This window comes from Cervus elaphus, chromosome 18, assembly GCF_910594005.1.
Source record: "Cervus elaphus chromosome 18, mCerEla1.1, whole genome shotgun sequence".
NCBI lineage: Eukaryota > Metazoa > Chordata > Mammalia > Artiodactyla > Cervidae > Cervus > Cervus elaphus.
The window spans coordinates 21,909,091-21,974,668 of NC_057832.1; the positions used below are offsets into that span (position 1 = coordinate 21,909,091).

At 41.1% G+C, this 65,578-nt stretch overlaps 1 protein-coding gene across 2 annotated transcripts; it reads left to right on the plus strand.

Moving 5' to 3' along the window:
- The first annotated feature begins 22,724 nt into the window (after positions 1-22,724).
- Positions 22,725-59,949, plus strand: COL1A2 (collagen type I alpha 2 chain). 2 transcript variants are annotated; one of them, XM_043872245.1, is made up of 52 exons: positions 22,725-23,282; positions 25,718-25,728; positions 26,313-26,327; positions 26,970-27,005; positions 28,137-28,229; positions 29,515-29,562; positions 32,603-32,647; positions 32,735-32,788; positions 32,882-32,935; positions 33,312-33,365; positions 33,787-33,840; positions 34,373-34,426; positions 35,928-35,972; positions 36,269-36,322; positions 36,424-36,468; positions 36,826-36,879; positions 37,484-37,582; positions 37,708-37,752; positions 37,853-37,951; positions 38,363-38,416; positions 38,573-38,680; positions 39,050-39,103; positions 39,205-39,303; positions 40,226-40,279; positions 40,728-40,826; positions 41,200-41,253; positions 41,962-42,015; positions 42,164-42,217; positions 42,717-42,770; positions 43,752-43,796; positions 45,123-45,221; positions 46,406-46,513; positions 47,217-47,270; positions 48,155-48,208; positions 48,898-48,951; positions 49,050-49,103; positions 49,200-49,307; positions 49,669-49,722; positions 50,577-50,630; positions 51,625-51,786; positions 52,762-52,869; positions 53,533-53,640; positions 53,992-54,045; positions 54,135-54,242; positions 54,388-54,441; positions 55,048-55,155; positions 55,628-55,681; positions 55,804-55,911; positions 56,461-56,719; positions 57,157-57,341; positions 58,013-58,255; positions 58,966-59,949. In XM_043872245.1, the coding sequence occupies exons 1-52, from the start codon at positions 23,213-23,215 to the stop codon at positions 59,110-59,112; spliced, it is 4,095 nt and encodes a 1,364-aa protein (XP_043728180.1). In that variant the 5' UTR covers positions 22,725-23,212; the 3' UTR covers positions 59,113-59,949. The 2 variants fall into 2 exon arrangements, with proteins under 2 accessions (XP_043728180.1, XP_043728181.1); XM_043872246.1 differs by lacking the exons at positions 48,155-48,208; positions 48,898-48,951; positions 49,050-49,103; ... (3 more) ...; positions 51,625-51,786; positions 52,762-52,869 and having other exon boundaries at positions 22,869-23,282.
- Positions 59,950-65,578: the final 5,629 nt, after the last annotated feature.

Sequence of the window (65,578 nt, forward strand, 5' to 3'; positions counted from 1 at the left end):
TGGGAAAATACTGCTATGTAGTATTTGTGTGTGTATATAATATAGTGTGTGTATAGTATACACCCACACACACCGACACACACGATTCCTACATAATGACTAGCATCAGAGAAAGTCAGCATTAAGAGTTCTAATTGTAATTCTGTTATAAAGGATACCCTATTTTTCCTTTATTGCTAAACGTCTTGAAAAAGTGGCCAAGTCTGCCTTCACCACTCTCCTACTTCCTAACCCTACCTCCCGCTTATACCCGATACTCCTAAAGCTTCTTAGATCAGTGGCCAGTGACTTTATCATAAAGTTCACTGGCCTTCTTTATTCTCTGCCCCTAAAACACATGCTTAGCCTTAACACGACCATCTTTGCCTCCTTCCTTTGGATTAAGGAGCTTTGCACTCTCTCAGGTCTCTTCCTAATTTTGTTCTTTCTCTGGATCCTTATTATTCTTTCTATGGCGAAAAATTCCCCTCACATCTGTCCTTGGCTGTTTTGTTTTCCATCTCCACAACTTTTTCTCTGACAAGTTTATTCAACCCCACAGCTTCAACCAGGACCCCCTCACCAGGCAGTTCCCAGATCTCTCTCTCTCTCTCTGTCTCTCCTTCTGACCTCTCTCCCTTTCTCTACTCCTCTCCCTTTATTGTTTACAAGACTCCTTCATCTGGCTCTTCCACTACACCCTCAGTGTAACATGTTCAAAAGGGAATTAATCTTTTCTCCCAAACGCATTGCTCATCTGGCATTTTATGATTCTGTAAACTGTAGCTCAATCCTCTCTCTTATGGAGGTTGGAATCTATGACCTCTCTGACTGATTCCCATCACTATCCTACAACATTCAAACAGGTATCTAGCCCTGTTTATTCTTCCCCTCAAATATCTCCAACTCAGTCTCCTCCTTTCAAGTCCTACTGCCAGACCGTAAACACTATTGAATTTTAAATATAGAGAAGGTTTTTTGAGAACAAGAGCATTCAGAGAAAGGTTCGAAATGCTCAAGATGAGGAAAATCAGTAGGATTTAGGTAAACCAAAGGAGAGGTGGAATGGAATCTGGTGAGAAGATAAACGTGGGTCAAGGTCCAGTGGCAGGAACAACCACGGGATGTACGCAATCAAGGAGAAGTTGACTAAATGTGTCAACCAAAGCTACGTGTGTTTTATTTGTCTCTGAAGGTTGCTCCATCATAAGCCACATTTCCAGGTAATCATACCTGTGTGTAACCCCATCCTCCTGAGTCTCAGGTGGCACTGAGGCACTCTTTATGATCACAGAAGGAGGTAAAAGTGACACTGTATCATTTCCATGGCTAAGACACAAGTCTCACAGCTTCTGCTTCAGTCCCTGTAGAACCCTCTCTGTGGGAGCCGAATAGGAAAACTGACTGTTGTGCTAGAGATGCCTCATGTAGGCGTTTCGTCAACAGTCCCAGCTGAGCCCAGCCTTTCAGTCATCTCTGATAAGGCAACAGATATGTGCGCAAAGCCATCCTGGACCCTTTGGACCAAACCAGCTGCCAACTGAACTCTGAGTGACCTCACTCAATAAAAAGTAGAACATGACAATCACCGAGCTAAACCCTACTTGAATTTCAAGTCCATAAATCAAGAATGTACTGTTTTAAGCCACTAAGTTTGGGGCTAGTTTATTAGGCATGAGCAGATAGCCAAAGCACAAGGGTAGATTTTCTGGAGCAGTAGAAAATCAGATTGAATATGTAGGATGCTTCCAAATTATGGAAAATCTGAATAAAGCAGAGAGGTTTTTCCTTCTGATGTACAGTAATAGAGAACTAATAAAAGCTGTTGAGCAATAGGATGATAATCATAGCTTTGGATAAAAGATCGTTTGACAGAAATACACAAAATGCATAGACGATGGCAAGCATTTGGCAATTTGATATAGAAGATCTAAGACCTAAACTTGGCTTTGTTAATATTGAGAAAGTTACTAAATTCAGCTTGCTACCACCTCAAAGGGTTATCATGATGGGTAAATGGGTCATATACATGCCAGTACTTTGAAAGCTCACTCTAAATACCACATACAATTAATTCTTGTTAGTCACATGAGGGAAAGGCTAGCGGCATCGAAAGTCGGTCGAAAGTTGGAACAGCAATCTGGGTGTGTAGAATGGTGCATTCCTTATTTAGGATGACTGATCTGATCCCACTTGCGCCTTATTTCCAGCCACTTTCTGCTGCATCACTTGTGTTCTAGTCATACTAACCATACAGGGTAGCTTCAACAAGCCATACCTTTCCTGACCTTCAACTCTCCTGTTCACATTCTGCCCACAACAGCTACAGCTTCTCTTCTTTACTATCATGCCATTCCTGGTCATTTTCAAGACTCAGCTAGGGTTTTTCTTCTCTTGTAAATATGTCCTTGATTTATAATTTCAATTCATTATAATGGCCTCCACTATACATCTCACTCAGCAATGACTCCAAATCCTATTAAATGGTATTTCTTGCTTTACATATTCACCTGGTTCAGTGGTACTACACTCAGCACCTCTGATTACCTCTGATTACCTGACATACGTAGGGTCTTAATACATATTATTTTTTAATCAACTAGAACATTGTGGATAACAATATAGGAAAGATTGAAACAAGTAGCAAAAGCAAAAAAATAGGAGTTTGTGATTGACTGAATTTGGTGAACAAAGACTATGGAAGCACCAGGATTGATACTGAGATATGACTAGGAGAACACTGGTGTACAGAGAGATTCAGGAAAAATTATATGGATTCTGGATGCAATAAAAGAATTTTGGAAAGCTTTTAGATGTGAATAAGCTCAATATCACGGTAAGCCAAGCCTATGCCCTGACCAGTAATGCTGAAGAAGCTCAAGTTGAATGGTTCTATGAAGACCTACAGGACTTTTAAGAACTAACACCCAAAAAAGATGTCTTTTTCATTATAGGGGACTGGAATGCAAAAGTAGAAAGTCAGGAAACACCTGGAGTAACAGGCAAATTTGGCCTTGGAGTACAGAATGAAGCAAGGCAAAGGCTAATAGAGTTTTGCCAAGAGAACGCACTGGTCATAGCAAACACCCTCTTCCAACAACACAAGAGAAGACTCTACACATGGACATCACCAGATGGTCAACACCGAAATCAGATTGATTATATTCTTTGCAGCCAAAGATGGAGAAGCTCTATACAGTCAGCAAAAACAAGACCAGGAGCTGACTGTGGCTCAGATCATGAACTCTTTATTGCCAAATTCAGACTTAAATTGAAGAAAGTAGGGAAAATCACTAGACCATTCAGGTATGACCTAAAGCAAATCCCTTATGAATATACAGTGGAAGTGAGAAATAGGTTTAAGGGACTAGACCTGATAGACAGAGTGCCTGATGAACTATGGATGGAGGTTCGTAACATTGTACAGGAGACAGGGATCAAGACCATCCCCAAGAAAAAGAAATGCAAAAAAGCAAAATGGCTGTCTGAAGAGGCCTTACAAATAACTGTGAAACAAAGAGAAGCGAAAAGCAAAGGAGAAAAGGAAAGACATTCCCATTTGAATGCAGAGTTCCAAAGAACAGCAAGGAGAGATAAGAAAGTCTTCCTCAGCAATCAATGCAAAGAAATAGAGGAAAACAACAGAATGGGAAAGACTAGCGATCTCCTCAAGAAAAGTAGAGATACCAAGGGAACATTTCATGCAAAGATGGGCTCGATAAAGGACAGAAATGGTATGGACCTCACAGAAGCAGAAGATATTAAGAAGAGGTGGCAAGAATTCACAGAAGAACTGAACAAAAAAGATCTTCATGACCCAGATAATCATGATGGTGTGATCACTCACCTAGAGCCAGACATCCTGGAATGTGAAGTTAAGTGGGCCTTAGAAAGCATCACTAGGAACAAAGCTAGTGGAGGTGATGGAATTCCATGAGCTATTTCAAATCCTGAAAGATGATGCTGTGAAAGTGCTGCACTCAATATGCCAGCAAATTTGGAAAACTCAGCAGTGGCCACAGGACTGGAAAAGGTCAGTTTTCATTCCAATCCCAAAGAAAGGCAATGCCAAAGAATGCTCAAACTACCTCACAATTGCACTCATCTCACACGCTAGTAAAGTAATGCTCAAAATTCTCCAAGCCAGGCTTCAGCAATACCTGAACTTCCAGATGTTCAAGCTGGTTTTAGAAAAGGCAGAGGAACCAGAGATCAAATTGCCAACGTCTGTTGGATCATCAAAAAAGCAAGAGAGTTCCAGAAAAACATCTACTTCTGCTTTATTGACTATGCCAAAGACTTTGACTGTGTGGATCACAATAAACTGTGGAAAATTCTGAAAGAGATGGGAATACCAGACCACCTGACCTGCCTCTTGAGAAATCTGTATGCAGCTCAGGAAGCAACAGTTAGAACTGGACATGGAACAACAGACTGGTTCCAAATAGGAAAAGGAGTACGCCAAAGCTGTATATTGTCACTTATATGCAGAGTACATCATGAGAAATGCTGGGCTGGAAGAAGCACAAGCTGAAATCAAGATTGCCAGGAGAAATATCAATGACCTCAGATATGCAGATGACACCACCCTTATGGCAGAAAGTGAAGAGGAACTAAAAAGCCTCTTGATGAAAATGCAAGAGGAGAGTGAAAAAGTTGGCTTAAAGCTCAACATTCAGAAAACTAAGATCATGGCATCTGGTCCCATCACCTCATGGGAAATATTTAGGGAAACAGTGGAAACAGTGTCAGACTTTATTTTGGGGGGCTCCAAAATCACTACAGATGGTGAATGCAGCCACGAAATTAAAAGATGCTTACTCCTTGGAAGGAAAGTTATGACCAACCTAGATAGCATATTAAAAAGCAGAGACATTACTTTGCCAACAAAGGTCCGTCTCATCAAGGCTATGGTTTTTCCAGTGGTCATGTATGGATGTGAGAGTTGGACTGTGAAGAAAGCTGAGTGCCAAAGAATTGATGCTTTTGAACTGTGGTATGAAGAAGACTCTTGAGAGTCTGCAAGGAGATCCAACCAGTCCATCCTAAAGGAGATCAGTCCTGGGTGTTCATGGGAAGGACTGATGCTGAAGCTGAAACTCCAATACTTTGGCCACCTCATGTGAAGAGTTGACTCATTGGAAAAGACCCTGATGCTGGGAGGGATTGGGGGCAGGAGGAGAAGGGGACAACAGAGGATGAGATGGCTGGATGGCATCACCGACTCAATGGACATGAGTTTGGGTAAATTCCGGGAGTTGGTGATGGACAGGGAGGCCTGGCGTGCTGCGATTCATGGGGTCGCAAAGAGTCAGACACGACTGAGCAACTGAACTGAACTGATGCTGAATTGAGGAAATGACAAAACATCCAATGGAAATCTAGAACTAGTTGTGTATATAAAGCTAATGTTGAGTTCCTGGAGCAAGAGTCAAGCTTTAGTGGTTAGAGTGATGATATTTGGTTCTTTCTTTGACAAAAGGTCTTCTCAGAGAAGTAGAAGAAGGGGCTCATCTTTACGAATCAAGAGAAGGAAAGGAGTTACAGAGTGAACCCCAAATAAGCCAGCATTAATAAGGCTACTGGTAGTGATGTCACTGAAACTAGCAGCTGTTGCCTACTAGTCAGCAGCAGAAGGACATCCTGCCTCATTCTCAAAGATACCACATGCAAATCTAACATCAGATCCATAGCTCTGCCTTTCGTGTTCTTTCCCCATCTCTGTTAATGACATCATCATCCACTCAGTGTTCCAAAGGACTAAATGTCCTAAATTAATTCCTAAATGGAATTATTCACAATTCTTCCCTTAACCCTGATATTCTTGCAACAAGTTCTATGAACCTGTCCTTGAAACATGATTCCTTTCTTCTTTCTCCTAACCGACTGACCACCACTGTGTCATGTGGTACAGTTGCTTTTTAAGTACCTGCCTTCAGTATCAACTCCTTATAATTCATTCTTCCCATTGTCGGAATAATTGTTCTCAAACATAAAAGTACCCTACTGAGAATCCAATGATTCTCCACTTCTTGTAAGAGATACCTTTTCTCCTCCACGACATCAGTTCAGTTCAGTTCAGTCGCTCAGTCATGCCCGACTCTTTGCAACCCCATGGACTGCAGCACACCAGGCCTCCCCGTCCATCACCAACTCCCGGAGTTTACTCAAACTCATGTCTGGAGTCAGTGATGCCATCTAACCATCTCATCCTCTGTCATTCCCTTCTTCTCCCACCTTCAGTCTTTCCCAGCATCAGGGGCTTTTCAAATGAGTCAGTTCTTCACATCAAGTGGCCAAAGTATTGGAGTTTCAGTTTCAGCATCAGTCCTTCCAATCAACACCCAGGACTCATCTCCTTTAGGATGGACTGGTTGGATCTCCTTGCGGTCCAAGGGACTCTCAAGAGTCTTCTTCATACCACAGTTCAAAAGCATCAATTCTCCTGCACTCAGCTTTCTTTGTAGTTCAACTTTCACATCCATACATGATTACTGGAAAAACCATAGCCTTGACGAGATGGACCTTTGTTGGCAAAGTAATGAATGTCTCTACTTTTTAATATGCTATCTAGGTGGTCATAACTTTTCTTCCAAGGAGCAAGAGTCTTTTAATTTCATGGCTGCAGTCACCATCTGCAGTGATTTTGGAGCCCAAAGAAGTAAAGTCTGTCACTGTTTCCATTTTTTTCCCATCTATTTGCCATGGAGTGATGGAACTGCATCCGATGATCTTAGTTTTCTGAATGTTGAGCTTTAAGCCAACTTTTTCACTGTCCTCTTTCACTTTCATCAAGAGGCTCTTTAGTTCTTCTTCACTTTCTGCCATAAAGGTGGTGTCATCTGCATATCTGAGGTTATTGATATTTCTCCCGGCAATCTTGATTCCAGCTTGTGCTTCCTTCAGCCCAGCGTTTCTCATGATGTACTCTGCATATAAGTTAAATAAGCAGGGTGACAATATACAGCCTTGACATACTCCTTTTCCTATTTGGAACCAGTCTGTTGTTCCATGTCCGGTTCTAACTTTTGCTTCCTGACCTGCATACAGGTTTCTCAAGAGGCAGGTCAGGTGGTCTGGTATTCCTATCTCTTGAAGAATTTTCCTCAGTTTGTGGTGACCTACACATTCAAAGGCTTTGGCATAGTCAATAAAGCAGAAGTAGATGTTTTTCTGGAATTCTCATGCTTTGTTGATGATCCAACAGATGTTGGCAATTTGATCTCTGGTTCCTCTGCCTTTTCTGAAACTAGCTTGAACATCTGGAAGTTCTTGGTTCAGGTATTGCTGAAGCCTGGCTTGGAGAATTTTGAGCATTACTTTGCTAGCATGTGAGATGAGTGCAATTGTGCGGTAGTTTGAGCAGTCTTTGGCATTGCCTCCATGACATGGATACTACCTATTGCTCCACCTCTCTTCTGAACCTTTATTATAATCAGCCCACATTTGCCAGCCACGGGAAATTATACTCAGCTATTTCAAACACAACATGCCTGAAAGGGAATTGCATATTCCTGTTTATTTCACACAGTGGCAACCTAACAAACCTTAACCCATCAAGATCATCATCTCCTTCGGGGGGCGGGGGGGCTCACCTTATTATTCTCAGGCAAAGTTAGATACCTCATTTTTGTTTTCCCACAAAAAGACCTCTATCACATTGTTTTGTTTCCTTCTCATAAGTCCCCGCTAAATTATGAGTAACTGGAAGGCAATGATCATCCTAAGCAGCCTTCTCTTCTCAGTGCCTATGATTCAATACATGTTTGCTGAATGAATGGACAGATGATTCCCTTGAGAAGGAAGTCACTATTTCTTCCAATATTGACAGATGGAGTGATCCTTTTCTAAGAGAAATTTTTATTTTTAATCAAGATGTATACATAATTTCTGGAGAAGGCAATAGCACCCCACTCCAGTACTCTTGCCTGGAAAATCCCATGGATGAAGAAGCCTGGTGGGCTGCAGTCCATGGGGTCGCTAAGAGTCGGACACGACTGAGTGACTTCACTTTCACTTCTCCCTTCCATGCACTGGAGAAGGAAATGGCAACCCACTCCAGTGTTCTTGCCTGGAGAATCCCAGGGACGGGGGAGCCTGGTGGACTGCCGTCTATGGGGTCGCACAGAGTCGGACACGACTGAAGCGACTTAGCAGCAGCGGCAGCATACATAGTTTCTATGAACTTACAAAACAGAAAGAGACTCTTAGAGAACAAACTTTGGTTGCAGAGAAAAGGACAGCGGGAAGGGATAGTTAGGGAGTTTGGGATGGACACGTCCACTCTGCTATATTTAAAACAGGTAACCAACAAGGACCTACTGCATAGCATGGGGAGCTCTGCTCAACTTGAGGCGGCTGGCTGGATGACAGGGGAGCTTGGGGGGAATGGATTCATGTATACATATGACTGAGTCCCCTCACTGTTCACCCAAAACTACCAAGACATTGTTCACTGGCTATGCTTCAAAACAAAATAAAAAGTTTATTTTTTAAAAAAGATGTATACCTCATTTTTAAATGAAGTGTCTCTATAAAAGTTGTTCATTTAAGAAATAATTCCCCCCAACTCTTGCTCCCAAAGATAACTACTTTTACTTCTTTCACTTTTCTGTTGTGTAGTTGCTTTCATGATTCTAATAATGTATTTATGTTGAGTTTTGGATTTTATGTTTTTATTTTGGATTTTTTTTTTCAGTTTTAATAATTATGCCCTTTGAATAGCAGGATTTAGCTTTCTTAAACACACTACTCCTCCAACCCCCACCCCTCCCCATGGAGCTATCTATCCTATTAGGTGATTCTAGTTCTCCATTACCATACTTGGAAGTTATTATAAACATATATGAAACAACATACTATTTTTTTAAAGGTGTGCAGGAAATAAGAGTGTAAATATAGTAATTTTGCATTAAGAAAATAACTTCGGTTGATTATGAGACCACTCTGACAACCCTTTATTGTTCACTACAGTACATCTCTGAGCCCACTATTTTTAAAAACAACTTAAGTAGTGGAGATTCCTTAGTGTTCTTTGGAAAACTGGTCTAAAATGCTTTAAAGGCCATTTGATCTTTTTGTGTCATGAGTCTCCACTAAACTCTCTTGAACAATTATTTTTTTTATTTGTAATCCTTCAACTTACCACTGTCATTTTCTAGCTTTATTTTCTACAAATATTTTGGAGATGAAGTCTATAGAAAGAGAAAATTAAAGTTCTAAGAACTGATGAACTATACTATTTCAGACCTTTGCCACTGACTGGCCACGCGACATTGATGGAACCACTTTATGTCTCTGGAATAACTCCATTACGCCTTACATGAAGTGCAGCAATCAGCAGTATAAAAATAGAACAAATGGTCTCTTCAATCCCTCCTTGCTCCCTGCACCTGCCATGGGCTTTCACAGCCACTGAGGCTTTTTCTGGACAGTTTTGTCAGCTTGAAGAACATTTTGTATCATTTGAGACAATTACAGATAGCTCACATTTATTTGCCATATTTCTTTACCAGTCTATCTTTCTCATGAGACTGTGAGCTTCCTTTAAAAAAAAAAAATTATCGAGGTAAAATTCACATAACAGAAAAGCAACCATCTTAAAATGTAAAATTTAGTTAGTACATCCACAGTGTTATGCAACTATAACTATATACTATATAGTTCTGGAACATTTTCATCATCATCAAAGGAGACCCCATACCTGTTAAGAAATCATTCTCCATTGCCACCACTAGTATGCTTCCTGCCTATGTGGATTTATCTACTCTGGATATCTCAAAGAAATGTAACCAGACATTATACAAGTTTTGGTATCTGGCTTCCTTTACTTAGCATATTTTTGAGGTGCATCTTTGTTGAAGAATGCTGAAGTGGTTTGCATTCCCTTCTCTAGTGGACCACGTTTTGTCAGAACTCTCCACTTTGACCTGTCTTGGATGGCCCTACATGGCATGGTTCATAGTTTCATTGAGTTTAATCCATGTGATCATTTTGGTTAGGAATAATCCTAGAAAGACCCTGATGCTGGGAAAGATTGAGAGCAGGAGAAGGGGGTGACAGAGGATGAGACGGTTGGGTGGCATCATCGACTCAATGGACATGAATTTGAGCAAACTCCAGGAGAGAAGGACAGGGAAGACTGTAGTGCTGCCTTCCATGGGGTCACAAAGAGTCAGAAATGACTCAGTGACTGAACAACAACCTTTTAACTATTGTCAATAGTGCCACTGTGAACAAGTTAATTTCTTAAAAACTGGAATCATTTACCATGATTTCCTTAGTGCCTGGGAAATCAGTTAATCAAAAGTCTGTTAAGAATACCAATATAAGCTAATGTTTTAATAGATACACAGAGACAGGCTCACACACACATATACCACAAATCTTGCTTCTCCTCCTATCTTCCTCATCTCAGGAAATGATACCAACATCTACTTTGCAGCCCAAGGCAGAAACTCCTCCCCCATTTTCTATATTTAATTAATCACCAAGTTCTAAGGATTCTAAGTATTAAATCTCTCTTCAGTCTGCCCTCTTCTATCTGTCTTCACTGCTTCAGCCTTCGGTTAGGCCCCCATCATCCCTGACCCTATTACGACACTTTTCTAAGTGACTGTCCAGCCTCCAGGCTCTTTCCTCACGGCCTGGTCCTCCTAATAAAACATAAATCAGATGGTATAAGTCTTCTGCTGAAAACCCTTGATGGAGCAGTTCTGTGTGGACTATACATTAAAAGAATACTCCTTCAGATAGCATAAGATGCCCTTCCTAATTTCTCTTTATCTTATCTATAACCTTATTTTTCCAATACTCTTTAACTCCATCCAAGCTTCCAACTCTGAATATGCATTTTCCCTCCCCAGACATTCTCTCTTCTCTTTCATGCCTCCATTCACTCAATAAATTTAAAGGATTGCCAACTCTGCCTCAAATCACGTGAGGTCCTGTAGTCACAGGGGTGAATAAGACAGGCTAGGTCCCAGCTCTCATGGGACTCACCTTATAGAGAAGAGACCATGATGATTTAAGGTGGATGCTTACGTGTTACGGAATCTGTCCTATGTACTGTAGGAGGCTTAACAGTATCCTTGGCCTCTATCCACGAGGTACCAATAGCACACTCCACACCTCGTTAATTGTTATGACATTAATTACTTTTAAGTACAAATTATGATAAATGTCACTTACCTCTACACATGTTATACCATCTCCCTAGAAAGGGTTTTCCTTCCTTTTCTGCCTGATCAATTTCTCTAAGAGTCAGTGCCCACATTCCTTTTCCCTGTTCAAACTTCCCAAGTAGAATCAGTTACTTCGTGCTCTTTGATCCTCATTATCACCCCCGATAGGCCTCGTTAATATGTTGTTCACTGAATAAATGCAGTGAAGTAATAAATGCAGTAAAATATCTCTGTTTTCATGAGATAATGCCTTACTTTCTCCAGTTATAAAGTAATCCCTCCCTGTGAGCAGACCGCCTCTGCTTCAGATTTTAGTAAACAAGGGATTTCAGTTGATATGGATTGAGTTTTGTATACTTTTCCCCAACCACAAGAATGTTAGTTCCAGTATATAAGAATTATGAGTTACTCCTATTGGGGATAATTAGAAAAAGGAGAAACTGGGTGTTGGGACTAAAAAAGTAAAGTAAAGCAGATGGCATGGCAGTCACAGAGGTTTTTGCCTAGAAGGTTTAGGAAAGAAGGGACTCTGAGGAGCCATAAAGCAGTACCGTAAAATGGTACTCCTTCAACTCAAGGAGGAGGAAGTGATCTCTGTGTGTGAAGGGCCTGGTGGCATGTGCTGTGGAGAGCTATCTCTGGGACCCAGAATGTAGGAGTCAACAATTCGAAATTATGAAATCTGAAAGGCCTCACACATTTGGATGCAGAAATAAATATGGGGTGGTGGGGGATGGAGAATATCATTTCATGTGCATATTATCTTCAGCAAAGCAAAGCAAATTTATGGGCATTTCATTGAAATGGCAGAGGAGAAAGACCCTGAGAAATTTCTATTGAGCAAGAGATGGTAAATGGAAAGCAACTGTACCATAACCCTTACTAGTAATTTAAGATGTGAAAAATGTCACTGATACTCTCTTCATTTAGCATGCTGTCTTGATGTTTTAGAGATGATACAAAGGTTTATAATGGCTTGCCTTTAATCTTATTGTCCCCCTAAAATCTTAAATACTTCAACAGAAATATCTCCTTCCCCTCACAGCTGGGGAGGATCCATTCTATTTGTGATGTTTCCTGAGACTGGAATCCATAGCTTATCCCTTTATCCCTGTATGTGCATCTGGCGTGTGACTGAAGCTCTATCACTGATTATTGAGGATGCAATCCCAAACAAGATGTGGTTGGTAAAACCCACCCTCTCCTCTCAGATGGAGAGTCTAGGAGAAAAGCGGAGATCGGGAGCAGGCACGACAGCAGTGGACTCAGCTGCAGGCAATAGCTGGAAGCTGGGGGCCGGGAAAGCACAGAGATAACTAGGATGTGCTGGGCCCAGCCAGGAACGCCAACAGCAGGTGAAGGAACGCAGGTGTTGCAACAGGTGCTAAAATAGAGAGCCCGGGGAAGCAGAGCCAGGTAAGCAGGTTTGTCACAGTAACAGACATGAACGTGGAGATGGTTCTGAAGTTCAAGGGCAAGACTCCTGTCTCCAGGGTGTGGGAAAAGGTCAGATTGCCAAGATCCTAGCCCAAGCCCAGTTTCCAACATTGCATCTTGCATAGAAAATAGGTGTTTGTTTTTTTTTTTTTTGACAGACTTGTCATTTTTTTTCTCCCTTCAAACTTTAAACTTTTTATTTTGCATTGGGGTATAGCTGATTAACAATGTTGTGGTAGTTTAAGGTGAACAGTGAAGGTATACATATATGTGGGTATATGCAAACCCCAAACCCCACTCCCATCCAGGTTGGCACATAACATAGCGTAGGGTTCCATGTGCTACACGATAGATCCTTGTTGACTATCCATTTTGAATATAGCAGTGTGTACATGGCCTTCCCAAGCATAGACAACAGGTATGTTGAGTGAATGAACACACGAATGAGTGAATGGAGTGAATAAAGCCAATTAGAGAGGAAATCAGGGGCAAGAGGACAAGATAAAAAGAGATGTTCTCAGAATGGGCTTACCATGTAGACTGGGTTTCAGATACATGAAGCTCAGCTAAAAGAAGAGTGCCACAGAGTCAAATCCAATGAATGGCAGTTAGAAAATGCTAGAAATGGAGCTTCTTCAATTCATCATGTGCAAGGACAGGGCCTGTTTCCAGAGTCTGGACAGGACTGGCTTTGCAGTTGTGCCTAAGTGGCGACAGCTGTAAAATAAGGAACCTGTCAGAAAACCCAGCAGGGACTCACAGGCAAAAATGATGACTTCCGGGATTGTTTTAGCCCCATATATTGCACATTCTGAAATTCTGAGTAGGAGTATGTATCCTCTTAGATACTCTCCTGGGTGCTTCAGAAGGAAAGTCCATTTTTCAAGGCTGTGGAGTGCCATTTTAACTCAAGTATCAAAGCATGACATGGGAAAAAGGGAATAGGTGCATATGTCTATGATGTCAATATAGAAATAAAACATTTCAAAACATCACCTGGGCTTTGTGGGGAGCGGAGCGAGGGCATTTTCTAGAATGAGTAATGGATTTGCAGTAAACCATGAACCTTTCCTGTCTCACCCAAGGAATTAAACCCCAGGTTCACAGAGTGGTGAATTCCAAGGTATTATAACAGGAGAAGTTAATTGGTCCAGAGATGAACTGATGTTACAAACGAGAACTTCATGTTCTAACCATTAGGCCAATCACACTCAGGTTTCTTGAGGTAAGGTAATATATCCTTTAACACAAATTTTTCCACTGGAAATATTATGTTACCCAAAGAGCCTTAAATAAAGTTTGGAGCAGGAAAAAAAGGCTAAATACAGTATCCCTTTGATGTTAACAGTATTGTGAATAAAGAACAATTAATAGCCTTTCAGATACCCATCCTCTTGAACCAAGGAGAATCAAGAAAAGATGCACTGTCAACAGATACATTAGAGAGCAAAAATGGATGTGGTGGAATACAGTATAATAACACATATATATGGAATTTAGAAAGATGGTAACGATGACCCTATATGCGAGACAGCAAAAGAGACACAGACGTAAAGAACAAACTTTTGGACTCTGTGGGAGAAGGTGAGGGTGGGATGATCTGAGAGAATAGCATTGAAACATGTATATTACCATATGTGAAATAGATCACCAGTCCAGGTTCAATGCATGAGACAGGGCACTCAGGGCCAGTGCACTGGGATGACCCTGAGAGATGGGATGGGGAGGGAGGTGGGAGGGGGGTTCAGGATGGGGGACACATGTGCACCCATGGCTGATTCATGTGAATGTATGGCAAAAACCACCACGATATTGTAAAGTAATCGAGTGAGTGAAGTCGCTCAGTTGTGTCCTACTCTTTGCAACCCCATAGACTGTAGCCCACCAGGCTCCTCCATCCATGGGGTTTTCCAGGCAAGAGTACTGGAGTCGGTTGCCATTTCCTTCCCCAGGAGATCTTCCCGACCTAGGGATTGAACCTGGGTCTCCCGCATTGTAGGCAGACACTTTACCATCTGAGCCACCAAGGAAGTTGTAAAGTAATTAGCCTCCAATTAAAATAAATAAATTAATTTAACTTAAAAAAAAAAAAAGGATGTGGTGGAAGCTCTTTGGAAACTGCCTACAATGCAGCAGACCTCGGTTTGATTCTGGGTTGGGAAGATCCCCTGGAGAAGGGAAAGGCTACCCACTTCAGTATTCTGGCCTGGAGAATTCCACGGACCATATAGTCCATGGGGTCGCAAAGAGTCAGACACAGCTGAGCAACTTCCACTTTCCTTAACTGGATTTTCCTACTTTACTCTCCTACCATACTCACATCTGTTCTCTCTAATACCAGAACTGTCTAATTCAAGTTTAGGGGCTTCCCTGGTGGCTCAGTGGTAAAGAATCTACCTTCCAATGCAGGACATACAGGTTCGATCCCTGGGTCGGAAAGACACCCTGGAAAAGGAAATGGCAACCCACTCCAGTATTCTTGATTGGGAAATTCCAAGCAGAGGAGCCTGATGAGCTACAGTCCGTAGGTTCACAATAGAGTGGAACACGACTTAGCGACCGAACAACAACAACAATTCAAGTTTAACCGTAATAGTCACATTCCTCAATACTAAATCACCCGGAGGGCTATTAAAACACAGATTACTGCTAACCCACATCCCAAATTTCTGATTTAGTAGATCTGAGATGAGGCATGCAATTGTTCTAACAAGTTCTGAGGTGATGCTAGTATTATTGATCCAGGGACCACACTTTGAGAACCACTAGTCTGGAGAATATTTTTTTCTTTGTTGAGCCTCAATTTATACTTTGTAAAATAATAAGTAACGTTCAGATTGTTGTAATGGTTAAATATTGCAAAGTATTCCAGACAAACGCTGCTGCTGCTGCTAAGTCGTGTCAGTCGTGTCCGACTCTTAGCGACCCCATGGACTGCAGCCCACCAGGCCCCTCCGTCCATGGGATTTTCCAGGCAGGAGTAATGGAGTGGGTTGTCATTGCCTTCTCCAAGACAAACGCTAGTTGTGATTTTAATCCGAAGAAAAGAGCAGGAGACTGTGAATCAGGAGACTCCTGGTTACAGGTCTACCGTAGGTTAGCCAGCCACATAACCTCTCTAGGCATGTTTTCTCATTTATAAAATGTGTTAACTCATGCAACTAAAACTTACGGAACACCCACTGTGTAACTGACATCTGCCAGACATTAGAAATATGGTAGAAAAACAAATCCCTTAATTTGGGAGAACAGCACTGAAACATATATATTACCATATGTAAAATAGATGACCAGTGCAATTTTGATGCATGAAGCAGGGCATTCAAATCTGGTGCTCTGGGACAACCCAGAGGTATGGGGTGGAGAGGGAGGCGGGAGGGGGGTTTGGAACGGGGGACACATGTACACCAATGGCTGCTTCATGTTGATGTATGGCAAAAACCACCGCAATATTGTAAAGTAATTGCTACTGCTAAGTCACTTCAATCGTGTCCAACTCTGTGCGACCCCATAGATGGCAGCTCACCAGGCTCCCCCGTCCCTGGGATTCTCCAGGCAAGAACACTGGAGTGGGTTGCCATTTCCTTCTCCAATGCATGAAAGTGAAAAATGAAAGTGAAGTCACTCAGTCGTGTCCAACTCTTAGCAACCCCATGAACTGCAGCCTAACAGGCTCCTCCATCCATGGGATTTTCCAGGCTAGAGTACTGGAGTGGGGTGCCATTGCCTTCTCTGGTAAAGTAATTAGCCTCCAATTAAAATAAATATTAATTTAAAAAAAAGAAAAATCCTGATTCCACACAGTATAATTATGATTATGATTTGGATGATATCTAAATTGTCTTCCAACTGTAAAATTGGGTGGCTTTATTATTTTAAAAAATTAGCTTTTCCCTATTTTTCAATAATTTTGTCCTTCATAAGTCTGACTTAAATAAAAACTGTATAAGCTATCAAGGAGTAATTAGATGTTACTATCAGGTGAGGTGGCTAAAATATAAATATAAAATATTCATATATTATTCAAGTAAATTTTGTGTGTTGATTACCACTCTTACCTATTAATAAAAATAAAATTTTAAGTGTGTGGATTAAGTGGTAAACCATTAGTGAAGACAACAATTGGAATTTACATTTAGTTCCATATTCTCCAATTCATTTGCATTTTTCAAATGCATATTTCAAGGCATTTGAAAATATACAACAGGCAATGGATCCAAGCCCAAGAATGGACGTGACCCATTCTAGCATATCTGGGAAGGCTAAATCTCATTTCTTTTTACTTGTAAACTTGGGAATAATAAAACATACCCCACCAAGATTGAGATAATGATTTTTGGAGGTCTGAGATAATTTATGTAAAACTACTAGCACAGTACTTAACGCACTGTATAATAGGTGGTTACAATGTCACATTAACTAGAAGATTATCTATGCAAGTATAGAATTCCAAAGGGCAAAATCAAGTTTAGACTCTATAAAGAGTCTGTCAGTAATACCAATAACTTAATTTGCTATTTTTAAATGAAATATAAATTACATAAATTCTAAATGTGGTATCATATATAATTAAGTCTTTATCTTTCTTTTTCTGTATGTAATATGTCTCAATTCAACTTAATGGGTGAATCAATCAATTAACAACACCCAGAATCTTCCACTGCAACTGAAGTTAAAGTCTCCTTATTTCTTCCAGCCACTGGAAAAGAACTGAAAAATTTGAGTCTGGAAAGCAAGACAACCAAAGTCCCAAAAAGCCAGAGTAGACTTTTGGAATGCACCAGCATTATGGTGCTCTTCAAATTAAGGATGGATTTGGAACTAGCTGAAGAAAGGTAATCAACATCATCTCAAAGGAAAAGGCGGGCTTAAAAGCTGAAATTTATGTAGCCTAATAAATCCCTCTGAATTACCGGGCTTGGAATAGTCAATAACAAGATGCCACAAAGCACCTACAGCCACACAATCTGTGCATTCCAGAATATGAGTTGTGCTTAAGTAAAGAAGTGATTATTTCATATTTCTAAACATGAAAAATAGGGCACTGAATCCCAAATGAGTCCCCCAGATTAAACTGGGATTCAAAAACCGTGATATAAATTGACTCTGTCTACACATTTTAAAGGGATCTCCTGGGGGAAAAAAACAAAACAAAACTGATTATTCACTACCAAATTTAAAAAAAAAAAAATCTGCACGCTCTTAGGTGTTCTTTGTTTCAATATTAAGAAGCAAATAAGGAGGAATACAAAGTCAGAAACCTAAGGAAGGACAAGAACATTTCAATGGAAAGCTCTGAACGGGGTCGGGGGACTTCACTGGTGGTCCAGTGATGAAGACTTCACCCTCCAATGCAGGGGTGGGTTCAATCCCTGGTCAGGGAGCTAAGATCCTATGTGCCTCTAGACCAAAACACCAAACCTTAAAACAGAAGCAATATTGCAACAAATTTAACAAAGACTTTAAAAATGGTCCACACCAAAATAAATAAATAAATAAAAATTAAATGAGGTTTGTGTCAAGATTTAACATCTGCTTTGATAGTATCATTCTAACACAAAAAATTCTCTTCCACATTAATCCTAACATCACCTTTAACCTATATCCTAGCTCTCTCCCAACTCTTTTATACTCCTGATGTAACATAAATTCCCCTCTAGACGTGTTTATTTCATTCTTCCACATTCTCTCAGTAGGATTTCATTCCATTGGAACCACCCTCACCAAGGACACCAGTGATCTCCAATTTGTTAATTTGTTGTCTTTCTAGCCTTACTTGACCTTTCTTGCTCTCCTCCCCCAAACAACCTGCTTCCTTTCCTTCTGTGATGGAGACACTATGGTTTTCTTCCATCCTGTGTGGGTGTTCCTTCTCAGTCACCTGTATGGATTTTCCTCTTCTACTGTTGGCTGCTTACATGTTGGAGCTCTTCAAGCTTTTGCCCTAGGTTTTATTGATGTCAACTTCCATTGGCATGTACAACCTGGGGGATTTCATCCACTCCTGTGACATCAGTAATCTGCTGACTCCCTTATTCATCAGTCTAGGCCATGTACAAGTTTTGGATGTCAGGCCTAAATATCTAACCCACTATGAGACCTATCCACCATTGTGGATAGGACATAATCACCTAAAACTGAACACACCCAGACTTGACCTCTTTATCTTCCCCCTCCTTCACTCCGAGTCTTCCCCCTCAAATGTTTCCCTGCTCAAGGGGTGGTACCTCCAAGGCAGTCAGTTGCACAGGCAAGAAATCTGATGCTCCCCAAGTCCTTCTCCCTTACTACCCACGACCAGACATCAGTCTTTTTCTTCTACTCCAAAATGTTTACAAAGTCTGCCAACTTCTCTCCAGCTCTACCAGCCGGACCCTAGGCCACCATAGTTATCCTTCAGAACTCCTCCTGCAGCCTCCCAACTGGTTTCTTTGTCTCCACTGAGTTCTCATTCTAATCATTTCCCTACACTGTAGCCACAATCATCTTTCTTAAAAGCACTCTCTAAATACACATTTTCTGCTTAAAATCATCCCAACCCTCTCCATAGCATAGTCGAGAAAACACAAACACCAGAACACAGCTCAGAGGGTGCTTTCTGACCGAGTTCCTGCTGAATCCACCAGTCTCACTTCCAGCTCCTTCCTCTGCTCTCTCCCCCTTCACAAACCCACTGTGCTGAGAGGCTTCCATTCCTCAGAACTGCCTAATTTACTAATCCCTCTGTGACTGGGTCTCTCCCTCATCTCTTCTGACCCTATTCATATTTAAGGCTTGAGCTTCTTGCATCCTCCAAGAAGCCCTCTTTGATCTCACCCACCTAAATCTGACTCTGGGGGAGACTGAGGGCAGGAGAAGAAGGGGACAACAGAAGATCGAGATGGATGAGATGGTTGGATGGCATCACTGACTCGATGGACGTGAGTTTGAGCAAAAGCCCGGAGATAGTGAAGGACAGGGAAGCCTGGCATGCTGCAGTCCATGGGTGGCAAAGAATCAGACATGACTGAGCAACTGAACAACCACCACCTAAATCTAGATTAGGTGTTGATGTGATCCCCCATAAACACTTGGAAGCACCCTCTGCTTCCCCATCACAGTGGTCCCTGCACCCGTCTCTTAATCTCCAACAGATGTCATGGCCCCTGAGGGCAGTGACCGTGTTCTGCACCCACCAGTTAGCACAATGCCTGGTTCCAGTACTAAACAGTATTTCAGTGAATCCTCCTCTGGTCCTATGTAAATAACCAAATGTTCCAATTGATAAGATGTAGGGCAGGAATCTCCATGTCTTCCAAACAAACATCACAGAGAGAAGTCAGTCCTCAAACCTCTTCAGCTACCACCTTAATGATCAGCTAACACCTTCTTAGCAAAAGACCATCCTCCCTAGAAATAGAATAAGATAGTGTAGTATTGGTGCTTTCCACAGAGTGGATCCTCAGATATGTTTGAAAGGCGATGTCAGTTTGAAGCTTGATCAAAGGAAAGAAAGGAATAAAAGCATAAGACAGCATGGTCTTATCAGGCTGTTCTACATTTTTTCTTTTGCATGTTTTTAAAATCATGTTTTAATTAGAAGAAAATTGCTTTACAATGTTGTGTTGGTTTCTGCCATACAACAGGACCAGCCATGATTACCCATCTACCACCTCCCTCCATTCCCCGCATCCTACCCTTCTGGTCTGCTCTGCATTTTTTAAATCAGTGGGTCTCTTGACCCCCCTCTTGCCAAACTTTATGGTGTGGCCCGGTTTGTAAACTGAGAGTTGTAGGGAGCTGAAGTGATCATCTTGTTTTCGATGGAGAACAATTTAGGAACAGGAATCCAGGTGTTAACTGCCTAATAGCAAAATTTAGAGGTCTTTGGTATCTAGCTCCTTTCTTTTTTCTCTCCCCTCCTCCACTCTCTGCCTCTACCCTGCTTTACTCTCTTACTCTTTTTTCCTCCTGCTGGGTCTCCAATCCCCCCACCCAGTCACCAAGGCTTCCCCTTCACTCACCCACATCATCACAGCCATCTTCAAGACACTCAGTTTAGGCTTTGGGTCAGTTTTTTCCCCAGTCCCACCCCCCACCCACCCACCCCCGTTCATTCAAAAGATTCTCACTTTGTTTGGAGGCACAAAATAGTTAACAGAGATCTATTTAGATTACAAATCCGTTTAGATTACAAATGCTTCCATCTGTAAGCATTAAAGAACTCCTCCAATAACACAAACATTTAATTAACTATATTCGTCACTAAGTGGCAAGAAAGAGAAGGTCAAAATAATGTGTAAAAAACTGCTGGAACAAAAATGTCTCCCTCTTAAAAAATTCCCTTTCAGTTTTCTCCATTTTCATTGTTTCCTCTGGATCCAGGGCCTCCCACCAAATGGCTGACGACTGCCAGCTTCAAACCCTGCCACATCAACAGGGCGGGAGCCCGGCAGCCTCAGCTATTTGCATCAGGTTCCAGGAATGCTTTTCCAGTTATCAGTTTACTCTGCAGAGAGATTTTTCCTTTAGTTTATAAACGTGTGCTCGAATTTCTCGAATTCTCCAAAACTTGCCGAGAATTTTGTTATGCTAAAAGGTAAATTATAATCACATTTCCCAAAGCGTTACTGCGATTTCAAAAGTCTTCTAAAGTTATCTCCCAAGTCAGTGCTCTTCTTAATTAGAATAAGAGGTTTTTGTTTTTGTTTTTGTTTTAGTTTTGGGATTTTTCTCCTTTATTTCCACTAACTTTTTAAGTTTAGAGGAAGCAACTAGTTTAAGAAAAGTTTATTTTATAGCAGCTGCTGATAGAGTTAACTTAGGCAGAAATCCCTCTTTATAGTAGTGGAGGAAGGAGAGAAGAGATGGGGGGGAAGAAAGGAAAAAAGATTAGAAAGGAACCACAGCCTACTCATTTCTGTTTGGTGGAGACAGAACCGACCTAAAGATGCCCCTTTTGTGCTACCTTCTGGGAGAGAATGGTTGTCTCGTTGGGGGTGCTGAGCAAGCAGGGACGCAGCCCCAGACCAATGGCCTGTCCTCTGGGCCTGAAATGAATCTCACAAGGGCTGGGGAAAGGGCCATCTGCTGACGTTGACTGCACTCACTATTCTGGATTCTCAGGAGTTCCGGTGTCTTACTTCCAGTGCTTCAGGGTCAAGGTCCCAGCTCCTCCTCTCCCAGTGGGAGAAGGGGATTGGGTGTGGGGGAGAGCTAACATCCAGGCCGGTGGGAGCTTTGCTTGAGGTGTTCCCAGAGCAGGCAGCCTATATCCCAAACTCAAATTAGAAGTCCCTCTAGATGGCCTAGGCCTTTTCTCCAAGGTGTGGAGAGGAGCTGGGAGGTGCCTGGGCGTTTCCTGTTCAGAGTGGGGTCAGTGAATGGGCAGAGGGGAAGAGGGATGGCGTGGGTTTGGGGGACTCTGAGTTTGGGCTGGGATGGAGCCGGTAAATGCAGACAAGGAGTCTGTGGAGAAGAGGAGGGGGAGACTGGAAACCTGAAAGGGAGAGGGTGGACTTTCCCTGAACCTCGGGAAGAGACTGCGAGTGAGAGGAGCCCAGGTCGGTCAGTTACAATCACTTCGCAGCGTCGGATGATCCCCAAAGCCTCGGTTTAGGATCAGCCTCAGCAGAGGGCAGCCCGAGGGGCTAGGATTTCTCCGATGACTTGGTCGATCTGGTCTGCTGGCAAAGCCCACCCTCCCCTTGCGGGAGCCCACGCCGCCACTAGCGCGCATCTCTCCCTTCCCGACAGGGGGTCTCCTCGGGACTCCAAGTCCACCCTCCAACAGACGGAACCCCCCTCTCATCCCTTCCCGCAGCCAGAAGAGAGAGGGAGCGTTACTTCTGAAAAAGTGGGCGCACACACGCCCCAGAGTTGGAGAAAAGCGGGGCGGGGGTGAGGGGCAGGCTGGAGGGGGCGGAAGGAGGGCGGCCTCCAGCTGCGCCACGCTGTCGGACCCGCTCCGGGTCCTCTGCCCCCTGGGCCCTCCACCCTGCCGGTGGCCCGCAGGGCACAAGGCAGGCCGGGCTGGACAGCTCCCGCTTTGATCTCTGGGCTCCCGTCCCTTCTCCAGCTGCCGGGCTGCCCCCGAGAGCTGCAGACTCTGCCCACGTCGGTGGCAGCAGAGCCCTCCGACGTGTCCATAAGTGTTTCCAAACTTGGAAAGGGCGGGGGGTTGGGGGGAGGGAGGAAGGCCGGGGCGGGGGATGGGGAGGGCGGAGGTATGCAGACAGCGAGTCAGAGTTTCCCCTCGAAAGCCTCAAAAGTGTCCACGTCCTCAAAAAGAATGGAACCAATTTAAGAAGCCAGCCCCGTGGCCACGTCCCTCCCCCCGCTGCGCTCCCTCCTCGGCGCCCCCGCAGTCTCCTCCCAGCTGTGGCTGCCCGGGCCCCCAGCCCCAGCCCTCCCATTGGTGGAAGCGCTTTTGGAGGCACCCTCGGGCCGGAGAAACTTGGGCCGTATAAATAGGGCAGATCCGGGCTTTATTATTTTAGCACCAAGGCGGCAGGAGGTTTCGGCTAAGTTGGAGGTACTGGCCACGACTGCATGCCTGCGCCCGCCAGGTGATACCTCCGCCGGTGACCCAGGGGCTCTGCGACACAAGGAGTCTGCATGTCTGAGTGGTAGACATGCTCAGCTTTGTGGATACGCGGACTTTGTTGCTGCTTGCAGTAACTTCCTGCCTAGCAACATGCCAATGTAAGTGCCTTCAGCTTGTTTCGGGCAGCCTGGGGAAGAGGTTAGAGGGGTGGGCAGGAAAACCTGGTCTGAAATGGAAAACCTCGCCAAGTTCCAGGTACTGCTAGGAGGGCAGGCTCTCTGGCATGTGGAGAAACGCTGGCATATAGGAGAAACGTGGAAAATACTGTAGAAATGAAAATCAAAAGAGGCTCCCGACTCTCGCCGAAAGTTAGGGAACTTTTCTCTTAACTCGGAGTGAGGCTGTGATCCTCATCTGGATCCTCCAGTTACTGAAGCTCAAAGGGAGCAGAGAATCTTTTTCTTTAAGGATGAGATATTATCTGACATGACCGAGGGAGCCAAAGGCCTCCACCTAAAAGGCCCCATAACTGCACTGATGCCCACCTCTGTGAAACCTGAGGCCTGGTTTAGAAAACCTTTTAATTAAGTTATTAAAAAAAAAAAAAAAAAAAACTCACGCCCTAAAGACTTTTCTGGGTGTTCTAAGACTGGTCTGGATGATGGTGACCATGAAGCGCCCTCTGGAGGGAGGACAAGGAGAGCACAGGGGACCAGGGCTTAAGGCTCATGGAATCCCCATTTAAAGACTCCACAGGGTTATACGGAGAATGTCTGCATTTCTCCTTGAACCCAATCCCAGAAGCTAGTCAGTGTTTCCCGGCAAGGAAAATGGATACTTTCTGAAATGTAATTAGCTTCTCATTTCATTACCTGATCATGGAAATGGTAACATGATTTAGCTAAAATCTGCCCTGCCTTTTGTTGAGCCTGAGAGTTATCTTTTCAACATGTTCCCAGTGACAGGCATTCTGAACTTAGCAAGTTGGGAAATTATCAACACTGATCTGGGTCTCAAGAGACCCGAGTTTTTCCCATGACTCTGCCAATAATTTATCATGTGACTGTGGGCAAGTCAAACTGAGCCTTTTCTAAACCACAGGATAGAAAGTGGATGGACTCCAAGGCTGCTTTCCAGCTGTAGGTTTCATGACCAGATTGGGTATCTGGCCACACCCAACACTCTAAAACTTGGCTCCACCCATATGCCACGGTGTCTACCATTGCATCATTACTGATGCATTTGTGTGTGTGTTTTCTTCCTCCATCCACTTTTAGTATACTCACTGTGAATACTAAGGAATAATTGCATTGAACAAATTCACGTTACCAGGCTCATTTTTTTTATGAGATCTGAGGGTGGTGGGGGAAAGGGTCCTCTCCTAAAGATGAAAATAGACCTAGGGAAGCTTGAAGGTACAAAGGACAATTCAACTTCTGATCAATATCCAACCCCAGTCTGAATAAAAGTTACCCAACACACATTCTTCAAAATGGCTCAGTCTGAATAATTAGAAGGCAAATTTCCAAAACCATGAGGACTTCCGTTAATCAAGCCCAGGCATAATTATTCTTCCTACTGATGAACACAATGAAGTAAACATATCATTTTCCTAATTTAAAAGTAATTCTCATAAATTGCCCTTAAATATCAGGGCTGGATGTGGTCCACCCTCCTGAATTGTGACTGCTACAACAGATGTTCTCACTCCAAATGACACACTTCTTGGCCACCTAATTAAAGCAATTTTGGGGGTGATTCATTTTGTTGCCAGCTTGGCCACATTTGTATCCTGTGTTAGCCTGTAATTTTTATACTGTAGGAGCGGAATTCAGCCTTTAAGAACTTACAGCAATTATGGCAAAGGGGGAGGTTACTACTTTGGTGTATTTTTCCCATCATTTTTCTAGATCTTTAATGCAGTTTTTCCATTTATACAGAGCAATTCTTTCTCAGGGCCAAAAGTGATTTATGTTGGTAAAATGACCTTACCTAATTTAAGTGAACCTATTTAAAGCAAAACTTCAGATGTCCAAATGAATCCATTTTCATGGTGACTAATTCACAAATTAGGCCTTTTGAAAAAGGACATTAAGAATGCTACAAACACTGTAATGTTAATGTTATATAAAAAAGTAAAATCTGCTTTAGGTAATATAATTTCCTAAATTTCCCCCCCTTTAAATTTCTAAGTATCAAAAGTTATCTAAACTACAAATTATTCCTCATCAGTCTAGTGGATTTGCTCACGTTCAGTGAGCCACTGTGCAATTTACCATCATAATTACTAAACATTACACGTATCCGTTAGACACATCAATGTTTCGCAGCATTTATAAAATAGTAAATAATTAACAATTTAATTCAAAATATATTTACATATTAATATTTAAAACAAATGGTCCTGTTGATCCCTGCCATCATTTTGACCTGCCTGATTTCCAAGTCATTAGAATATCTTTAATAAAAAATACAACTGGTCCTTTAATTAGGTAAGTCAGTTTTATAGACAAGTATACTCATCTGTTAATCGCTGCTGGTGATCAGTGAAATAATACTAATAATTATTTCTTTTTTCCCCTTTTCTCTATAGCCTTACAAGAGGTGAGTAAAATTATTTTTAGAATTTTTTATTTTAGACTTTGATTGCCTTGGCCACAGTAATCGTCTCTGGGGAAGGAAAAGGAAGCTGTATTGGTATTGACCAACCTCAATTTCCAAAAAAATCAAGAGTTAAGGTAGTCCAACCTTTCTGGTTGCCTCGGGAAGTACCCACCCCAGTTTCCAAAATGGGCGGGGCTACTGAATAAGGCCACCCTAAAACCTACACCCATAAGAAAAGAAGAATAAATAATTCAGTGGAAGGTTGGGCGTTAGCACCAGCTTCCTCGGAGCTCGACTTCATCAAGCTAGAGAATTTTGTCACCCCCTGGAGTCATCTGCAAGATTATTATGAGCAAATTCTTAGCCATGAACTGAATTTGAGGTATAATTATAGATAAGTATATATCTGAGACCTGTATATATTTTTTATTGATAAAATGTAAATTGTACTTTGAAATATTAAGATAATAGTAATGTGCAGTATGTATAATTTGTAAGTATATTTGTATACTACATGGAAATGGGAGCCATTTTAAAATTTATACAATTTTCCTCATAATAATCTTTTACTTATTCTCTTCTAGGCAACTGCAAGAAAGGTAAGAATCCAATACTTCTCTGTATCTGAAATGATCAGAGATAACAGAGTTTAACTAAATTTATGGTACACTACAGAAGGAAAATACCTTGTCAAGATTTTGTGCATATGAATATGCATTAGCTAAACCATAAAATGAAGTAGCTTTGATATGTAAGATAGCAAAGCTTGATTATCTTCCAGAGTCATCTCTAATTATATTTATATTATACAACTGGTGACTTACATACTAAAGGAAAAGAAAAGATTTACTTTTGTTCTAGAGATGAACTGAGTATTTTATTAATTACACGTAGTAGACAAAAGTTTATTTTAAAGAGCTTTGACAATATAAACATGCTATTATTGATGTTACAAAATGATAACTTACCCACAGAAATTATCTGTCTAAAAATAGTGGTTATGATATTGGCCCTAATGCTGGAGACTATAGCCTCCAATCTCCCAGTGTAAAATAAAATGACATGTAATTATAATAAAAACAAAATACTTTTATCTATCGTATTGTGCTATTTTTATAGCTACTACCTAATAACATTATGGTTAGACCAGCCTCCTGATTAATCATTATCAAGAATGCTTTGCTCATTCACTGGAAATTGCTTAGACATTTATTATTGTGCTGTTTGTATCTTCCTTATAGGGCCCAAGTGGAGATAGAGGACCACGCGGAGAAAGGGTGTGTAATTTTTTAACTATTAAAGGGCTTTGGCCCATATTTTAATAACTACATATTAGAAACTACAGGAGTCTGACAGTTTATAAAAATATTGTGTATCCAGATAATTGCCTTCCTTTTAAGCAGATAATGCCTTACAGAAAGTGAATGAGCATTATTCCATATAATCAATATTATTTTTAGGTCAAGATTATCCTTTAAGAAAGCAAACCTATTAGAGACAGCCATATCCTTTGCATGGTCTATCTTTCTTTGTTTTAAGTTGACATGTCCAACACGTACATAAGGGAGATATACCTACCCACCACCACATGACCCCCCTTTTCCAACATGCTTTGTTTACCTTTCAAGTAAGATCTCTTATGGAAGCTGAATATAATAGTGAACCAGCAGTCAACAACATGTTTCTGTTTACATTAACAAATGTATAAGTTAGGCTTGCATTTTATTCATGGTGTTCTTAGATCTCCTTCCTCTATTTATGTGGTATGTGTAATCACGTGGTTTTTCACTATATGACACTTTCATCAATATATAAATACCCATACCTTGTATCCATTGAGAAGTGCAGATGTAAATGTAGTCCATTCAAGCAATTTATTATAGGTAGGATTATGTCAGTAAATTACTTTAACAACATAAATAGTATTAATGGTAGGAAAACTGCAGGATTTTCTATGCTGTGATAAAATGACTATTAATTATCATATCGATTCATCTACTTTTCACACACAACATGCTAAAATAATTGAGTAAATTCATCAATCAGAAATTGACAGTCAATATACATAGTATATCACTGTGCACTGTTAACCATATGAATTTATAGCTATAAGTTTTAGCTTTATTTGAATACTGGAGCTCCTTTATGATTCAGTATCAAAGGGCTGACATAGTCCTCTTCCAAGAGGAACTATCCTGTCTTGTGTCTTCTTTGGACACCAGCTACTAAACCTCCTTCTAAAACAGACCCATGTCAATAGTGACAAATGTGTCATTTTAAACTTCCACACCCCTTGTACCTTCTGACCAACTTCTGATCTTATCACACGGATCCTGAGGGCTCCTTTTTGAAGTACAGGTCTCCGTGAAGTCTGTCTACCCTGACATAACTCACTTTTTCCATCACAGGGTCCACCAGGCCCACCAGGCAGAGATGGTGATGACGGCATCCCAGGCCCTCCTGGTCCCCCTGGCCCTCCCGGCCCCCCTGGTCTTGGCGGGGTAAGGTGTCTTTAAGTACCGTTAACTCCAGTTTCTTATACCTGTGTTGGAAGAAGGCGCATTGGGGAATTTATTTTTAGTGGTTTTGAGGAAGAGTCTGGTATTTTGATATTAGTATAGTATTTTATTTCATTTCTTTGGTTTCTTCATTCAAGATTCTGCTTTGCCAGATCTCTTTGTGAGCCCGTGTCAATTACAGGACAGGTCTTTGTGTTCACTGAAGGTAGCTGCAGCCCTCGCGACCGTTATTTAATTTGGGAATTTAATATCTTTTATCAGTGGGGCACAAATAAGAGGGGTTGCATTATTAAAAAGTTTGATTAGATTGAATTATAAATGAAATCCTTGATCTTAAGCAATTTCACAAACATCCCACTCTTTTTATTCTCCTTGGCTTGAAGTCTGCAGAACCAACATTCAAAGCCGTTTTGGGTTTAATTTGCTTGAAACTAATTTGAGAAAAGTACATTTCCCTTTTTCATTAATATCTTCTTTTAGCTTTATGCTTTAACAATGGTATGAGCGCCAAATGGCCTCACTGCAGGAAGGAAAACATATTTGCTTAATTGGTTAGCACTATGAATCAGAAGCCTGATTCTAATGCCCAACTATATGCCAGTAAAATAAGACCTTTCTCCCCCAAAGATCTTATTATGATTGCTTATCTACTGAGTGCATTAAAAAGCACCTTCTTTAATAGATCTACCACTATAAGAGAGATCTTTAACAGTAAAGCTATTACTGGTGAACTATTTTTAAAAGTTTAATCTTCCAAGGGGCATTTTAATTTAATTTTCCTCTAAACTTGAATACTCTTTATACTCTTTTTGAAACTACAGCAAGAAAAAGATCCCTTAGTCGTTTTGTGTAGTTCCGGAGGAACAGGGCAACAGGTGGAAATGCAAAGTTGTTCTCTTGGTTTCTGCTTAATTTATCAGGGGCCCCCAGTGACTTTTAAAGTTTAGAAAGCTCTCTTCCTCAATGTACAGGTAGAGAATGGGGACTGAAGTGAGAGGGTTAACAGGGCAGGAAAAGTTTCAAAATAAAGTAGGGAAGCTCCCTATTTCAAACTAGGGGTGGCCCTAAATTTTAAATTCTTGAATTTTTTTAAGAATTTAGCTCAGTAGGGAAGTCTAAATTAAGAAAGATGTAAAAAATACTGCTCCCTTTTAAACATCAACAGAAAAATCTTTAGAAGTAGAATGAGAAAAATGAACTATATGGCCAATAGTTGTTATATATATATATATATATTTTTTTTTTTTTTTCTTTTTCTCCCATCTAGAACTTTGCTGCTCAGTTTGATGGAAAAGGAGGTGGCCCTGGACCAATGGTATGTTTATCTCTAATTTTTATCTTAGCCAGAAAATTATTAAATAGGGAATTTATTTTTAAAGTTCACATAGCCATTTATTTAGCTACCTAGGTTAATAGTACTCAAATCAGATAAAAGCAGTAGCTATTTTTATATTCAAATCTATAAAAATCTAAGCCTAGGTATGGGGGTTCCATTTTCTCTACAAACATGCCTCCTTATGATAGATCAGATATTTATTTCCAAGAAATAATCTCTGGACATAGTAACCATAATTTAGGCAAACCAATTTAATTTAGAAGAGTGATCACTCTGATTAACTTTTTTATGCCCTTTAATAGTGCATAGAATTTTAAGCAACCAGTAGAGACCCAGAACTGTTAAGTTCTATGAACTTGCTAGAAAGGATCAGCAAGTTCTAGTCTAGCCCGTTCATTTTCTGTGTGTGTGTGTGTGTTAGTTACTCAGGTGTGTCTGATTCTTTGTGACCGAATGGACTGGGGCCCATCAGGCTCCTCTGTCCATGGAATTCTCCAGACAAGATTCCTGGAGTGGGTTGCCATTCCTTTCTCCAGGGGATCTTTCCAATCCAGGGATTGAACCTGAGTCTTGGCATTGCAGGTAGATTCTTTACCATCTGAGCCACCGAGGAAGCTCATTTTCTATTTAGAGAGTTTAAGGTCTTTCCCAAGGACATACATGTGGTTAATGACAGAAAGTCAGGCAAGATGTCTGATATTCAACATCATGGCTTATGTATCTAGTAACTTGAATAAAACATTACTTCATTCAACAAGTATTTACCAGTTATCTTCAATAAAACCCAAACTCTATTATGCCTTAGGGATACAAGCAGTGAATGTGACAGATTCTCACCATCTCTCAAGGAATTAATAACATAGGAAATGTTTCTTTTTATCCATTTTGATAAAAAATTCTTTCTAAAGTCTGATTAATTATAAATCAGTATAGGAGAGAATATGACTATGGTGATAAAAGTCTTATCTTTTACAAGTAAACCTTCTCACAAGCATTAGTGACTTTGTTAGGGAGAAAAAACTGATAAGAAAATGCAAAATATATACTAGTATGTATAAAATAGAGGGGAAAATCGCTACAAGTAAAAACATTAAGCTGATTAAACACTGCAGTTTAGTACATACCCACACATAATTTAGTGATTTTTTAATTAATTACTTGCAAACAAAAGTATTTATCTGCCCAAAGTTAAGATAGTCCTTAAAATATAAATTTTACCTGGACAATGTACGCAGTGCTCTGTCTTCAAAAGATGTTCTGCTGTAGCTAATGGTCCGCAATAAGCTAATACACTGTAAGGGCAAGACAATATTTTCTGTAAATTAAAACTCTCACTTGAGAAGTAGTATGCCTTTAATTGATGATTTCCAATTTTCTGATTTTGCTGGTAATTTAAAGCATTCATAGCTGAAATGAGGAAGTAGAGATTTTCTCTTGGCTTTGTTTATATTGGATATTTGAAATTAGCCATTTCAGCTTATGCTGGACATTAAAAGCAGTATCTATATCTCAAGAAGAAGCTTAAAAAAAGGTAACTCATTAATTAAAAAAAAAAAAACCTACATAAGTCTGGAAAGTTAATAAGGATTTCAGATTCCCCTGACTTCAGAACATCTTTCTGGTGGGCAAAAAGCATTATGTTTTACTTTTAAATATCAGTGAAATATAATTTAAGCTTGCACATCGACAGGCATTCACAGACATATGTAATCAACAGATATGTGTTTCACAAACAGGCAAGATAGGCAGCAATAAAGCATTAAAATAAATTTCCATGTTGGAAAATCAATAACTATAAAACCCCAAAGGGTTCTTCTCTGAATTAATGAGTAATCATTCTTCACCCAACAGCCTCCACAAAATAAACTACCTTTTATGTAAATGAAATTGTTGCAAATACATGGAAAAAATGAATAAATATAATTAAAAATTCATGGTGTCAGGAAAAATTATTTTTTAATGTACCCCTGAAAATATTATTTTGATTGAATAGTGACAGTTTTTCTTTTAACGTGGAAGCAATTTCTAAAACCAAAAAAAAAAAATAATTCTTATTATTAAAATGATGTGCTTTTAATAAAATCTGTATTGTTTCACTCTGGGCATTAATACAGTGGGGCAGACTTGACTGCAGAGTCCCCATAGACAAATTACCTGAGGCTTGTTTGTGCAATATTTTCAGCGTTAGAGGCATGGCCTCTACAGAAGAAACTGCATGGGCTTTGCAAAGGGGGCTCACAAGGTGTATGCAGCTCCCAAACCAGCAACACTTGGTTTGACTCTGTGTGCTACAGAGTGAAGAACCAAGGGGAGAACAGTCTGCTGCCATTTGGGCCATATTTTCAGTAATAGTAACGTTTAATTGATTCTTCCAGTAGGATGTTTCAATAAATTTTATTTTGCCTTCACCCCTTACTACATCCACTTTTGTTTGACATTTTCAGCAGCCACCAATAGCCTTTAATGGAGCCATAAGATTATAACAAAGATTATAACATAAGATTATTAAACAAAAGATTATAAGCTCCTTCTAATCATTAAGAAAGACTTTCGATCCTTTGCAATTTGTGCCCCTGGTGGCAATAACAATACCAGTTTCTTAGCTAGGTAGGATATGAGGAGATGACATATGATCAAGGAAGGCCAGATGGAAACCCTTCACTGGCTGAACGCACGGTAGTTGTATATTCTGTACCATGCAAAGCCTGAGTCGCCTCATTTCATTAGAAGGATCTCAGCACACCCTACTGCACGCGACCTTAAGGCACCGGTGGCCGCGCCATCCAACCAAGTTACGGTTTGGGTTAGGAGAAGAGGTGAACGCCAAGGCAGAGAAACAGTGGAAGAAACTTGGGTCAGTAAATGCTTCCTTGCAAGGGACAAGAACTTAACAAAGTGAAACCAGGCCAGTTCTGTTCACTGGTCCACCACAGGCTGTGGCAGTGCTGAGCTGGTCCCGTCTGACCCACCCCCAAGCCATGATGACTTCCAGGGCTAACTGTGTCTGTCCCCTTCACAGGGGCTGATGGGACCGCGCGGCCCTCCTGGTGCCTCTGGAGCCCCGGTAAGTACCGGGAGCCTGCACTCTCTCTTGGGTAAAGAAGACAGAATAATCAAAGGCTTGGAGTGTGACTTACTGTGTTTCTCTTAGGGCCCTCAAGGTTTCCAGGGACCTCCTGGTGAGCCTGGTGAACCTGGTCAGACTGTGAGTACTTCTCCCCCTGTGTGATAAGTATTTTTTTTCCAAGAGGTTTATTAATATAGCATTAACAACATGAGGGGTCTTCTGTTTTCCTAGGGTCCTGCTGGTGCTCGTGGCCCACCTGGTCCTCCTGGCAAGGCTGGTGAGGATGTAAGTGTTTACTCTTAAGCATTTCCAAGTGTGCCATTTAAATACTCCTGCCTCAAATAGAATTTCGAGATTCAAATGAAGTATTCTGCCAAAAGCTGAATATGCCTGATGTAATTCTCCCCATATGGAAAATAATGTTTTAATGAAATAATGATTAATTTTCTTGTATTTAAGGAAATATCACCGGGCCGTGTGTCCGCAGAAAAAAAAGAGAAAAGGAAAAAAAAAAGGAAATATCATTGTTAATTAGATATGTATCTGGATCCACATTTTTATATAATGCGTTTTTTCACCCTATTGTAAAAACCAAGATGTCCCCACATTCATCTGATAGTTTACTAAGAAAAGGTTTACTCTCTATGATGCTTTGTTTTAGGGTCACCCTGGAAAACCTGGACGACCTGGTGAGAGAGGAGTTGTTGGACCACAGGTAAGATTTTTTTTTTTTATAACAGCATATAGTCCAAACATCAGAGGTATCTCATGTATAAAATAGTTGCTGAAACTAGAATCAGACTAAGTAGCAACATAGATGTCATACTTATGACACTCACTGGGGGCATCCAACAAATAAAGGAGCCTAGTTAAGAATGCATACAGTTTTTGTTAATGCTAATAATGTAGCATTAATGACAGTAAGCATATTGTAAACAACTGAATTGTGGGTTCTAAGAGTATCATAGGATTAGTTACTCAAATTATAGCATCTTACTCACCTCTCTGCACTTACACATATGCTAGTCTTTGATTCCAAGCTTGGACTTGGATGAGAAGAAACACTTTGGAGGGAAGAAATCAGGATCTCTTTATTTGGAACAAGAATGTCATCTATCATCTGTGTTTCTTTTTAGGGTGCTCGTGGTTTTCCTGGAACTCCTGGACTCCCTGGCTTCAAGGGCATTAGGGTGAGTGCCTTCTTTACCCACAAAAGAGAAAATGTTGATTACTTTTAGTGAACACCGCAGGTACCTTTAAGCTCCTGGATAACACATATTGATTCCAAATTCCTGGAATTTGCCCGAGTGGAGAGAGAGTTAAAGAGTAAGGTGGCCAGAAAGTAACATGGAATGTAGCTTTTTTTTTTTTTTTAGTCTGGTCATAGCTTCCAAGAAATGAGGATCCTATAGAGAAAACTGTATTAAATGGGTGCAACTTAAGAGGTATCTAAAGCTGTCTGAAGATCATAAAATTATAAATGATGGAAAGTATGTGAGAGAGCATCTAGTTCTTTATGCTTCTCTTTCAAGTGAAGGAGGTTTAGTGACTTCCCTAGGGCAACAGAGGGAGTTTGTCAGGGGCTGGGGCACTGGGACATCATATTCTACTGAAGCAGTCACAGGATTCTTAGAGAAACAGTAACTGCAAAGATATAAGATGTTTGAGTTGACCGATTGCTGTAATGGAATAGCATTTTAATAATGAGGATTTGCTTTTCAGGGTCACAACGGTCTGGATGGATTGAAGGGACAGCCTGGTGCCCCAGGTGTGAAGGTAAATACTAAATCAGAAGTCTTGTTTTTAAAACGATTGTAATTTCCTATCACCATCAACAAAATATATTTTACTGAAGGCTACTCATATTCTGAAGCATACCTGATTTCCTCCTCAATTCTTTAAGTCCCTCAATGGTCCGGACTATGGGATTCTGTAACAAAAGGCCAATTATTAATAATATTCATTTAATTTAATACCTATTGAACGATTGAGATAAAATAATGTCAATAGTTTCTTCCTCCATTTCCTTTCCTCCTGTAATTTCAGTTGCTCTCTGTAGCCAAAATAAAAGTAAATAAACATATAATCAGATATTAGAACACTATGTTATTTTAAACTGTAAATTCCCCTTTGCCATGCACTAATTAGATAGGTACATTCATGTCACAATACACTTTTCAACCTCTTTCCTGTGATTTATCTGTGCACACTCAAAAAAATTTTAATTAGGTAATTAAAGTCTCAGAAGTGTGTTATCTCTTGGCTGGGCTCTTCTCTGACAGCATTTTCAACTATAAAATGTTCTCTCTCCTATTAAGGAGATAATGTGATATTAAAGTGAATACCAACGTAATTACAAATTAATGAGTAACGAATACTAGTGGGACCAGAAATGAACATGAATATGGAGAATATGTGCTAGCTTTGCAGCTGCCACACAAATGGATAAGGTCAAACTTCCCCTCCCTAGAGCCTAAGATAATAGCTCAGACTACTAATCACAGCATCATCAAATGCTGGGGCTGCAAGGAGCCTTGGAGACGCTCTCGTTTTGCAGATGAGGGAAACTGAGGCTTAAAGAGAGTGAGTGACTTGCCCAAAGTCACACATCTAGTAGAAGGGCACAGGCTAGAACTCCTGACTCCCACTCTGGGGCTTACTCACAAAGAGTACACTTCAGATAAAAATCCTAGAAATGAAGCATTTTAAATGGTCTCGCAGACCAGGTTTCTTCTATATCTAAATTAGATCATCTTGAAGGAAAGGTCCTTTTCACGTGCCTTTGTGTTAAATTACCACCACCACCACGGTTTTTACTCAAGAACGTAGATTGGAAATAATACAGCTCTATAAAATATTAGGAAGCTTCAAATTTTCATGCATATTTTATAAAAGTAAAAATATTATGTACAAAATAACTTTAAAGAGAGTAAATATGTTGCAAGCAATTTATCCTATTGTCTCTTTTTGTGTTATTTTCCTAATATATAAGCCTCATCTAAATGATATCCAAAATCTAAGGGGAAAATTGGGGAAAGGGTAACTAACACTCAACCACATTTCCCTAATACTGTGGTATCTTATATTATCTAAATAAAAACCCATATTTTATAAATTTTTAAAACTTATGTGATTGGCATAATTGAGAAACAGTCTATGTAAGAAATGTTACAAAATACATGAGTGGTTGAAACTGAAGTGACAGTGTAAAAATTAATCAGAAAAAAGTAATTGATATGTATAATGAATAAAAACTCAATCCTTCTTCTCCATGTAGGGTGAACCTGGTGCCCCTGGTGAAAATGGAACTCCAGGTCAAACGGTAAGTATTGGTTACTTTACTGTAAATACAAAATGCGTACCCTCTTTGCAAGCTGGAACTTCTTTAATGTTGTTGCTAATTACCATTTCCCTTGGCATTGTATTCTTTGATATTTTTCTAATAGCCTTCTGCCTAGTTAATTGAAATCCATTACCTTTTAGTTGGAATTAGAACAAGACCTATTTATTTCCAGTGGATTCTTGAACATGTTAGAAATTGGAAAAAGGCAAATGATGCCTGTGACTTTTTCTTGAATTAGCAATTCTGGATCTCACTGGAAATGTTTCTGCTTCTAGGGAGCCCGTGGTCTCCCTGGTGAGAGAGGACGTGTTGGTGCCCCTGGCCCCGCTGTGAGTGCTTCCAGTTTGGTTCTTTTTCATTCTTTTTTAAAAGCGTCTAATATATGCCATTTAACTTTGCACTTGACTTTTTTTCTCTCTTTTCTTCATAGGGTGCCCGTGGAAGTGATGGAAGCGTGGGTCCTGTGGGCCCTGCTGTAAGTTGTGACTGAAGAATTTGGAAGGATTGGGAGTGTGGGATGGAGCTGTCTTCTTTATTAATTCCTTGTGAAATAACGCCATTTCAGACACCTTACCAAATGTTCTCTGAAGGGTCTGTTTATAAGAACTGCTATCCTCCAGGCTTGTAATTGATATACAAAATAAAATCTACCTCACCTGGGATTCCTGGAATGTCTTCCCTCTGATAATATACCAGTGACGACAGACTAGCTGTCAGTTTTCTCTTGGCCAACATTAAATGTGACCACACCACTCTAAGCCACTTCAGTCTTCTGTTACTCTTGTGAATTTCCTGGGAGGAAACTTCTTACCACCTTCTCCTGTGATTTCAGGGTCCCATTGGGTCTGCTGGCCCTCCAGGCTTCCCAGGTGCTCCTGGCCCCAAGGTAAGAACGCTGGTGACCAGTGTCACTACTTGAAAACTTTTTTATCGTCATGTGAAAGAAAGGGACTATGTTTGCAGGTAGCCAGTTACAGAACAGCAGCTTGATTACTCCCTCCCTCAAACCGGATACAGAACAGCGGGTTTTCTCTCTCTAAACCTGAAATAGACTGTGTCTCTGTAGCTGAGCACGCTGGGCATAGACAAAGATGGTAGCATGGAAACTGACTCCATGAGGCTCCTCTGGCCTACTCTCTCAGACGAGCTGGCACTGCCTAGTTGAGAACCAGAGTCTCTACCAAGAGAGACAGACATAGATGAAGATAGCAGTGGCAATCAAGATGGTCACAGCAGGCCAGGAAAATAGGAATGCAAACCCAGAACTGTGGCGCATGCTCAGTCGCTCAGCTGTGTCCCAACTCTTCACGACCCCAAGGACTGTAGCCTGCCAGGCTCCTCTGTTCTTGGGATTATCTGTGGTACCAGACCACGTAAGGGAAATTATTGCAGTTCTGAAGAAATGTCCTAAAACTTGGTGACCTAAAACCAGAGATATGCTGTCTCATTTTTTTTGCTGACTGATGCCTTGGTGTCTATTCCTGTTTTAGGGTGAACTTGGACCTGTTGGTAACCCTGGCCCTGCTGGTCCCGCGGGTCCCCGTGGTGAAGTGGGTCTTCCAGGCCTTTCTGGCCCTGTTGGACCTCCTGTAAGTAGACATTGTCGTTAATCTTACCGAGCAGGAGGAAGGGAACGAAAAGGGTGAAGGCAGGACCATAGAAGAACAGAAATACTCCTATGAACCATATCCTTCTCCCTTCCTTTTCCTCACAGGGCAACCCCGGAGCCAACGGGCTTCCTGGTGCGAAGGGTGCTGCTGTGAGTATATGGCTGCAATACGCTGCTGTGGCTTTCAGCGTGTTTAATGGGCGCTGCCTCTCATTGTCTCGTGACGGACCTTGCTGCCTTTCTTCCCCAGGGCCTGCCCGGTGTTGCTGGGGCTCCCGGCCTCCCTGGACCCCGGGGTATTCCTGGCCCTGTCGGCGCTGCTGGTGCTACTGGAGCCAGAGGACTTGTTGTAAGTGGTCGTTGAATGGTCCCCTCATTCTACAATGCCGCCCCTACCCGCAGTTCATCCCCGTCTAGACTTCCTCTCGCCATCTAATCATTCTCTTTCTTCACTAGCATTTGTAGTTTGTATTCTTTCTATAAGTTCAGGCACCTGTGTGTATACTCTGCCCCCCTCCACACACACACCCCTCCTCCTATCCTGGAACATCACCCAGAGGTCAGGGAGGCACACCTCTGTTGTACCAGACGCATCCTTCCAACACCATTCCCCTGTAGGTCGCTTACATGGGAACTGAGCGTATTTCATAGAGGACTAAAGCTCGCGTTACCCTGACTCATAAACAGCCCCTGATGTTTGTCCCCCAGAGAACTGTGACAGATGTCTGTCACTTGACCACTGTTTTGTATTGGACCCTAGGGTGAGCCTGGCCCAGCTGGTTCGAAAGGAGAGAGCGGCAACAAGGGCGAGCCTGTGAGTAGCTCTGTGGTCACAGTTTTATGGGATTACTGCTTTTTCAATCCAAAGAGTAATACTTCTCCCTTTTTTAAGTTGTTGCTTTTTCTCTAGCTGGATATAAAGACAAATTTTATTTTCCTGCGTTTCCTTTTTGTTGTTGTTGTTAAATAGGGCGCTGTTGGGCAGCCAGGTCCTCCTGGTCCCAGTGGCGAAGAAGGAAAGAGAGGCTCCACTGGAGAAATTGGACCCGCTGGCCCCCCAGGGCCTCCTGGGCTGAGGGTAGGTTCCAAATGCTCTTGACACCCAGACATGCCAGAGGCACTCCTTCATTGGGAATTGGTTAGAATTACCAAGCGCATTTTCTAGATGAAGGAGGCATCTGCTTTCCATCTGCTGTCTTAAATCACTGACTCTCAATTTGATATGTTATAAAATTGGTCTGGAAACAGGGTTGACCTACTTTTGCAGAATGCTTCTCCCACACATTCCTTTGGGGTTTGGAGGAAGATATTTGGCTTGGTTTGTTATTGTATCCCCTGCTGAAGGGCATCAAGGTTTCTTGCATGCGTGCCATGTTTCAATAAATTCTGCTCTACCTGATGGGAGAATTTTCTGATTTTCTTCTGTGTTCTGTGTACTTTCTTACAGGGAAATCCTGGCTCCCGTGGTCTACCCGGAGCTGACGGCAGAGCTGGTGTCATGGTAAGCTGTCCATTACTCACACCCTGGAAAGGAACGTGATGCCTCTGGTGGTGGGTATGACATTGGCTTTAACAACCTCCCTGCCCTCTTCTTTTCAATAGGGCCCTGCTGGTAGCCGTGGTGCAACTGGCCCTGCTGGTGTGCGAGGTCCCAATGGAGATTCTGGTCGCCCTGGAGAGCCTGGCCTCATGGGACCCCGAGTAAGTTTCAGATTGATTCTGAGAAAGTCACACCTGGCACTATTTCCTTTTTTAAAGGGATGATTAATATTTGAAGACAACAATAAAAAAAAAATCAAAAGTTAATTTGTTAGTAAACTTGCTGACAATTCTCTTTTTAATTTAACTTTATCAAAGCCCAGTAGATATTTTGACAAATTTAGTTAGTTCATAAATGTACTATTTATTACTTGATACAATGGCTGTGAGGTTTTTGGAAGAATAGATTTATTTTAATATATCCAAATTAGGTTGGTTCTCCTATCAGCATGAATCTTTTATCTCAATTTGTGAGTTTTATATAAGGTGTTCACGAAATGTATTAGGACTATACATTATCAGTTTATTAGATTCATAAGTGAGTCATTTTTCTAGCAATCACAAAGTGCTATAATGTATTCAGCATCACACTAGCCATGGAGAAATGACCTTTAGAGCCATAGACACTCTAATCCATAGCAATAGAGTAATTTTTTGCCTCCATTATCTCTTATGGATGGGTATCAACTGTAATTGTACCGTAAATAAGTAATAAAGACACCAAACATAGCAATAAAAAAAAAATCCACTTTGAAAACTGCTTACTAAATGTATTTGTTTTTCTGTTACAAGATAGAAAAACATATACCTTTTGCCCATACAGTGTTGTTCAAAAGTTTCTTGAGGTATCTTTAAATGGGTCAGTTGCACTAAAATTCAATAAAAGGAGAGGCATTAAAAATAGAATGAAGAAAGTTTTCAGAGCTTTTTCATACCTCCTGGCTAGGGCTAATATCCCTAATTTTTGCCCTAAGGCAACAAACAAAAATTGGGAGAAAAGTGCTTTTGTGACATTTCAATTCATTGGAACATTGAGTATATGTGTGAAAGTGCCAATAGGAAGACATCCTCATTTGTTTTACAGGGTTTCCCAGGTTCCCCTGGAAATATTGGCCCAGCTGGTAAAGAAGGTCCCGTGGTAAGTATCACTTATATTTTCAAGGACACTTACTGCACCCTTATCAAGTCTATTTTGTAGCTTATTTACACATGAAGATGTTTATACTGAAAATAAGTATCAGCCACACATATATCTGGGAATGCAAAGTAATATTGTAATTACAGAGTCCAAATGAGCACAGGAGCAAAAGGAAAAAGAAAAACAGGGCAGGGAAAATTGAAGAGAGTGATTAAGGTTTGGAAAAGAGAGGAGAAGGGGGGAATTAGTATACATATGAGATTCACTTGCGTGCGTGTGTACTGACATCCTATTCAGAAAAGGAAAATGGATTCATAACTTACTGACATTTTCTAGAAGTTCTATGCATTCAGAAAATGATTCTGTTTCATCCCATGGCAGAATCGCAAGCTTGAGGTTGTGAGATCCTGTGGATGCTGAGCAAACATTAAATAAACTCTGGTTTCAGGGTCTCCCTGGAATTGATGGCCGACCTGGACCCATTGGCCCAGCTGGAGCAAGAGGAGAGCCTGGCAACATTGGATTCCCTGGACCCAAAGGCCCCACTGTAAGAACCACCACCTCCTCCTCTCCCTCAGCACTTTTTTGCATCACATTTCATCAACACTCTCATTTCTCTCTGGCACCAGTCCCCTCTACCTCAGGGGGTCCCTTTCAACACAAGAGAACTGCAATTTACCACTTACCACATTAAAAGTTGACCTCTCCAGTATGTCACTGTGAAAACTCACATCCTGAGTTGCGTACTTCTGTGGACACAGGTGGACCTTACTGTAATCTAGAGCTGCACAATGATGGGTCATGCCTTAGATAACAGCATTCAAGGATGAGGAAGCTAAAAAAAAAATAAGATATTCATATTTCAGAATTGTCATGGTTAATTTGACATTAAATGTGTGTTTTTTAAATGTTTATTATAGGGTGATCCTGGCAAAGCTGGTGAAAAAGGTCATGCTGGTCTTGCTGGCGCTCGGGTAGGTGCTCATTTCTATGTCTCTCTACCCATGTGGTATTTATTCACGTAGGGTACACTCATTGGAAAAGACCCTGATGCTGGGACAGATTGAGGGCAGGAGGAGAAGGGGGCGACAAAGGATGAGATGGTTGGATGGCATCACTGACTCAATGGACATGGGTTTGAGCAAGCTCCAGGAGATAGTGAAGGACAGGGAGGCCTGGTGCGCTGCAGTCCATGGGGTCACGAAGAGCCGGACATGCCTGAACAACTGAACAACACATCTTTGAGGCCATTGCATATCATTCCATCACTTTCTTTCTACGATGGTACCCCCAAGGTTCCTTTTACAATCAAAAAATGTCTTTTCTCTTTAACCACACTTAGAAGGCAGTGAGCTGTGGAACAAATCAGAATGTATATTAAGTCAAAAATATTTATGGATGCTTTTGGCTTTTATTTAATTCATTTTGTGATTAAAAAGCTATGAATATGCTAGTAGCATTCTCTGGCCTTCATAAGTTGCCCTTCATCCATGGATTTCCCGTAAGCCATATCAGAAAGTCAGTAGGCAGTATTTGGCCTCGGATGGGGACCCACAATATATTTAATTCATGCTAAAATGTCAAGCTTTGTTTTCTGGAAGTCACACGTGCTTGAGGGAACCTTGCATTGTCTGACTCATGAGTGACTGACTAACATGGAGACTTTCTGCTAAACATTTTAGGGTGCTCCGGGTCCTGACGGCAACAATGGCGCTCAGGGACCCCCTGGACCACAGGTGAGTATTCGCCCACTCTTGTCCTGTGCTGCCTGAAAATGAATCTAGTCCCACAGCAATGGCCATTTCTGTTCTCCAGTCTGAAACGTATGTAGCTAGAAAGCAAGTGTGGCATGTGCCTCTATGTAACCTCTCCTATCGCTTTCAGGGTGTCCAAGGTGGAAAAGGTGAACAAGGTCCTGCTGGTCCTCCAGGCTTCCAGGTGAGTCAGCCAAAACGTACAGACCAGGGGTCCGTATGATTACTTTGGTCAGGCTCTCCAAGTGTAAATCATGGTACCACTGTCCCCCACCACACAGAGCATGATTTCAGAGCTGAAGCGACTCGACAGAGAGTGAGAAGCTGCTGTGTGTCACAGGGACCCAGCCTGGTGCCCTGTCATGACCCAGAGGGGTGGGACTGGGGTGGGAGAGGCAGGGTGGCTCAAGGAGGGGGAGACTTATGTATACTTATAGCTGTTTCACAGCATCGGCAGGAACCAACACAACGTTGCAAAGCAACTATTCTCCAATTAAAAATTTTTAAAAAGAACTGAAGCAAAGAAGGGTACATGTGTTTCAAGGCAAACTTTTCTGTAATCCCTTCATAACACACAGTGGTTAGTGATCATGTTGATACTAGATAGTTCCCCCCAAAACCAATTATTAGAAAATCCCCCAAATATAGTCATAAAGATTGAGGTTTGTATGTTTTCCATCTAGGGTCTGCCTGGCCCTGCAGGCACAGCTGGTGAAGCTGGCAAACCAGGAGAAAGGGTGAGTAAAACAAGTGATCATAAATTCGCCTAAACTTGGGACCTTTTCTCTGTTTAATATCCTACTGTAGTGCAATTATGATTATATAAAAGGAAACTTCATATTTCATATGTTAATGATAGTGTTCCACGTATGTTGGTACTGTTGGAGAGAATGAGCCAAGTTACTCATTTTCATTCAAATTACTTTGTTTTAAGGATTGAATGAAACATCACATTATGGAAGTGAAATATATCATGAACAGTCCATTTAATAGCCTTACTTTTTTGTATTGTTCTTGGTAATGTTAAAATACAGATTATTTCCCTCTCCATAGAAAAGAAGTAAATGCACTGATTTTCCATCAAAGTAGGCCCTGAAAAATTGCTTTTAATGTTTTTCTTGGCATTCAGACATGACACCGCTATTCACAATCAGGGCATGAGTTCTGAGTCATTTTATCTATAATTGTGATGAATGTGCTTCAATTCAGTTACATTCTGTGGCCTGCTCTCCTTTGTCAACAGTGGGGCACATTAAGGAGACAGCTGGTCAGTAATAAAGGAGATACACTTGGGTATACAATTAACTAGGTAATGGGCAGAATATGATTGTTTCTATTAAGAGAGCAGTCTGTTATATAACTAAAAATAGGCAATGTCTGATACTGTTCATCATCATTATTTATTACATTATCAAAGGAAAAGAGTCTTTTGTCACCTTTAAAAAAGCAATACACTAAATAATGAGAAACTAAAATTTTCTGCTACCAGGTTCTAGGGGAGATCTATCTTTTATATCAGTGAAATTCTCACTTTTTTTTTATCTTTCCATACACCACTGAGTTTTCTTGTTCCTAACAGCCTGTATACTTATACACTCATGGAGGTAGAGCCCATTTGGCTTTATTTTACTCTTTCAAAAATTTTCTAAACATCATAAACATAAGTGGATCTAGAGAAAATATGTAAATATCATAATTTATTCCCATGTTTTGCCTAGGGTATCCCTGGTGAATTTGGTCTCCCTGGCCCTGCTGGTGCAAGAGTAAGTATTACTTTCATAAACTCCTGGCAATATTTTTAAGACAAATAATGCTTTCTTCTAAAAACTACTGATGACCTTGTAACAACAAATTTCTGATACTCTTATGTAGTCAAGTCGATTTCTAAATTGATAATAGACTTTTGTATCTAATTGCTCATATTTCTTATTAAAAATCCACAAGGTATAAAAAACATAAATGAACTAATATATGTATTATATTCAGTGACTTATACAGACATGTGAGATATATTTATATGAGAGTGGCTTCACCTGAAGTAAGGAAAAGTAATATCCTATTAAGATTTAAAGTTAATTTTTGCCATGCCTGTTGGTGCTCAAAGTCTAAAATCTGAAATCATGAGCCTACTCTTATTTAAAAAATTAAATAAATTGATATAATTTGTCTGTGGTCATTAGAATAACTGGAACGATTGGTTGGCACCTAAAGTATCCTGTTATGTGGCTGGTTACCATAGAGCTGGGATGCCCACACAAATGTAGTGACAGAGGACCATGGGGACGATCCCCTGGAGAATGAAATGGCAAGCCACTCCAGTCCTCTTGCCTGGAAACTTCCATGAACAGAGGAGCCTGCTAAGCTACTGTCCATAGCACTGCAGAGAGTCACAGGCCACTGAGCAGCTTCACTTCTTTAGGACCGTAGAACCAAATCGTAACAAGGGTCTTTGAGACAGTTACAGTGTGGGCTTACATGTTAAATATTCTGAACCATAGAGTGCTAGGTTGTAGTGATACTTACATGCAAACTGGGACATATTTAGGTAGGTAGAAAAATAAATAGACATATATACAAATATACACACTTCATATATATATTCTGTTTTTATATACACACACACACACACACATATATATATATATTATACCTGTTACATCCCTACTGTGTGCAACTGTAAAAAGAGAGCATAGATATGAGGATATACAATCTTATTTACACTTGGTATTGCTTTTCACTGAAAATGATACAATCTTTCCCTTTGAATACTGTGTATAACTGGCATCTCTTTTTACCTATGGATTTATCAATATCACAGAAAAAGACCAAAAAGAGGAAATGAATTCTCAAAGTTGAAGATTATACTCTAGAGGCAACAGATTGTGACGTTGTAGCCGTAGACCACTAGAACTGAATAAGACCCTAGAGATTATCTCATCCATCCCTTTGTTTTACTAGTAGAGAAATTATGGGAAAGTAATTGTAATTTGCTTGTAAATGGGGAGCTGGGATTCAGAAGCTAAACAAGCATGAACTCTGATGTCTCAGAAAATGATGAACATCACAACACTTCTGATTCCTTCCCACAGGGCGAGCGTGGGCCCCCGGGGGAAAGTGGCGCTGCTGGACCTGCTGGGCCTATTGGAAGCCGAGGTCCTTCTGGACCCCCAGGGCCTGATGGGAACAAGGTAAAATGTGATTATCCTATGCTGCTGGTTTGACCCAGCATGCTGCAGAATAAGTAAAATCCTTTACAATAGTAAATGAATTATTTCTCGGATTTTTAAAATTTACTTTCAGTTCTGTAATGATTTCCACCTCAGTAAATAACAGTCTGATTCTAGTAGACCCAAATTATTCCAAAGGAAGCAAAACCCTAGTGTTCTATACACATTAATGAATTAGTATGGGTTTTTACTCTTTTCTCATCACACTATTCATACTTTTGTCTTAATCTAGAAACACCATATATATATATCTGGACACAATTTTTAGAGAATGAACTTTTACTTTCCAAACATCCTAGAGGAAAATTTCAAAAAGTAATTAAATTTTAATAAGAGAATTTATGATGATAAAAACTAACTGGATAGTACTTTCATCTCCAAAACCTAAACCTGAAAACTTGTGTTTCAAAATAGAACCTGTGATTTAGATCTTAAAATAGATGGAATTATACATTTCTGAAAAGCAGATTACTTCAACCACAGTAAAGAGAAGGCAATTTATACTACTTCTGATTCTTACCCTTAAGGGGTAAAGAGTCACTATAAAAAGCTATTTTGGTATATGGAAGGATATTGGAAAAAATAACAATAAGCTAAGAGGGCGAGAGGAAGGAAGAATGGAAATATTGGTTCTCTGAGAAAGTACTTTCAAAGGGTTTTATCTCGGAAGCCAGTCAACAGGTTTTAAGTACATGGAATTGTAAGGTTTTATAGAAAAATGGAAGCTATAGTCCCCACTCTTAAGAAGATTAAAATGTAAACATCTCCCTGGTTGATGAGGTCTCTTTCCACATTTCCTGTCTAGGCTAAGAGACTTAACCTTGAAAAATGTTTGTGGGCACACATTCTTCACTTTCTGCTTCCCATTGTCCTCTTCTCCTGCAGGCCTGCCTTCCTTTAAGAGCAGGTTATAGAAACCTTGGCGGGTACCCATTCCCACCACCCACTTCTCTTCAGTCCCGGGGTCATTAACAGCATCTCCCTCACTTACAGCCTCCCTTTTTCGGCAGGCCTCCTTTGTGTCTCTCTAAGCAGGCGAGAATGCTATCCATTAAATGTATAAATTGGAACCCTTCAAGAGTTCGTCTCTCCACTTTCTTCTTTTCACCACAGAAATAACTGATTTCGCATGTGTTTGGTTCAAGGGCGAACCTGGCGTGGTTGGCGCTCCAGGCACTGCTGGTCCATCTGGTCCTAGTGGACTCCCAGGAGAGAGGGGTGCGGCCGGCATTCCTGGAGGCAAGGGAGAAAAGGTACGGTCTCGGCGTTGGGCCTTCATGCCTACTGTTGATGAACTCTAGCAAACAAGGCTGCACAAGGTTAACCTTTTTTTTTAACCATTCTTGGCAGATGATCTGGTAGCATTTTGATGTCTATCTGTATACATTTCCCTCTGCCACCTAGCACCTACGTGTTTCTAAACTCACTAATCTGGCAAAATTCCTTGCTACCATGGAATTTCACGCAAACAGATGGTGTTGAGTAATACATGAGGCTCATTTTAATGCCACTAACAATAATGCCTCCGCCGGCCCTAATTAATGGGAGGAAGCTATACTGAACAGCTGTCAGCCACGCTGCCGCATTAGTTATGCCATAAGAGGGATCGGCCGCCGAAGCCCATTGTGACGTTGCCTTATAATTCTGTCCACACGAGTTTGTACCTCGCTTGATTATGCTTCAGGAGGGTGCATGGAAATTAGTAAAGAATATTTAACACTAATCTGGAAAGGGACTTGAATTATTTTTTTGCTGTTATTTTTTTCCTTTGATATTTCTATCAAATGAGTATTTCCATTCGATTTTTTAGAAGATGGTAGGAAATCAAAACATTACTAAAGATCTTAAATGAATAAAGATATAATAGGATCTTCTGTAGGGAAAAAAAAACAACTTCAATTTTGATTCAAAAGTTTGGTTGGGAAATAAAAAGTTGCTTTTGCTTTATACTTTTAGGGTGAAACTGGTCTCAGAGGTGACGTTGGTAGCCCTGGCAGAGATGGTGCTCGTGTGAGTAGCACTTATATTGTTTTTTTTTTAAAAAAACATTTCACTCCATTTGAGTTGAAAAGCTTTCCAAAACTGAACTGACAAAAGAGGGATTCAAGGTTAGTAAAAGGGTATTCCACTCTTTCCTGGCTAATCACATCATTTTACATGTTCCAAAAGAAAATTCAAAAGAGGACTTACTCCCTTGAAAATTATGGCCTGAATTTTCTACCTTCCTTAGTTTTAACTGTTCCGAGTACAAACTACCATCCCAAATCTCTAGGTTTAACAGAACATTAAATTATTGTTTCAACTATCATAAGGCTTTAGAAAAAAGCAGTAACTCTTACATTTTAAGAAGCCATATCCTCTTGAATTTATCATTCAAGAGCAGCCCCAAGATTAACTGTTAATGGCTGGAGGTGCCAGTGATAGCCCCATGGAGGTATAATAACCCTACTCGAGATTACCGGCATCATGGCTTTTCCAGGCCGTAAGCCACTTTGGTTCTTCTCGCCTCTCCCTCAGTGCTGGGAGCTCCCTGTGACACATTCATCAGAGTCCTTCCTCTGAATCACACAGTCCTAACACTCCTTAACAAGGCTAGTCGTTTGCTACCCTCCAGGGAATTTTAAAAGAGCAGAGAGTTCAGATCTCTGCAGTTCCTAATCTGGCCATAACCTAGACATTTCCATGACCTTCTCCACTGCGGTACCTCTCCTCCTGGGAGTGGCTCCTAACGTCTTGATAATTAGATCTGAAATGCATCAGAGGCTTTCTTGATGTCTGTCCCGAGTGTCCAGTGAAAGTGTTCCACCACTGAATGAACACAGCAAGGGGAAAGGCTGCGTGCCACTTCTGACGGCATGGGGTATTATTAACAAGGCTTCTCTTTTGGGCTCTAGGGTGCTCCTGGCGCTGTTGGTGCTCCTGGCCCTGCTGGAGCCAATGGGGACCGGGTAAGCATGCATTTTCACCGACTTGCAACTCTCTGACTGATAGCAATATCTAAAATTCCCTGCTGCCCTGGCCCCACAGGGCCCCAGCAATTCATTTTTATGCCTTGGTATAAAGCCCATCTATTTAAAAACATACCTGTTAGTATGGGGCAGCAGGGAACAAATGCTACGTGGTTAAAGTTCTCTTCTTTCTCTATACATGTGCCCAGGATCTGAGCTATACTTTAATCCCTATCTTTTGTTTGAAAGTCTTTTCCCAATGTACTGAGCTTTGCTGAAACCTTCAACTGTGGGGAAAAAAAAAATCAATAAAGTACATGTGTTCCCATTTCACATCGAACGGTCCACTTAAAATAGACATTATTTATTGTATTGTGCAAATTGCAGCAAGTAGATCAGCCTCGTGTCCATCTAAAAATTAAAACGTCCTCCTTCTGGTATTGCGGACACTGATTTATAATATTTCTACAAGAGTATGACCAATACCCCTTCAACCTCCAAAATGAATACAACGTTAGGCAGAGTAAGAGTCCATTTCATTTCTATCTGTGAGACGTGGATTCGTCACCTCTTTGGATGCAACTGTGAACTCTGACAAGAACCCACTGTCTACCTGTTTCCTTTCCCTCCTACCTCTTTAAGCATCTGTGTGAGGTGCACTGATGCGCTCATTTTTGGCCCCCTTGTAGGGTGAAGCTGGTCCCGCTGGCCCTGCTGGCCCTGCTGGTCCTCGCGGTAGCCCTGTAAGTAGAAACCTGGATCACTTTGGACACTCATAACTTTTAGACACCGATGCATCTGAGGTTTGCTAAGCCATTTTGCAATCCCTTCTCCCACCTAGGGTGAACGTGGTGAGGTTGGTCCCGCTGGCCCCAATGGATTTGCTGGTCCTGCTGTGAGTATCACGTGATGAAAGTTAATCCGGAACCACCCCAAGTGAACAAGTAGAGTGAGTTGGAACACCTGAACTGTAACTGTTCGTTTCCAACAGGGCGCTGCTGGTCAAGCTGGTGCTAAAGGAGAGAGAGGAACCAAAGGACCCAAGGGTGAAAATGGTCCTGTCGGTCCCACAGGCCCCGTTGGAGCTGCTGGTCCATCTGTAAGTTGAATCCACAAGTGGTCAACGCAGCCTGTGCAGTTACCCATGAAATCTTGTAACAACATAAATCAATCAAGTGCCTCCTGCACATCAGGGAACATATCAGATAAAAGATGATTTGTAAAATGAGTTAACACTTGTGTACCCACTTTACATATTATAAAAGTATCATAAATATCGTTTTATCTCATTTATTGGATAACCCCCTAATGGTGGTAATACCAAAGTGGGAATTTTATGTAACACAGATAATCTCTAGATTTGCTTCTAATAGACATGGAAATAATCCATTTGAAGAAAAGAGTAACATTTATAAAGATTGTTTTGTGATTTGACCCCATCTTTCTTTGTTTCCATGTAGGGTCCAAATGGCCCACCTGGTCCTGCTGGAAGTCGTGGTGATGGAGGGCCTCCTGTGAGTACTTAGAGTGGATTTGTATTGTTTTTCTTTCTTCAGAAGCTCTTAGGGACAACTGGAGAGTTTGGAAAGTTTTGGTAATTTGGACTATAATAAGGAGAGTCTTGAGGCTCAAGCTAACTCTATTTGGAGAAATTCTGATACTGAAGTTAAGGGTCATGTTCTTGGAATGTTAACTTAAATTCCAGCTGAAACTCAATGCACTGTATATTCTTACCACTTCACTTGAGGTAGTAATCACAAGGTTAAACCCAGGTAGTTTCATTGTGAAATGGGTGAAATATTTCTTTGGTACCTTTTATCCTTCTATTGATACAGCCCTCTTCTGCCTGACCAAGTCCCTTCCCTGGGTATCGACTCCCTAGAGACCCAGAGCTCCCTAGGAATGAACTCCACTGACTCCTCCCTCCTCTCATTGGACAGCAGTTAATACGCTTGTCTTTCATTGTACCTTCCTCTGAACACAAAATGACTCACTCCCTGTCCATTCCCCTAGCACCCAGCCAGGTGGTTAAGAGTTACTAATAGATACCCGTTGATGTATAATAATAGTATAGTGTCTTGCCTTTGTAACCACCATGTAATATGATAGCATTTCAGAAAGAACTATCAGAGCCTCAGTGCAAAACATGTGCATTGCAGTCTGGACCGTGGTGCTCAGGAAGATGTGTGGAGATGGAGGGTCTTTGGGGTCCTGGTTAAAATAATACCCTCTCCAGGGCTGTCACTACCTACTGTTTGGTCCATCCTTGGTCACATGTATTGAGGAGTTTCCAAAGGAGAAATTTCCTTCTTACCCAGATTCCTGGAGTTGGTGCTGACTGTGGAATTTTAATGTGCTTGGCTTTTAGGGGGCTACTGGTTTTCCTGGTGCTGCTGGACGGACTGGTCCCCCTGGACCCTCTGTGAGTAAATCACTTCCCAAACATGTCTTCATTTATTTACTCTAGCCAAAACCCCTAGCCTCTAGTAGGAAACTGTTAAGAAACTCTCTATGGAGAAACATGCTACTAGTATTTTGCTATTACTTTCCTAATCTGAAATCAGTTGTTCTGAATCATTAAGGCAAAATCATCAGAAATTATATTTTCTAATATCAGTTTAAGAGGCTTTTATTCATATTAACACAAGTCCCCTTGCCCCTTTTAGGGGCATGGTCTCTGTTTAAAGTAGAAATCAAGACAGTTTTAGTCACTTATCAGTTATTTCTATATCTAATTACCCTTTATGGCCAACATTCTGCCTCCATTGTTAAAGTATAATTGTTCCTGAATTTAAAGGTGGTTTGGCCTCTAATTTAATTTTGATCCAGACTCTCCTGTCAGGACTCAAGAGAATTTAATTAATTACCAAGGATTAAGTCTTCTGGTTAATGTTTCAGGGGAAAAAAAATAGCAGAGATGTTGATTTCTTGGAATCCTTTCACAGGTTCATAACAGGAAAATCTTCATTCCCTGTAGGCATTTAATTAAACCTAGTTGAGAGCATATGTGATTCCTCAATTATGAACAAAATGCCTGTACTGGCTTTCTTCGAGAAGAAATGAGTGGAGTCCTCCAAAACCCACAGTCCCATTCATTTACAACTAACTGTTAAAACTCGGCATAGCTCTGATTCCAATATGCTGGCAACTATGGTACAGCATTGCTTTTCCTCACAGATATTTGCCATACCCTCTGCCTCAGTTGTTCAGCTTGTTATAGCCTCAGGAGAGGAAGATGAAAATTGCTTCTTTCTACAAGAAAGATTGTTGAAAGGTCTAAACACTTCTCCAAAATGACCAGGATATTATTTTGTGGCTTCAAATTGTTGACATCTTAATATTTAAAACCTCAGCTGCTCTCTCCCTGCTCCATGATGATTAACAGAAGGTAAGTGACCTCATACATTTGCTCACAGGGTATCTCTGGCCCCCCTGGCCCCCCTGGTCCTGCTGGTAAAGAAGGGCTTCGTGGGCCTCGCGGTGACCAAGGTCCAGTTGGTCGAAGTGGAGAGACAGGTGCCTCTGGCCCTCCTGGCTTTGCTGGTGAGAAGGGTCCCTCTGGAGAGCCTGGTACTGCTGTAAGTGATTTCAGACTCTTCTTTCTTAATACCTTGTGTTGAATTAAAACAAGTCCCATATACAATTCTTCACGTGGCATATATTTGTTGATGAGTATTGCTGGTTCTCAAGTAGAGCTCAGTTGAGCCAAGAAATCTATCCAACAGATACTGAGGTGTCAGGGCTTCAGTAGATACTCAGAAGACCCTGGGTAGAGATGATAATAAGTGAGTGAACTCGCTGTCTTATCAATTTAGCCCTTTAAGCTGTTGACGGTACCTTACTGGTACTGGGATTAAAGCAAAATTCGATCGCTGTGGTCATCCTACTGTAAATTAATCAATCTCAGTAAGCTACCAGTTTTTTTAAACATGCAGTGTGCAGTATTATTGCCACCTCTGAAATGTGATTTTACCAGACCTGTTTCAGTTAGAGGCCAAGGTCAAAAATTTTGCTTCCCAGCATAAATTCTATGACTGTATTCCCTCACTCCATGATGGCTTCATTAATCCCAACCACGTGTTTTTAAATGTCATTCCACTGGTCTCAAGGAGAAACCAGGTACAAAGAAATATACATGCCAAAATGGAAACTAATTGTCATCACTAGAGAAAAGACAGCCAAAGATATGTCCTACTAATAGGAGGTCACTAGCCTTTTTTCTGGGTTTCCCAGGTGGCACTAGGGGTAAAGAACCTACCTACCAATATGCAGGAGACTTACAAGACATGGGTTCAATCCCTGGGTTGGGAAGATCCCCTGGAGGAGAGCATGGCAGCCCACTCCAGTATTCTTGCCTGGAGAATCCCATGGATAGAGGAGCCTGGTGGGCTAGAGTCCATGGGGTCACAAAGAGTCAGGACATGACTGAAGCGACTTTGCACGCGTGCAGCCTTTTTCTACACTAAGGATAAACCCATTCTCAGAATCTCAAACCAACCTGTGTTACCCCGTAGGGTCTTGCAGTAACACTCAGTATTTTTACTGTTGCTTAGGGACCTCCTGGCACCCCAGGTCCACAAGGTCTTCTTGGCGCTCCTGGCTTTCTGGGTCTCCCAGGCTCTCGAGGTGAACGTGGTCTACCGGGTGTCGCTGGGTCTGTGGTGAGTGTTTGACACCATTCTTATCCTCATTAACATCATAAAAGATGCTAAAAGCTGCCACTTCAACTGTGACAGATTGATCACTGAATAACTCCACTTAAGATTTTTTATTCATGGCATTTCTTTATACAGATCACGTGTCACTTATTTGAGAAGCTTTAATACTACCTCCCTTAGACACATGTTATAAAGACACAGCTTAACATTATGCAGAACAATTTTTGTTCTTTTTTACATGCTTAACAACAATATAAGCTCTAATTGCATTTACTCCTTTGAGGTATGAAATGCTAGCATCATTTATCCTGGAGCAAGAATGAAACCCTGCAAGTTCTGAATCATTCCATTAAGCCTAGTATGTGACAGTAACTAGGAACCATCTAATCTCTATAAACGCTCTCACCTTGAATTCATTTTATCTGGAGTATCAGATGAAATGAGGCTCACTTTGTATAGAACTTCCCCAGAGTACATACAACGGACCATCTCAGTGCATAGCAGGAGGGTGAGGATGACCCTAATGACTTCTTACCATTAGGTGGCCCCCTCACTTTCCATTTACCTTCTCTCTTAAAACTGGAGTCCCCTGATGAGGACTGCTTTGGGAGAGTGAGACTAGCCTTCCATCCAACAAAAGGCATTTTGTCTCCTCTGCCTCTTTAGGGTGAACCTGGCCCTCTCGGCATTGCAGGCCCACCTGGGGCCCGTGGTCCCCCTGGTAATGTGGGTAATCCTGGCGTCAATGGTGCTCCTGGTGAAGCTGGTCGTGACGTGAGTCCAACGTTTGGTTTGTAAAATCTAACTTAGCAGTATGTCATTGTGCGCAGTGTTGTAGCCTGAGCTGAAGTCTAGTTGTACTAACCACTCTCAGGACTGAAAATACTAGAGATAACTTGGGCTGGAGAATGAGTCTTTAAGTAGCATACTTGAAGGTGGCCGAAAGACTAGTAACACCTCTAAGAAAAAAATCTAGGTTTGCAGGTTTCTTGTTCCTGTTTTTGAACAGGCTGAAAGCAGGTTCTCTAGTGGGCACTGGGAGTAATGAAGGCAGGTAGCCCAGCTGTAAGGAGCCGGTGGGCTACAGTCTCCCTAAGTGCCTTAACCGGTGTGATGTCTTCACAGGGCAACCCTGGAAATGATGGCCCCCCAGGCCGCGATGGTCAACCCGGACACAAGGTCAGTATGCCTCGTCATTGTTCTGGGACCTCAAAGGGGACTGCAGTACACGCCAGACTGATGCTGAGCTTCATGTTTGCCTTCCATAGGGGGAGCGTGGTTACCCCGGTAACGCAGGTCCTGTTGGGACTGCCGGTGCTCCCGGTCCTCAAGGCCCCGTGGGTCCCACCGGGAAACACGGAAACCGTGGTGAGCCTGTAAGTGCACCAACACCAGTCCCTTAATGCTGTCGTCCTTATCGGGCTTCACCCCCAGCCTCCCCACGCTTGGGAACTGTGGGGGCCTAGGGAGGAGGACCTTGGGCTTGGCTGCTAAGTGGGGTTTTTCCTTTCTGATTCGCAGGGCCCTGCCGGTGCTGTTGGTCCTGCTGGTGCCGTTGGCCCAAGAGGTCCCAGTGTATGTACATGGAGGTGGTTTCTGCACAGTGTTTAGGGAGGATCAGTCTAGACTGTCCATTAAGAAAACAAATAATACATAGACTATATATATATATATTTTTTAAGTTAGTCCATGTTGAGAGTTGCTACAGACAGCTTTTAATCTCTTGTATTTCAAATCTCTTCTTATTGGTATTAAATAATCACAAAGATTGGACTTCCTCAGTGGCCCAGAGGGTAAAGAATCCGCCTGCATTGCAGGAGACCTGGGTTCAATCCCTAGGTCGGGGAAGATCCCCTGGAGAAGGGAATGGCAACCCCCTCCAGTATTCGTGCCTGGAGAATTCCATGGACGGAGGAGCCTGGTGGGCTACAGTCCATGGGGTCGCAAAGAGTCGGACACGACTGAGTGACTAACACTTTGACTTTCAATCACAAAGATTAGCCACTTAAGAGAGAGCTCAACTAAAGAAGATTAAGGAAAGAGGTGGGACTATCCCCCACCTGGCTTTTAGACCTTTCCCATATTGAACTATGTTTGTAAATAGACTGAACAATACTTGTGAAGAACTGAGTGTTGGTTTTTAAAGGTAAATGTCCTGTCTGTCCTCCTTTTCCTTCGCAGGGCCCACAAGGTATCCGGGGAGACAAGGGGGAGCCTGGTGATAAGGGGCCCAGAGGTCTTCCCGGCTTAAAGGGACACAATGGGTTGCAAGGTCTCCCGGGTCTTGCTGTAAGTACAGTATGGAGAAACAGCTTATATCTCTACAGATCTTAAAGCCCTTCAGCCAAGAATGAACTTCCTCTGAATTTCACTGCTACTGTTCTAAAATGTCCTACATCGTATTCATTTCCTGTTCTCTGACCAACTCCATAGCTCAGAGATAATGCTATTTCATCCCAACATGGAAAGTTGAGGGTTAGAGGAGATAGAAATGTACATATACTAAGATCTCCCAGGCAACAATGTCCTTCAGCCCCACTTAAATAAATATAATTAGAGGAATGACTAATACTGCACTGTGAAATAGCTTGTAGAAAAAAAAAATAATTGAATAGACATAATGAAAGAAAAGAGGCCCATTTTACATTTTTAATTTTCTCAATCCAGAGTCCATTGAAACTAAAACTTTCTGTTCAGTTTTTTAAAATCTGTTCCTCGACACATGTTCTGAAAGTGTGATTTTCCTGTTCTCTCTTTAAAGGGTCATCATGGCGATCAAGGTGCTCCTGGTGCTGTGGGTCCCGCCGGTCCTAGGGTAGGTAAATCTAAGAGATGTTTCTCTCTGAAAAGAGCCTATGGCAGACAGTGAGCCCCAGCCGGCTCCTCCCTTGCGGGGTGTTCACTGGCGCACACAAACTTGGTGTCCTTCTTCCCTAGGGCCCTGCCGGTCCTTCTGGCCCTGCTGGCAAAGACGGTCGCACTGGACAGCCTGGTGCAGTCGGACCTGCTGGCATTCGTGGCTCTCAGGGTAGCCAAGGTCCTGCTGTAAGTATGCTTTGGGGAGATAATAAAGGGCATCACTGACCTATGGGAATATCTTCCTTAGACCACACCAAGACAGTGAAGGGCTTCCTTGGTGGCTCAGACGGTAAAGAATCCTCCTGCCATGCAGGAGACCTAGGTTCGATCCCTGAGTTGGGAAGATCCCCTGGAGGAGGAAATGACAACCCACTCCAGTATTCTTGCCTGGAGAATTCCCTGGACAGAGGAGCCTGATGAGCTACAGCCCACGTGGTTGCAAAGAGTTGGAAACGACTGAGCGACTAAGCATACAAGACAGTGATAACAACACATTAAAGTAGCCCCCCCATTTCCCTGCTTTCTAACATATATAAAAATTATCTGTACCTCATGAACTCTTTAAGCCCATCCCTGCAAGGATGCCTTGGAGCAAGTTGTTATTACATGAATTTGATTCTGTTTTACTTGTTAGGGCATGCTTTTGTGTGACTCTCCATGGAAAACCTGTTATCGTTGTTGTCTCTCACCGTGACCAAATCCAGAGCCTCTTATTTCTCCCTTCCACCTTTGCAGGGCCCTCCTGGTCCCCCCGGCCCTCCTGGACCTCCTGGCCCAAGCGGTGGTGGTTACGATTTTGGTTTTGATGGAGACTTCTACAGGGCTGACCAGCCTCGCTCACCAACTTCTCTCAGACCCAAGGATTATGAAGTTGATGCTACTCTGAAATCGCTCAACAACCAGATTGAGACCCTTCTTACTCCAGAAGGCTCTAGGAAGAACCCAGCTCGCACATGCCGAGACCTGAGACTCAGCCACCCGGAATGGAGCAGTGGTAGGTTGAGATATCCAGTCAGAATGACCCTTCTCACAAGTTAGGCCTTTCAAAGTCATCTCCCACTGATAGTTAGAATGAAAGGGTATTTGAGTCAAAATGGCATTATGTGAAATCCTACCCAGTTAGTAAAGTATTTTCTTTTTCCAACCAGCACCCATTTTCAAGATTGTCTTGATACGTGTTTCTGCCTTTTTCATGGAAATACATACCCTGATTTCGATTTTCATGGAGAGGAGAAGAAGAACTGTTGAATTTTGAAAATAGTCACCCTCTTCCTGATAATGTGGAGTAGACAATATAACAGTATGATCAAAAATGTTACTTTTGGGAATCAGAATCTCTGACTAGTAATTATTAGAAAGTAATTATTAGAACCTATGCTCCTCTCACTCAATTAGAGGTTTTATGATCTAGGTCTTTTTTTTTTTCTTAAGGTTACTACTGGATTGACCCTAACCAAGGATGTACTATGGATGCTATCAAAGTATACTGTGATTTCTCTACTGGCGAAACCTGCATCCGGGCTCAACCTGAAGAGATCCCAGTCAAGAACTGGTACAGAAATTCCAAGGCCAAGAAGCATGTCTGGGTAGGAGAAACTATCAATGGTGGTACCCAGGTAAGGAATTTTACAAACATTCCTTTCCTACTAAATACTATCTAGCACTATTTGCTTTTTAATTATCCTCATTTTAGCCTTTTACCAAAATGGGCTTTTTAAAAGAATCTGCTCTGTTTTGGGGTTCTGTTACTTCCTGGATTGCATATTACAGATAGATTGATTGGACATGTCCATACAATCCAAAAGTTATTATTCAAATATGACTTAACTGATAGTCACTGGAGAAAGTGACAACGTCACATAGTGTGAAGGAGTACAAGCCATCATCTAGCCCGGTATCCATGAACATATGTTTTCAAGATGTGAGCTTTTCTGAATTTCTAATTAATAGTTTTCATTAACTCTATTGGTGGAATATAAAGGGGTCTCTAAACCTCTACCTTCTTGCTCTCTTATTTTTAAAAAGAAAGATATATGTAGGGGAAGAGAAGCTTTATCTGAAACAGGTCCCTTTTTGAGATGACTTGCCTCAGCATGGTAGTTCCTATGTTCCTTCTAGGTAGCTACTGCTTCAAAGACAAGTGAATTGAGTCTCCTTTAAAAGTACAGGTTCATACTTGAGTCCATTATTCTTCTCTATACCAGACTTTTTTTTTTTTTTTTTAATTTGACTCTTAGTATGTGTGTCCTTCTTCATTTAACTGGAATTCCCATCTTATTCTCTGTAGTTTGAATATAATGTTGAAGGAGTAACCACCAAGGAAATGGCTACCCAACTGGCCTTCATGCGCCTGCTGGCCAACCATGCCTCTCAGAACATCACCTACCATTGCAAGAACAGCATTGCATACATGGATGAGGAAACAGGCAACCTGAAAAAGGCTGTCATTCTGCAAGGATCCAATGATGTCGAACTTGTTGCCGAGGGCAACAGCAGATTCACTTACACTGTTCTTGTAGATGGCTGCTCTGTAAGTAATAGTGGAATATGGGAGTAATATTTATTTGGGAAGTGGGCTAGTAGAGCTTAGACCATTAAATGAACAGAGGAATGAGAGACCTAACTTATTTTTCTCTCATAAATATATTTGTTTAACTTCAGATGGTAAATCCAGAGTATTCTTATCAGAAATTGCCTTCTGAAATTCTCTGAAATACTGAAATATATACTATGTTCCATGTATTATTTTTCTTTTAACATGTTTTTTAAATGATGATGTAAAGCCATAACTTACAATTACTTGAGGTTAAAAGGCCCAGGCTGTAATTTATAATATAGTACATAATGGGCTTCCCAGGTGGCGCTACTGGTAAAGAACCCACTTGCCTTTGCAGGAGACATAAGAGATGTGGGTTTGATCCCTGGGTCGGGAAGATTCCCCTGGAGGAGGGCATGGCAACCCACTCTAATATTCTTACCTAGAGGAGCCTGGAGGGCTACGGTCCACAGGGTTGCAAAGAGTTGGACATGACTGAAGCAACTTAGCATGCATGCATAATAAGATAATTATATATGAATAATATCTGATATATCATATATTTCTATATAAATATGTGTTCTATATAATTATATCCTATATAATTGTATATAATATATCTAATTATATAATATGATACAAAATTATTAGATTCCATAACAGTGCTGCTTTATGTACATTCTTGTCTTCTCTTTTTTAAACAGAAAAAGACAAATGAATGGGAGAAGACAGTCATTGAGTATAAAACAAACAAGCCATCTCGCCTGCCTATCCTTGATATTGCACCTTTGGACATCGGTGGCGCTGACCAAGAAATCAGATTGAACATTGGCCCAGTCTGTTTCAAATAAACGAACTCAACCTAAATTAAAGAAAAAGGAAATCTGAAAAATTTCTCTTGGCCATTTCTTTTTCTTCTTTCCTAACTGAAAGCTGAATCCTTCCATTTCTTCTGCACATCTACTTGCTTAAATTGTGGGCAAAAGAGGAGAAGGATTGATCAGAGCATTGTGCAATACGATTTAATTCATTCCCCCTCCCTCTCCCCCTCTCCAAAAGATTTGGAATTTTTTTTTTCAACACTCTTACACCTGTTGTGGAAAATGTCAACCTTTGTAAGAAAACCAAAATAAAAATTGAAAAATAAAAACCATGAACATTTGCACCACTTGTGGCTTTTGAATATCTTCCACGGAGGGAAGTTTAAAACCCAAACTTCCAAAGGTTTAAACTACCTCAAAACACTTTCCTGTGAGTGTGATCCACACCGTGAGGTGCTGACCAGAGATGAGCTGAGGTATTTCTGTTTTTTTTGTTCAAAATACAAAGGTGCTAATTAACAGTATTTCAGATACTTGAAGAATGTTGATGGTGCTAGGAGAATTTGAGGAGAAATACTCCTCTGCTGAGTATTGAGCTGTATTGTGTATTTTTTTCATCTGACTTAACATCAGTACTTTACATCTTATTCCCACAAAGTAAGTGGACCGTTTGCCCAACATTGTCCTCCTCTTTAAATCCAGCATTTGTTCTTTGCTAGTCTCATTTTCATCCTCTCCCACGGTTCCAAAGAAGTCTTGTTTCTTGGACAAGCAGAAAAATTAAATTGTACCTATTTTGTATATGTGAGATGTTTAAATAAATTGTGAAAAAAATGAAATAAAGCATGTTTGGTTTTCCAAAGAAAATACTGAGTAGAATTCCTTGCTTCAGTGCTCTTTGCAATATAAATATAGATTATAGCAGCTCTACCAGCCATAATACCAAGTGTTTCTCATTAGATAGAAACTCTGCAAAAAGGGCAGTTTGGTGTGGTAGAAAGAGCAGGGAACAAGCACCCTGGAGATCTGAGCTCCAATTCTGGCTCAGCTCCTTCCAGCTAACTGACCTTGGGCATTTCACCTTCCTGAGTTTCACTATTTATCTATAATATGGGGAAGATTCCTTCTCTGAACTAACACTTGCCCTACTCAAAATACATAATACCTAAGCAACATGGCAGAGGTTGACCCACGTTTGTTCTAAGTAGAGGTCCATAGAACCTTTTGGTTTATTACCCATTAAGCACTTTGAAACAGTGGCTGCAAGTTGGTCTATGCACAATTAATACTATTAACTAAAACAGTTTCAAATATTCAGTGAAAAATGCCATACACTTAAATCTGCTGCAACTGAGTACAGTGCCTGTGGAGAGGTAATGTGGGTGCTGTCGATCAGTGCAGACAGTTGCGGATAATAGTACCATGAACACCCACCCGCCAAATCAAGTTCATTCTTCTCCCCTGCACCTTTCAATGACATCTTTAATACACTTAAACATAGTAGTGTGTCAAGGAAAATGTTAAGATTCATTTAGAACTTATTTCCTGTTGCAGAACATAATTGTGATTGTAATATTTGCCTCCTGCTATAAAGTCATCTTGAGATTCAATTAGTTTTAAAAGGAAAAGACTGAACATGATAAAAATCTAAAATTAACTCTGAAAAGTTAGCAAGGTCTCCTAACCAAATGATAATTTCAAATTTTGGTCCTCTACCACCAAAATCAGGACACTAGGATGCTTATTAAAATGCAGATTCCCAATCCTCAGCCACCAAATTAAGACCTAGTAAGGAATGAGTATTCTTTTAAGCACCTTGAAAAATTCTGACAGTGCACCAATTGGGATACCATTGGATAAGGTGATTTCAAACCATCCTTTGTAGCTTTAACACTTTATGTCTGGCAAGAAAGAATCAATACCCTTGACCAAGTAACATACAGAAAACTGAACCTTTGGGATCATAGTACTAGTACTCCCCACAAATTGCTAATTGAAATAACAAAGGTAAATTTACATAATAACCAGTTAGAAATCTCTGGATTAAAAATATGCTATGCTCAGGCTTGCAGTATAAGAAACAACCATAAAGATAGCATAAAGAAGGGAGAAAGAGAAGCAGGAATAAAACCGACATTTATTGACTACCAACTATGAGCCTTAACTATGCTATATGATAATGACTTGTCAAACTATATCCAAATAGGGATATTTCCTAAGCCAGCAGACACTTAATACTCACTTACTCATCTATCTGTGACTAGTACAGTGAAATAGTTAAATAACAGTATACCTGATGGATAACAAGAAGGAAGCAAATGGTGGCATATCTAACAAATACCAATGAGGGGAAAACGATATATCTAACAGGTAATAAAAAGAAAACAGTGAAATAAAAATTTATATCCCAGTAACATTTATGAGGATACTTAAACAAAAGAAAAAAGATAATAGAATGTCACAGTCTTTAAAATATCTTCAAGTACACTGTCATTAAAAATATTTTAAATGCATATAAAAATACTAAGAGTAGGTATATTGATGTAGTAACAATAGAAGTGATTTTATGTATAAATTATCCAAATTTGCTGCAATGTAGTTATATTACTTTTGTCATTTACAACAAATTTAAAATATCGTGAAAAGAAATAAGCAGCCACAAGTGAAAACAATCCTGGTTGAGGAGGGACCAACCCCAGAGGAAGGGTGGTCATCCTCCCACTCACCCACCCACCTTCTGAAAGAGAAGGAAAATCCTCACCTAAAGTGTCATTATTCATCACATCCCAGCTGCTCTGGGGGACACTGGGGACAGGAGTACAAAGCCACACGGCAGCAGCATCCTCAGGGATCTCACAGTTCAGTTGCAGGAAGAGAACAAAATCATGTGTGAACACAATTTTAAATGAAGTGTCCTCCAACGGTAGCAGAGGACTCCATTAATTAATGAGATGGAGTGTCAAGAAACTGACCCTAGCCTCATGCAATAGCAGTGATATTGGGACTGGCCGGCTAGCTCTTGCCAGAGATCTCATTTCACCTTCGAGTCCTCCGTCTGGCTAAATGTTTCTTCTCCGGAGGCCACATACTAGAATAGTCTGGTACTTACCAAGCCAGGAGGTCGACTCTTTCTGTTCCCAGTGCCGGGCAACGTCCTGAAGGCTTGACCCTTGAACAGTAGATCCCCTCTTTAAAGGCTAATCACCGGACTCCAGGGATGCTCCTCACAACATCTCTTGACCTTTGGTCATACGAAGGTCAGCTGCCTCGAATTTGTGCTGGTATGAGAGGAAGGAAGATGGCCCAGCAGAGAGTGAAGGAGCTAGGTAGCTAAGATGAAGGGAAGAGATACTAATCAAGTCTGGTAAAAAGGGTCATTTAAAATTCTAAAATCCATACAGCTAATGCACTGGCAAAAAGCAGAGACACCTGACCAACGCTGAACACATCTGTATCTTTAATGCCCAAAGACTTTTTTCAGCTATTCCACTTAATATCACTGAAAAGGAAGTTCAGAAATTGAATTATATATAAGGAAAGTTGGAAATGTCGTTTGGGGTCAGAACTATGATCCATCTAGATGAGTGCTTTGCCTTTGACAGTGGCACCTGGGGAAATTTGGGAGAAAGAGTGGTTGGCACTTCCCATGAAGCCAGCCTCAAAACTCCCATTTAATAACCCATTGTAAATCTTCTTTGTACATAGATGTATCTAAACCCTTGCAGAGCCCTCTATCTATTTTGAAATATGTTGGTATTACAGTACCAACAGGAGAGAGCTAATGCTGAATTGTGAGCTCAGCTTCCAGGCCCTCTGATCAAGTAACTAAAATAGGCTTTCTGTCCCTATGCCTGGATCAGCCAGGGAGCCAACAACTCAGCATCCTCAGGGAGCACCATAACTGCAGCAAGGGGGCCACAGGCAGCCCACAGTGACTGACTTATCCCCACAGTTCAGAGAAACGAGCACATAATTTGTGGTCAGCAGCCAAGGTTAAGAGCACCAGCTCCACTACTGACTAGCCAAGGGCCCTTGGGAGAGTCTCTAAAGTTTCCTGAGAATTTGGTTAACAAATCTCTGCTCTCAGAGATTTCCATGAGCATCCCTACTCTGCCTGTCTCAAAGGACCACTGGGAGAAGCAAATGGGGAAGTGTGAAAGTGCTTAATGAAGCGTAGACAAATGTTACTTGTCATCGTTAGGTTCAAAACTTCACTTGTCACTTGTAGTCACCTCTTGATTTAAGTTCCTATCTGTGGCCCTCCAATTTAGGGGGAGGAGAGATTAGAATTTAAATTTAATTAGCACCATTCTCTAAATTGGTGGTTGATCAATTTTGAGTTGTGCCTTCCTATCAGTAAAAATGTAAGCTCTTAGAATTAATTTTGTTAATCTCTTTATATACTAATGCTATATGTGTACTAATATATTATGTGCAATATAAAACCTAAGTGGAAAAAATTTTTAGAGAAAAAATAAAAACAAAGAGAAAATTTCACACTTCTCTGGATCATTTGGCACACACCCTGGTGTGCACCACCTATCCACCCCACATCTCTGAGACTATTGTTCCAAACAAGGATTTGTGGTAGGCTCCAGGGGAGGGCAGAATATCAATAAATTCCTGAAACAGAGGGCTAAATTTTGTGTGCATATGCATATTTATTGGAAAAGGGTCCACAACTTTCTTCAACTACTCCAAGGGGTCTAAGACCAAAAATGATGTCATAAGCAACCAACCAGAAGAAATACTACTCACTTCATTAAACTTGGACTTTTCTGAACGGTGACTCTCATATCTCATCTTGGGTCTCATACTCAACATGCTGCTTCTCCTATCCTAAGACCCAAGAGAACAAACCAATGGCCCAAATTAAAACGGAGGTTTGTCATTCACTCTTCCACTTTCCTCCTATAGACCCTCTAGCCTATGTCCAACAAGTTTCAGCACACGCTTTACGACCCAGCCTTATACTCTGCAACATCAGAATACACCAGTCCACCAAAACCTCTTCAAATGAGAACAAAGCCAGTCACGGAGAATAATTAATGAGCTATTCTCTTTACATAAAATATGCAGATGCTGGTCATATATATATGTATATTTTTTTTAAAGAAGTTTTAACCTAAAAGGGATTAAAACCTGCCCTCTGTCAGAAGTTGTAAAGACAATAATAGGAACATGATTTTCAGGGACCCTCAAGTCACCTCATAAAACCAAATATCTCTTCTTCATCTGACTGTTCGCAACAGAAATATTACTCTGAGTCCAAAGTATAAGAGTAATCTTGGACAGAATTAGCAACCCTAATGGATTCTAGAAAGATATCTTTAAAACTGCAATTTTTTGCCTGGCTGCAGCAGTGTACAGTAGTAACAAATTTAAATCTAAAATGGTTGAGTAATAACCCATACTTTCCTTTTGACAAGTTGGATGGCCTGTGGTTTGTTATTTATGTTAAGGGAAATTACCATTATGATGTGAAACTCTATCTTTGCTGTTGTATTTTATGTTTCCTCATTTTACCACTAAAGGTGACATCATTCATTATTTGAAAAAAATAAAAAATAAAATAAAACTGCAATTTACTACATATTCATAGATGTTCTATACTATTGAACATAGACATGCAAAGTATTTTTCTACTAAAGTAAATATTTTTTCTGCTTCAGCAATGATGTTGGTGTCCAATGACTTAATTATCCATAAACAGCATGGAAGAAAATGGAAATGAATTATTTTCATGGAATCTATTAATGCCAGGCAGGATAAGAACACTTACTCATACCACTGCGCTGAGTGGATTGCCTTTCCCTCCCAATGGGATGTCACTTCGAGTTCACTGCTCCCCCTGCTGGCGGGACAATAGAACATCCCAGCCTTTTAACTGCCACATGCACATTACCAGAGAATGAACACTCAGATTTAGGAGAAAATAGAACGACTTCCTGCACTTATTTCCTGTCTGCCCCAGACACATAGCCTTCTCTCCAAATGGTGGAGAGACAGTGTCCATAGGGGCCTACCTTTACGTCCTTAATGCTCTCTTTTCCTTCTTACCCTCTATCTGAAAGAGATGGGAATACCAGACCACCTGACCTGCCTCCTGAGAAACCTGTATGCAGGTCAGGAAGCAACAGTTAGAACTGGACATGGAACAATGGACTGCTTCAAAACTGGGAAAGGAGTATGTCAGGGCTGTATATTGTTGCCCTGTTTATTTAACTTATATGCAGAGTACATCATGCGAAATGCCAGGCTGGATGAAGCACAAGCTGGAATCAAGATTGCTGGGAGAAATATCAATAGCCTCAGATATGTAGATGACGCCACTCTAATGGCAGAAAACCAAGAGGAACTGAAGAGCCTCCTGATGAAGGTGAAAGAGGAGAGCGAAAAAGCTGGTGTAAAATTCAATTTACCCTTCTAATCTATCCTTAATCTCTCTCCCATGGAGCTAATAAGTGGAAATCCCAAGTGGAAACAAACATAAAGC

Bases quoted from the DNA above. Each gene is read 5' to 3' on its own strand.
- COL1A2 (XM_043872245.1), top strand. From the start codon at position 23,213: ATGCTCAGCTTTGTGGATACGCGGACTTTGTTGCTGCTTGCAGTAACT. The intron at 32,648-32,734 runs GTAAGTACCGGG...TGTTTCTCTTAG, and splicing joins CTGGTGCCTCTGGAGCCCCG to GGCCCTCAAGGTTTCCAGGG. The intron at 50,631-51,624 runs GTGAGTAAATCA...ATTTGCTCACAG, and splicing joins CTGGTCCCCCTGGACCCTCT to GGTATCTCTGGCCCCCCTGG.